This window comes from Phaenicophaeus curvirostris, chromosome 2 (assembly GCF_032191515.1).
Source record: "Phaenicophaeus curvirostris isolate KB17595 chromosome 2, BPBGC_Pcur_1.0, whole genome shotgun sequence".
NCBI classification, from domain to species: Eukaryota; Metazoa; Chordata; class Aves; order Cuculiformes; family Cuculidae; genus Phaenicophaeus; species Phaenicophaeus curvirostris.
In genome coordinates, this window is record NC_091393.1 from 95,128,273 (window position 1) to 95,195,745 (window position 67,473).

General features: G+C 44.3%; 2 protein-coding genes across 4 annotated transcripts; one reads left to right on the forward strand and one right to left on the reverse strand.

Annotated features, from left to right (window-relative positions):
- Positions 1-8,648: 8,648 nt before the first annotated feature.
- On the forward strand, positions 8,649-20,992 carry CEP68 (centrosomal protein 68). 3 transcript variants are annotated; one of them, XM_069852971.1, is made up of 8 exons: positions 8,676-8,687; positions 10,128-10,245; positions 14,775-15,200; positions 15,715-17,166; positions 18,099-18,221; positions 18,388-18,484; positions 19,364-19,518; positions 20,540-20,991. In XM_069852971.1, the coding sequence occupies exons 3-8, from the start codon at positions 14,820-14,822 to the stop codon at positions 20,588-20,590; spliced, it is 2,259 nt and encodes a 752-aa protein (XP_069709072.1). In that variant the 5' UTR covers positions 8,676-8,687; positions 10,128-10,245; positions 14,775-14,819; the 3' UTR covers positions 20,591-20,991. The 3 variants fall into 3 exon arrangements, with proteins under 3 accessions (XP_069709071.1, XP_069709073.1, XP_069709072.1); XM_069852970.1 differs by lacking the exon at positions 10,128-10,245 and having other exon boundaries at positions 8,649-8,687; XM_069852972.1 differs by lacking the exons at positions 10,128-10,245; positions 15,715-17,166 and having other exon boundaries at positions 8,649-8,687; positions 20,540-20,992.
- A 1,042-nt stretch (positions 20,993-22,034) lies between these two features.
- Positions 22,035-35,981, reverse strand: RAB1A (RAB1A, member RAS oncogene family). Its single transcript, XM_069852973.1, has 6 exons — positions 35,742-35,981; positions 29,289-29,361; positions 27,098-27,193; positions 25,530-25,625; positions 24,390-24,521; positions 22,035-24,109 (listed from the first exon to the last, which is right to left on the reverse strand). Exons 1-6 carry the CDS (start codon positions 35,762-35,764, stop codon positions 23,912-23,914), a joined length of 618 nt encoding a protein of 205 aa, XP_069709074.1. The 5' UTR covers positions 35,765-35,981; the 3' UTR covers positions 22,035-23,911.
- Positions 35,982-67,473: the final 31,492 nt, after the last annotated feature.

Below are 67,473 nucleotides of genomic sequence, written 5' to 3' on the forward strand. Positions count from 1 at the left end.
ATCTGTAACTGTTCCTCTTTTAGAGCTATGGATTTGACCCATGTGACTGTATCAGCCTTTTTATTATTAACTACAAAGAACAGATGTATGTGCATATATGCAAAAAAAGACCATATTGCTGTGTCTGAGGAGGTGTGACCCTGGGGTAGATATTTACAGATGTTTATGGTGTAGTGTGCCCTTTGGCATAAAATTTCTGCCTGCCTGCCCGGGGAGAAAACAGTCCTGTGGCTCAGGTTGAGATCATTTTTTGTACTAGGAGGGCGACACAATAGGATGCTCTCTTTCGTTTTCCCTTCTCTCATGGAAATGTATTTGTTCTTTCTTTATGTAGCTTCTCAATCTGAAATAAAAATCATCCCGTACAGAATTCACATTTCCATCTTTGTTTGGAGAGGACCTAGGCTTTCAGCTGGATCAACATTGCACAGACAGCTGGTGTCTTGCTGGACTGGGCTCTTGGGCTGTTACCTGAGCAAACTCTCTGCCGACTCTTTCAGAAAAGCCCCTAAATGAGAATTGTGTCCCTTGGTATTTGGGTCCATTTTCCCAGGTTGTGCCCTTTGCCGGCATGCCGGTGCTGCTGATTAGAGGCGTATCACTCAATCCATTCCCCTGAGGCCCAGAGCAAGCCTACACAGGACAGCATTTCTCCAAGCCCTCTGCCACAGTAGGCAGCTCTAAAGGGGCTTTAGTAGACCCCAGGATAGTAGGTGCGTTTTATTGATGTATGCCATAGTGGAGCAGAAGGACTTACAGAGAGACCTGCTGCCTCTTCTGCCAAGCAAATGGACTTCGTTCCCTGGAGCAGGATCGAGGTGTGGCGGAAATCATCTATGAAATCCTTTGCAGCAGGCAACCGGACTGGTAAGTTGAGGGTAATTTGGGATTTGACACGCACAGTCTAAGCAGTGCGCTCGTTCCAGAATTGTGGGCCTGGGTTTGCTATCAAAGTGGTTTTGATATACGAAAATAATCCCATTAAATCTCATAGATCTCCATAAGGTTGATTTTATCCTGAGATGCACAATACAGAACATCACAAATCCTGGAAAAAAAAAAAAAAATCCTAGTTTGGTTAGCTTCAAGCCTTAAATTCCAGTCCCAGAACTAATAAACAAGGGTGCAAGATTTGCAAGCACCAGAAGAAAGAAGCATATCTCTCTGCATCTACGTCAAAGGAGGTTATAGGGAGGCGGGTGGTGGTCTCTTCTCCAAGTAACAAGTGATAAGACAACAGGAAACAGTTCAAGTTGCAGCAGTGGAGGTTTAGATCATGTATTAGGAAAAAATTCTTCACAGAAAGGGTTGTAAACCACTAGAAAAAGCTTCCCAGGGAAGTGATGGAGTTACCATCCCTGGAGATATTTAAGAGGCATGTAGATGTGGTGCCTAGGGATGTGGTTTAGTGGTGGACTTGGCAGTGCTAGGTTAAGGGTTAGACTCCATGATCTTAAAGGTCTTTTCCAACAAACATTTCTATGACAATTTGAAGGACTTGCCCATGTAGGACTTGGAAATTGTGACTGGTATTGTGTCTCGGTATGTGAGTTTTATGAAACCATCAGTGTGGTTTCCAAAAAGATTACCTGACCCCATGGTTGTGTCTTTGTCTTCTTGCTTCCTAGCTGAAACCCCAAGGAGATACTTGGAGGAAGGCTAGATGAGGGAGCTAACAGAGATTTCCTCTTGAACCTTAGCCTCTAGCCATTCAAATGTCAGCTCTGAATACAGATATGGCTGCTGCCTAAAACAAGCAAGTTTTCTGAAGTCTGAGGTAAGTGGTGGTTGTCAGAGCTGTGGTGCCTCACCATTTGAGACACATGAATCTTGAAGATACGCATGGAAAAGGTGAAACGATTGCTTGTCTTTAATGAGAACTGAGTCAAGCCTTAGACTGAGTCCCAGCTGACTCAAGCCAGACATCATTAGAGCTAGATAGGCATTATCACAGATAAAATTTCAACAAAGGGATAAACGTTGGAAGAAGTTCTAATTAAAGTTCTGTTTTCTACCACCACCTACCAATCTGATCACGTTTTCTAATTTCTTAATAATTTTTTTTAAGAGGAAGAGAGGTTTTGGGACAATGCTCCTCACTTCTTCCTTCTAAAAAGCTCGAGGCAGGTGACACACATTTGTCTAGTTCACATGAAGAAAAGCATTTAAAAACAGATTTAGAACAAAAGCCACTGCTATTGTTGCAACTTAATATTTGCAGAGGAAATAAAATTATGGCCAAGGAGGAGATTAGTCCTTTTTTTAATCCCCGGGTTGTCTGAATAAGCTAGATACAATTACAGGGAAGTGCTCTGTCAGATAGTTAAAGGGACAACAACACCATTTTGTTCTGCTGTGAAATTAATGGTTTGGGTTGAACAGGTTGTGTGGTACAGCCATGCTAAGAGGTCATCTTTAATATATGTAGACTTGTGTTAGCTTGTTGAAAATCATATCACTGCTATTTTCCCATCACGAGCATTCGAGCAAATGTACAAGTACTTTGTTCCTCTTAGAAGTCTCATGAGCTATGAAAGTAGCTTGGTGAGCTTACACCTAATTCGCTGTTCTTGCGAGTTCTTGCATCTTGGATGTTACAGTCAAGCTGTCACACTATGGAAGATACCTGTGGTTTTAAACTGGGCAGGCAGGGTAGCAGCTGGGATTTATTTCCACATTTTGAAAGTTATCCTCATGATCATTAAGGACTGGGTTTGTCAAAATATATGCAGACCAGACAAATTACAAACTGGCTCTGAAACCCAGGGCGAGAGACGCAAGGCAAAGCCTCTCCACAGACTGGGTAATGACTTCACTGTCTCTGTGGGACAGCGATCAGCAATGCGATGGAAATGACTGTAATTACTGTGTCACCAAAACATGTGCACGATCAGGCAGATCTGGATTCTCTTTGCCGCATTGTGCCAGAGAAAAATTAGATGGCAATGCCTACAGCTACTAGAGCTTGAGGGAGGCCAGCAAACATTTGCAACTCACTTCTCACAAACCAAGTAGGTTCCAACCAACTGCAACCAAATCATTAAGATTAAGCTCCCCTGGTACTGCACCATTAATCGGCACAAGTAATTTGACTTGCTGAGTATCTTGACGGCACCTGGCTTAGTCCCTTTATCATTCCTGCTGAGGTAGAAAATCAGTGAGGCCAAACTCAGTATGAGATCTTACAGAAGAGGAATATGGTATTTATTTACACTTTAAACTGAGTTTACCTGCCTGCACTTGTTCTTTTATAGATTTCATTTACATTATTTCAGTCACGAGCAATGAGATATGGTTGTTCAAGTAGTCTGGCCCTGACCACTTGTGTGCAATGTTTACAGTGAGGGATGGTGGCTGTCAAATCTTCACCAAACCACCTAGTTTTGGGACAGTTCTTTAATTATCTTTAGGAATTGATAGTTGTTTTGCGGTGATCCTTTGCAGCAGTCTCTCTTCCTGCTCTGCTGGCAGGAGAAGGAATGGGAGATGTAATATGCTGCCATCCTCTTGTTATCAGAAAAGAGGGTCCTTCTGAATCAGTTGTACGTTCTACAGTCTTATTGGTGTGAAGACCACCTGAGCCTTCCACAACCAACATTGTCTCAAATGTTTTGCTGGGAATGGCATTGTGTTATGAGTACAAATTGTTCATAATCCAACTGTTCTGCTATTTCTTTTGATGCTTACATAAACAGATTTTCATTCATACCAGTCCCAATATTTCTTTTACAAACCTCTGCGCTGATGACTTCTTCCTGCAGAACCCCGCTCTCCTTTTGAAGAGCCTCTCGATTTCTGCTCAGGACAAGATACAAAAAATAAGTGGTCAAGACACCCCAGCAATTAGAATGAGAAAGAAATCACTCACATCCCTCGCTAACAGCACAGTAAAAAAAAAAAAAAAGCTTTAAAAAGCAAAATTAATCCAAGTTATTCATTGCCCATTATATACAGCGCCTGGGCAGAGGGAGGAGATCCTCTGGAGGAAGATGGAAGAGGGGATCATCTGCCTTCGGGGCTGGGTCTCCTGCTGCTGGCGGGCCGGCCAGGCTCTTCATGGTGTGATGGGTACATCGTGTGGCCAGAAGGGAGAAGTGCAATTTCCATTTGACCTTTTCCTTGGGATAAATCCTGCCGCTCCGTCCAGCTGCGCAACCAAGCGGTGAAGACCTCAGACTGCCCGGCTGACAGAACGGGGGTTCATTGCTCTGCATCTCAATGGTGACACTAAAATTGATGTCACTCTAGTTTTTCCTCTGTCCTTCATTAAGCCCGTTTTACATCTTCCATTCGTCAGCTGCCTCGGATGTGCTTAAGCCGTATTCTCAGGTGCGTCTCCAAAAATCAGGAAGAAAATGAAGCAGCTCCCCTTTTTAAGAAATATTTAGTAACAGTGCAGTAGCAGCTGTGATGAAGAGTGTGGGGAAAATTTGTGGGCTTTTAAGGAGTCTCGTTACGACTCTGTAAAGAAGCCAAAGCACCACGGCTGAGTCTGACCCCGTTAACTTAAACATTACTGGAGTGACTGTCCAGCTGATCTACTGGATTCCTCAGGGGCTCAGTGCAGGTGCAGGCAAGAAGGTGACACGAATGATGGAACAGACGAAAATCTGCAGGTCCCACCTAGAGGAGAAGGTCTGGGAACATGGAAAAGCACGGGGCCGAAATTCATAGCAACATTGGAAAAACTGAGAAGGTCTTGGCAAGAGAAGCTGAAAAGAATTAATCCAGATGAGAGTAATTAACTGCGCTAATACGGGTGGGAAATGGTAGATTAAGAAGCAGGATCAGGAAGTTATGGGCGGTCAGAAACGTGAGTCATATGCCCTGTGCTGTGAATAAGGCAGATGCTCCACCAGGGTGTGTGAACAAGAATGCAGCCCCGACTACCACACTAGTTCTGCCTGATCACAGCCACGTCTGCGCTGGAGCTCTGGACCAGGCTCAGGTGTTCAGCTTCAAACAAACACAGCCCAGAGAGCGAGAATCAAGAGGAGAACAAGAGGAACAGACCAAGATGTGGAAATCTCGACCTCTGGGGAACAGGAAAGGGTTGTTAGCCTCAAGAAGGACCTCTCCCTGCAAATGCCGGTCAGAGAGGGGTTAGGCAGAGCGAATGTGCGGTGAGCGGAGTCCTGAACAGTTTGTACAAAGACAGCTCCTCCCGTGGCTTTGACAGCCAGCCTGTCCTTAAGGAGCAAGGAATATGGCGCTGCTGGGCTGCAACACGGGTAAATTCTCCCCACAGATAATGCCATACTGCTGGCCAAAAGATGTCAAAGTGATTACAACCAGTTTTTCTTTTCACTATAGTGATCTATGAATATTGCTAGCAATGCTCTGGGAACAAATAGGTCAGGTCCAAGCCCTGCATTATCTGACATCTCATCCATCCCAAACATTCGCGTTGTTAGACTGAAATTTGATGCGAAGATAGTGCAGATGCTGTGCAAGAACACATGGTGCACATCCAGGCTTCACAGTTCGTTGCAGAGCATTAACTGTCTGGCCTGTAGTGTAAAACCATTCAAGGTAGGAAGAAATTGCAAGCTGATGCACCGAAAACTCTGAATCACAACATCAGTTATGGACATACTCAAATTCTGGATACATGCAGCTGGCACTCCTGTTGGATCCAGTTCTGTACAAAACCATGGAAATTCCCACCAAGAAGGTGGAATTTTTTGAAGAAAGTGGAGTCTTCCTGTCCCAGCTTCTCTTATACTAGAAATGCACCGCTTTCAAGTCTGATTGTCGTAAGCAAGCTATGCTCCACATCATAGATATGGGGATTACTGCTGAATTATCGTATCCACAGATGCAATGAAATAATTTGGGTTTTTTTTGTTTTGTTCTGTTCTTCTAGAGAACTTTCTTGCTGAAAAGCGTAAGTCTGAAAGAGCCCTGAGGTCTTAAATCAGCAAGAAAATATCCATGATAGTTTTTGTCAGCCTTAAGTGACTTTGGATGAGTTTGACCCTGTATTATAGATCAAATAAGCTATTTTCAGCAGAGTTCCCAACAAAGAGGGCCAGATGTCAGCGGAAGAAAATCAGTATAGTTTCCCTTATTTTATTAAATAATCTCTCCTTTTGATCACCAGTTTATTTCCCCCTTGTTTATTGACACCCTCTCAGCATGAGCCCAAGGAGAAGGGAAAGATTTTGCAGGGCTCTGGCTGTTCTTGTAGACATCCTGGCACTTGTTTGATCCGAGGCGGAACAGGACAGGAACCTTTCCTGCCAGAGCTGAGACCACAGCCGAGCGCTATTCAGCTCCGAGAACAATGTCTGGCAGCTTGCAAGTAATTTAAACCAGCTAAAAACAGCCGAGCCTGGGTATGAATCATGACCCATCCATGTCTGCTTCAGCCTTTCGACTCGCCCGAAATCAGCATGGCCTCTCCTGGCAGGCAACCGGCTCCCTGGAGAATAAGGAATAAACAACATTTTAAAGGGCTTTGCCTGTGTGAATTCCAACAAAAAGCTGACTCCCAAGAGCGTGCATCTGAGGCAGGGGGATGTGCAGCCCTCTGGAAGTCCGGTTGCAGCACTCATCAAAGAAACCCCAAATATAGAAATATTACACAGAAACAGGACGATGTGGGTTTTTTTCTAGGCTGTAAATTCTTCCAAGAGCACTGTACAGTGTAAGAACGTGGCATTGCATCACTGCTTTTCAAAACTTCCCTGAAAATTCCCACACTGTTTCTCTAGAGAGAAAAGGCAGAATCCTCCAAGATAGTAAATGGGGCTGGTTCCAAGGAGGTCAGCAGAACAAATCCAGGTCGTAGCAGGTGGGGATATGGACCGTAATACACTGGGTGGCAGAGCTGGACCATGCTGCAGGACTGAGGAGCTTGGCCAGTGGATCAAAGCACTAGCTAGAGACTTGGGAGACCTGTGCTGCACCCCTCACCCTGCCACCAGCCTGCCAAGCAAACCTGAGATGTCTCTTTGGTCCTTCCTGGCTAAAGCCAGCAGCGATGTTGCTCATGAAGCGTATTATCAGGTCACTGGCTGTTAGGAAATCTTAATATTACCTGAGAAATAAGCTCCAGGAACAAATGATGCAGACAAAAACCAGTCAGCCTATGGACAGAAATAAGGGTAATACTGCAAATGACAGCGAATAAAGGCTCCAAGACTCATTTTGGAGTTTTAGAAAGCAAGCATCCTTTAATCAGGCCTGGGCAATGTGAGGCAGTGATCTCCATCAATCCTGTGCAGCGAGAAAAGATCCGGGACAGGATGTATGTCCCACTTAAGTGCATATGGATAGATTTTCCCCGAAGTCTTAAGCATGTTCTATTACTTCCCAAGGTCTAATTTTAATGTTATTATGAAATTCGCAACAGTTAGAACTTCTGTTCATTGGAGTTTGGAGCCAGCTCTGCCCGAGCTTGCATTCGAGATAGGGAAACACTGCAAAGAGAGGTTGTGTCAAGAAGCAAACACGTCAGTTCAGCACAGATCACACTGCACACAAGCTGTTATTATCTCCAAAGAATGAACAGGCGTCTGGAAAAAAAACACTGTCTGAAAGAAAACATGCTTTCAGAGGGACACTGTGTCTAACTTTCAAAAAATACAATTACTTAGATGAAACTTGATTCTACTTCTGTTTAAATAAAAAAAAAATCCCACTTTGTAACAGAAACTACTTCTGGTATCAAAGGGAGGGTTTATATTGTCTACGGGACATAAGCACAGGTCGGGACGTGGCCACTCCATCACTGAAGCCGGGCCTGGCAGGTACAAACCCCAGAGCACCCGCTTCAAACCATGGCAAGGATCTCCCACGTGAGAAACATTCACTCATAAAACATTGAAAAGGACAAAGCCTCCGAAGCAAAGACAATAATACTTTTATTTCACAATTCAGCGCTGAATCGGACGCCCTTCTAAAAAAAAGTATAACATCCTACAAAAGCAGTGGGTAGATAGACTAGTTTTAGACAAAGAACCATATAAATCTTAGGAGAATGCTTTTTTTTTTTTTTTTGGATTATCCAACCATGTCTGGAGACTCCCTTCAGGTTACCTCCTACAACAGCTGCATCTTACAAGACAACTAAGCATATTGATGCATCCTCACAGCCCTAGGACAGGCTGCAGCTGCATCTTACAAGACAGATTTATGTGACGAGACAATTAAACATACAAACCAGCTGCAGCAAAACTTATCAATTCATTCTCACACCCCACACAGGGCAGGGCAGGACCGGGACCCCAGGCTGGCCCCTGGGCGCCCTCCCAGCTCTGTCTTGCTCCGGCTCCTCCCGGGGTTTCGCATCGTGCTCCGAGGATGCTGAAATCCATCAATCCATCCGCCGCCACGCGTGCAGCCATCGCTCGGGTAAAAAATATACAAACCAAACCAAACCAAAAACTAGTTCCAGATGGATTTCTGCCCCAGAACACGCGGTAAGGCCCGGAGAGGAGCGGCAGGCGGCCAGCGCGGGGGGTAGAGGGTGGAAAGCAGCGCCCCGAGGCCGTAAGGCGCTCCTCAAGGGCATCGGGGGCGGGGCTGCCGCCGCGCTCGGCGGGTCCTCGAGCCCCGCGGCCTCGCTCCGCTCCCATTGGCTGCCGCGCCGCGAGGGCGCCCCGGCTCACCTAGCGACCGCGCTCCCATTGGCCGAGGCGCCGCGAGGGGGCGTGTCCGCAGGAGGCGGTGGCCGCGGCTCGGTAGGTGCGGGCCGGGGCGGCGGGAGGGGGTGGGGGGAGCGGCCCCGGGGGGACCGGGGGTGGCTCGGGGTGGGGGTGGGGGGGGCAGGGAGCAGACAGGGAGCTCCGGGGGGATCGGGGAGCAGCTCGGGAGATCCTGGGGGTCAAAGAGGGTGCGGGAGCAGCTCCAGGAGCTCTTGAGGGCTGCTTGGGGGTCACAGGGGTGCGGGAGCAGCTCCGGGAGCTCTAGGGAGCTGCTTGGGGGTCACAGGGATGCGGGAGCAGCTCCGGGAGCTCTTGAGGGCTGTTTGGGAGTCACAGGGGTGCGGGAGCAGCTCCAGGAGCTCTTGAGGGCTGGTTGGGGGTCATAGGGGTGCGGGAGCAGCTCCAGGAGCTCTTGAGGGCTGCTTGGGGGTCACAGGGGTGCGGGAGCAGCTCCGGGAGCTCTAGGGAGCTGCTTGGGGGTCACAGGGATGCGGGAGCAGCTCCGGGAGCTCTTGAGGGCTGCTTGGGGGTCACAGGGGTGCGGGAGCAGCTCCAGGAGCTCTTGAGGGCTGCTTGGGGGTCACAGGGGTGCGGGAGCAGCTCCAGGAGCTCTTGAGGGCTGCTTGGGGGTCACAGGGGTGCGGGAGCAGCTCCGGGAGCTCTTGAGGGCTGTTTGGGGGTCACAGGGGTGCGGGAGCAGCTCTGAGAGCTGCAGGGGAATCCAGGGACCAGCTCCGGGGGGCTGCGCAGGGGTCCCGGAGTGGGGCAGGTTGCAGCTTGGGGGCTGCAAGGAGTCCGAATTGACCGGGCAGCAGCTCTGGGGCCAGGGAAGCGGGTGGCTGTCCCCATTACCCGTGTCTCCAGCAGTTCTCCTTGGCTTTATGGCCTTCATTTCTCATTGTTTTGGTCATTCTGCCCCTTTTTCAGCTGCGGGAAGGAGTTTTGGGCAGGGAACATGCGAGAAAAGGAGCCAAAGAGGTATCAAAACTCAGATCTCGCCGGCCTGAGTGACGAGAGCCTTGTGGTTTTTTTTTTCCCCCAAATCAGCAAAAAAGACCCTGCCCAGTGAAACCAAAGCTGGTGGGAGATGGAAACTCAATCAGCATCCACTGCTGTTGTTGGCCTGCCAGCCAAGTGACCCCCACGTCACTGCGGGACAGAGCTCTTGTTGTGTGCTGGGCTTTGTGTGGCTCTTTGGCAGGCTGCCTTCTCCTGCTGACGTGGAAAAGTTCAGGGATCGCTTTTCTTGAGAGATCCCCACAGAACTTCCTCAGTTGAAATGAGTGAAACAGCCGCTGCCTTCATCTGATAGTGTCAAAACCGGTGGTGGGATAGTGTTTCTGTGCCACCCTGTTGCTGGTGAGACAATCGAGAGCTCGGGTGTAACCAGGATTTTTGCCTTCCTTTCCTGTGGTTTTAAGGCCAGTGGAAATTCTCCGGTGTGCCTAAAGCTGCGATCTGCATCCCTCTTCATAGCCGTGTCGATCCTGCCTGAGGGCTTGGGCTGCCTTCTTCCCATCGTGAGGGTCAAGCCTGATGCGTCGCCACCACTGGCCACTTGACTCCTGTATTTTTGCGTTTTTGTTGGTAAATGGTGAGAATCCTTATTTTCTAGCTGCTATTGTAGTTGAGAGTTTCTCATAGTGGCTTTCACATTTTCACTCTGTTTTTATATAGGGCTTTTTGCCTGATCATTCTGCATATTGGATGTGTGTGACTTCCCCATGTAGTTTGCATCCAGGTGTGGTTGGATGTCCAGCTCCCCCTGAAATTAGTTGAAGTTAGCTGCGTGAACTAGATGCTTTTGAAAACCCAGTGAAATCCCTGGTGGCTCCATGAGTATCCTTACAAGTACTGAAATAAGCAGATTTACCCTTACTTGTATATTGGCTGGTTTCCCGGTTTCTCATTAGCTTCCAGTTAGCTTGTGGAGATTTAAGGTACCTGTGAATCAGCAGCTGTTCTTTTTTTAAAGACTGATGATGTGATAGAAGTGTCTATCACTTAGTGCTGCAAGATTAACAAATAGTCCTGAAAGTTCAGAATAGTTCAACATTTGTGCTCCTGCATGCACTTACAAAAATAACAGATGGGTTGTGACCTGTAATTTTTTTTTTTAATGTTGCCTTACACGTGCTTTTCAGATTTGAGATCAAGCTTATATATGCTTTTTATGGTTGTTTTTACTGGTCTGACTGACTTGAGCTGATAAATCTGATGGAGATAACGATGTTCGATGTCAGTTTGAATTTAATGTGGCATCTTATTAAAAATAAAGAGGTACCAAAGTGATTATTAATTACTACACATTCAGTTTAAAACTTTAAATTCTACTTTGATGCCTTGTTTAGCTTTTCTTTTGTATGTTTTTTTTAAAATCACTATCCAACAAAAGAGCTGATTGTTACGGTGTTTATATCCTAAGCTGCGGGTGCCCAGTGCCCTCTGCTCTGTTAAAGTTTATATTTACTGCATCATTTTTTGGATGTACAGTGCTGTCAGTACGTGCAAGGAGGGATCAGAGGCAGTGAGATGCTTGTTCATGTTGTGATAATTAATGATGTTCTCTGCTGAATCACCTGCTGCTCCTCATGGAGGAAAGCACCCAAAATTTTGAATTTGAAGCAGGCTCTTAGGCCCTGAAACAGATCCTGGAATTTAATATACAATACCTTACAGTTTATCCTTCTGGCAGCTTTTTACTCATTAGGTTTTGGTTGGAAGGGGAGTCATCCAACCAGTGAGCATCACTTCTCCTTGCGGCCAAGGCCCTGGCTTTCAAAGCCAGCAAACAAATATATCTCAGGGGATTTTCTAGGTATTTGAATCACCTGTAAGTTGGATTTAGCATTTAGTTTGCTAATACTTGCTCGCCTGACTGCCTAAACAAAACTGATTCAGAGGGACTGAATGGGAGGTGATGAAGGCTGGCAGGGGCCTCCTGGAGCTCGGAGACCACTGGCCTTAAAAATCTGTGTCTTAGATACGTGAAGAAATACCGCATGTGGGTTCCCGAGTCCTTTGGGATACTCTTTCAATTAGCATCAGAAATCTGCCTTCCCTTAAACAAGATATATTAATGACACAGAGTTGTAGAATATGTTGGGAGTTTAGCAGTGTTAGGTTTATTGGTTAGATTTATTGCAATTCCCATGCCTTTTTGTTTGGATATACAGTCTTTTTTGGGGGAAAAGAGAGAGAGCAATACCATTGATTTTAGGATAGCACGATGTGTATAGGCTTGCATTTGGTAGCAACTTAAGCAATCAAGTGCGTGAGCCCGGGTGTTGGCATAGTGGCGCAGCTCATGTGGAGAGTTGTGAGAACCCAAGCTCCGCAGCTCATTGTTGCTTGCATGGACATTCCTGTGGCAAAACCCCTGTCAGCAGAGAGGTGGACAATAAAATGAGGTTGTGACAAAAGAGGTGATGGAGGGTGTGAGTATCAACTTGTTCCCACTTCCGAGTATTGTTTGGGAATACTTTTTTCCTCCCTTTTTTTTTTTTTTAATTAGGTTGGTGCAAAAATAACTGCCGTTTTTGTCATAAACTGTGATGCCTGTTTTGAATGACACCTTTATTTAACTGTGCTCATGCAGCACACCATTTTAAAGCACAAAATTTGCTCTATTTATTTATCCTAATGGTTTTATTTTCACTGTTTATTCTTTTTTATATTATGCTCTCAAATTAAAGATGGAAAAAAGAAAATTTGAGCAATTTTGTGCTTGAGTTCAAAAGGGGATGTAAAGCAGCTAAAACTGCTAGCAATATCCACCAAAGTTTGGCCAGGGAACCACCAGCCAATACACTGCTCAACATTGGTTTTAACCATTTCATAATGGAAACGAGAGCCTTGAAGATGAGGAGAGTTGTGGATGTCCTTCTGTGATAGACAACAACCAGTTGAGGGCCAGTATTGAAGCTGAACCACGCAAAGCACTGAGAGGCTGCAGACGTTGCCCATTAAGTGTTCTTTGACATTTGCACCAAACTGGAAATGCAAAAAAGATTGAGAAATGGGTGCCATGTAAGCTGAAGTAATATAAAAAAAATGGCCACTACAAAGTCTGCTTTGTGCTGTTCCTCTGCAACAAAATCAATTTCTTGATTGCATTGTGACATGGAGGGTTATACTAGATGATCTCCAGAGGTCCCTTCCTACCCCAAACATTCTGTGATTCTGTGAAAAGTGGATTCTATATAACAGCAGATGGTGTTCTGCGCAGTGGCTGGGCCAAGGTGAAGCACTAAAACACTTCTCTAAACCAAAGCTGCATCAGAAGAAGGTCACGGTCACTATTTGATGATCAGTAAGCAGAATCATCCACTACAACTTAGAATCATGGAATCACAGAATAGTTTGGGTTGGAAGGGACCTTAAAGATCATCAAGTTCCAGCCTCCCTGCGATGGGCAGGGACACCTCCCAGTAGATCAGGCTGCCCAAGGCCCTGTCCAACCCAGCCTTGAAACTACTTGACTCCTGGAGAAGCCATCACAGCAGAGAAGTATTGCTAGGGAATAAACAAAGAGCAGTAAGAACTGCAACGTTTACATCAACGTTGTTGTTATTACAAAACTAATCAATCAGTCAAAAAGGAAAAGTTCTTCTCCATGACAACACCCAACTGTATGTCTTGCAAATGACTCTGCAGAAGCTGCACGATTTGAGCTAGAAAACTTCCTCACCCAGCCTCCTCCCCAGACCTGTCTCCCCCGGTCACCACATTTTCAAGTGCCTCAACAACTTCCTGCAAGAGAAGGTTTTCCACAACCAAGCCGTAGCTCAAAACACCTTTGAAGAATTCATCAGCTCCAGGACTCCAGAATTCTATGCCACGTTCTATGGAATAAACAACCTTGTTTCTTGTTGGCAAAAAAATCATATATTCTAATGGTTCTTATTTTGATTAATATATTTTATTCTAAGCTGAGATACACTGCTTTAAAGTTGATGGTTAAAAACGGCAATTATTTTTGTACCAACCTAATGTTTCTTTTTAAGGTGTATTTGCTGTTGATGGTCCCTTGGCTGGCTGCTTCATCGCTGGCCCGGCACTAGCTGGGTAGATACCAGCAAAACCACTCTACTGGTGATTTCCTAATGCTGGCACTGTGTTTTGGGCTGGAGCTGCTGGAAGAGGCTGTGGGGCTCTGACAATGCCTGTTGCCAACTGAGCGGTGCAGAAGAACCTATGTGTGGGGATTTTGGCAGCTCCAGTTTTCAAGCTCTGTGGGAAGCCCACAAGGTGTCATTTCTCTGGAGAGTATTTTTGAGTCCTGCTCGCTTGACAAAAGCAAACATAGGTGCTTGGCTCTGGCTATTGTTGGCAAATCACGATCTCTCGTGTGCTGTATTGGGTCTCCTTGATTTGGTTCATTGTTGTCCAGCACCAACAACCACTGGAGGTGGTGGAGCACCCGGGGCTCAGGCTTCAAGAGTAATATCTCATGTTAGAAGGATGCAAGGTGCAGTGGGCTTGGCTCTACAGCACACTTGAAAATGTGTCACTGGTTGAGCAAGTCTTTCTATTAATTAATGTCAAAAAGAGGTAATTTAATGAATTGGGGTAGAAGCTGCAGAGCTAAGAGCTAAGTTTAGGGTTTAGAGCCTCCTACCTCCCCCTCTAATTTTTTATATATCCTTTTCGCTTGTGGGTGGCTTCCATTTCAAAGGTTTGAGTGCGTTTCTTAAAAAACCCTCAACTTTCCACCCCAACAGCCTTCAGGGCTCAGTCACACTAAGAGATCCTTTATGTCCTAGTTAATGGTCTCTCATTTGGACCCAGTAACCTTATGGTGCAGAAACTGTTTATGAGATAGGCCATTAGTTCATGGTCGCACCATGCTGGCAAGGTATAAAGCACAGATTTGTTCTCAGTATAGCCAGAGTTTAATTAGATTTTCCCTGTTTGTCATGTCCTCAGAACCAGACAACACTGCTGAGACGCAAAGGTTTGCTCTTTCCTCTGCGCACCTGATGCACCAAGATGCAACTTTATGATTTTTGGGGTCTGACCCAGAATATGCTTTAGATCTTGGTGGTTAGACATATCCAGTTTCTTTACTTGGTGCGGAGATGAGGGGGTTGCAATTTGCTGCTACTGTGTTGTGTATTGCAGAGAGCCTGAGGCCAGACATCCTCTCTCAGAAGAAGTTCTGTCCTGATGGCTGTGGATGTGGGAAAATCGCTTTCTGAAGCATCACTGAGTGGGAAGGCTGGGAGCGATGGTAGGTGGGACTGTGCAGAGGTGGAGACGGACTACCCGGAGCTAACAGACAGCCTGTGCCGGCTTTTAGAGGCAGAGGAAGCCAAGCCTTGCTCGCAAGGGACAGAGAGTGTGACAATGAGTGGATACAGTCGCTTGGCCACTGGTGTTACTCAGGGAGGCTCAAGCTACCACCAAGAATTGTCTTCAGGATCCCCATCTGGATTTCCCAGAGCAAGACCAAACCTCTCGGAGACGGAGACGTTAAGTTATAGAGCCACCGATGGCAATGTGCCTCTTCATGTTAGACAAAAGTTCCTCTCCTCAGAAGAGCAGCAGGTGAGAGGGTTGTATATGCAGGTGTTGCCTTATCACCAAGAGGTTCAAGGTGAGGCGGGGACTTGCTTGTCTGTGCTGTGCTGGCAAGGGCTCTCCATCTCCTCCAGCTGGAGCATGGCCCAGCCTCAGGCTAAGCCATGCACTGAGGAAGAGCTTGGGCTCCAACACTTGAGCCATTGCTTCCATCCCTGTATTACTGCTGTGGTGTGGAGTTGGAAAGCCCCTTGGGACAAGGCTCCTTAAATAGGCGTCTGGTGCTGCCTAATGACTCATGCAGCTTCCCAAGCTCTCGGGATGCCTTTCCGTAAAAACAAGCCCCACTCTAGCCTCTGGGCAGCTGCGTGTTCCATCCCACAGATGGAACAGAGTTCCCCTACCAGCCTCTTCTCATGGCAGGTCCGGGGCTGGGCTTTTATCTCCATGTCCTGGCACAAGGGAGCCTTTTGTCTGGCTGCTGTGCTTCATTTTGTGTGTCTCTCTCTCCCTTTCCTTTCCACCCCCTGTCCTCAAGCAGGTGAAGGCACTGGGCTGTGTGCCAGTGTCCATCCCACCCAGCCAGTACAGCTCTGCAGATGAGAGCATTCTCACTGGGAATTGCCACGATGCCTGTGCCAAGCGACACAGCCAAAGGCTGGGAGCTCAATCCCCATTTTGCTCCACTCCAGAGCTCCTGCAGCCCCAAACCCCCCTAAGCCCTGAGAGCACCCTGCAGAGCCGCTCCCCATCAAGCTTTTCCACTCTGTCTTCAGAAGAAAATGGCCTCTCCAAAGAGCCGTCCCGAAGCTTGCCGGCCAGTGTGGATGTGCCTTCTCCTGCAGCCACTGCTGCCCAGGACCGGTGCCATCGGTGGAGTGCAGCAAAAGGCAAGGTGCTGTGGGCACGCAAGCCTGTCAGTGCTCTGCTTGATGGCCACACCACTATGGAGCGCGTCAGAGAGATGTCATCCTACCAAGCCGATTACTGGGCCTGTGCCATACCAGATTCATTACCCCCATCTCCCGACCGTCGCTCACCCCACTGGAACCCCAATAAAGAGTATGAGGACTTGCTGGATTATGCTTATCCACTGAAGCCGAGATACAAACTTGGAAAGATGCCAGACCCTTTCCTCCATGACTCAGGAATAGGATTGGACAGCTTTTCTGTTTCCCCCGAGGGCACATTGAGGTCCACCAGTGTATACAGCCGAGGTGGGCAGGCTCAGGGAGACAGAGAAAATGGGTGTTGGAGGTTCCTGGGCCCTGCAGAGAGGTTCTCCACCTCACGGGCTGGAAAAAGAGGCTGCTCAGGCATGGGTTTGTACTATGAACCTTTACGTATTGCAAATGCACCCTTTGCAACGAGTGCTTCCTCTCATCTTTCTAGTGGTTTTGCTAAGGATGTAACAGTGGAGTCAGCTGAGCCGGCTTTGACTGGCTGCTCAGCTGTGGATGGGAGAAGCTGGTGTACTGGAGGGAGCCCTTTTCCACACTACCAAGGGCAGATGAAAAGCACTAGCAGGTTTTTACCCACAACTCGAGTGCTTCCTCTGAGGAAGGAGTGGGAGGGTGATGAAGAATTTCTCTCCCTGCCTCCGAAACTGTGGGAGCTAGAAAGGCTGGCTCAGTTTTTGTCCAGTCTTTCCTTAACTATAAGGACACCTGGGCCCAACCACCAAACCCTTCCACGCCGCAGCGACAGCAGGCAGCACCTTTCATCTGTGTTGGCCCCTTTCAGAGACGCAGGTGGCAGGGACAAAAGAGGGAATATTGAGGATTATGCTGGGCTGTGGCCCCCCTGCAGCTCTCCAAAGCCCAGCTGGGAAAACACTGAATTGTGTGGTCGGATCCACAGAGATCCTCTGCGGAGGCTTAATGTACCGACCGGTCTCAGGGACACATCGGATGGGACGTACCTACATGAACCACAGGCCAGGGGGCATCCAAAGAAGAGCCATCAGGGCGAGTCCCTTGCCCACTGTGTTAAGGTAGGCTGAGACAAGAAATAAAGTTTATTATGGGAAGATTTTACATAAAATGTGCCTGTCTTGGTGGCCCAATTAAAGTTTCCCCTTCTGCGCGATGTTTGATGTCTGGCAGCTGGCAGTAATTTATGCAGGGGAGCTCATCAGAGCAGATAATTTCCTCTGATGGAGCAAGAAACCATCTCACTTTTCCTCATGCTCAGCATCATGGGGCTAGGCTCAGTGATGGCCACTGACACCACCACTTCCCTGGGCAGCCTGCTCCAAGGCCTCACCACTCTTTTGGTAAAGACATTTTTTCTAATATCCAATTTAAACCTCCTCTGGCTCAACTTGAGGCCATTTCCTTTTGTCCTTGTGTATCTGTTGCCCCAAATTGCAGTGCCGGGGAGATGCAGCTCGGAGCACAAGTAGGGCTGTAGTCTGGTTTCAGCAGAAACGTGGGCCCCTGTGCTTCATGCAGCCTCTTACAAAAATAATCCCTTACTGAGGCACTTTAAAAATAAATGAAAGCACTTAATTGAACAAGACAAACCCCTGGGGGAAAGCAACTGCAAATTATCTGTGTGGCTCCAGTGTGGAGGAGGGTGACTCTTCAGCTGGGGAGTGGTGGAGGCAAACCTCCTCCTTCAGTCTGGGTGCCGCTGGCTTCTGACACCTCTCCATAGCAGCTGTTCCATGGTGACCCTCAGTTCCTGCCACACAGTGGTTTTGGGGTGTGTTTAGGGGTTTAATGGGGTTTTTTTGTTTGTTTTGCCTTTTGTCTGTTGGCCCTTGGTTTCCTGGGTGTAGGGATGTTTGTGTGCCAAGGTGAGGCAGACGCAGGAGGGAGCCGATGCTTTCTGAAACACTGCTGGCTTACCTGTGGCTATACCTGCCCTATCTGTGTTGCGGAAAAACATCGGTAACCCCCGTTGTTATGCTTTGTTAAGTAGATGTTTTGCTGCCAGCTGGAAGAGCTCATTCATTGGCTGTACAACATTGCAGACATCGCTGACAGCTGGGTCCCATCCTCCTCAGACGCCGAGAGCATAAAGGCATCGCTGCACCGCTACTTGGTAGGTGTTGCCACTGGGTTTTTCTCTACTTCTTTGGTGCTGTGGGCAGCAAGCAGTGCCAAGCCACTCCTGCTCCAGGGAAACTGCTCCCCAGGCAACTTGCTGCAGGTGTATTTCTTCCAAAAAAACCCTCTGAATGCCACTCCTTTTCTCCTTCCATTCCCAGGAGTTCAAGAAAGACGTGGCCAAGCACCGGAGCCTGACAGAGAGCGTGCTGGAGAGGGGAGAAGCTCTCCTCGACTGCATGGCGTCAAATTCACCAGGTGAGGAGGAGTGTTTGAGCAGGGCTGGTCCTGGACACAGTAGGTGATGCTGTCCATAGCATCTGCTTCCCAAAATCCCTGACCCTGTATGGGTGGGGGTGGAGAAGCAGTGGGCACAGTTTGCCATTCAGCAGCTGTATGGGTTCAAAAAGGGGTTTTACACCTCCATTGCTGTCCAGCGACTTGCAGGTTTGAAGCAAATACTCCCAAGTGCTTTCATCTGTGCCAAGCCTTGACCCTTGCCTTGCACCATGCCATCCATCATGGGTGGTGGATGTGTTTCTGCCTCTTACAAGTCCCTTCTTAGGTTTCTATCTTAACCATAGCATGGCCAGCTCCTGCTGGGCTGGGGAATGCCCTCAGCCTGCAGCTGGGAGGAGACACTTGCATCCAGTGCAGGAGAAGGTGATTTGCACACCCTGCTTGCATCGGGTGTATCCTGGGTTGGGTGTTAGCAGCCAGTCTGGGGAGACACCCCAGCCGGAGTGGTGGCTCGGCACATGCTGGGCAGTCGCTCCAGAGATGTGGTGCATCCTGCATCAAGGCCGGCTCTGCCGTCAGCCAGCAAAGGGGCTTTAGGGGTTGAGTGCAGTGTTGTGGATGGGCTTTCTTACACAGTTTTAAAGGTTTCTTTTGGGAGCCCCTGTTTCTGTGTCTCTACTCTTAACCTGGAGTCTCCTGGGTTGCTTCCCACCCCCTCTGAACTCTGTATCACAGCTTGGATGGGATAAAGATCACCTTATTGATTTCTAACACTCGATTTCCTTCCAAAGTGTGTCCAGGCGAGCAGAACTCACTCATACTGCTCTTACTGGCATTTAATTGTCACATTACTACCACTTCCATTGTACCATTGTACCACTTCCATTTGTTTTCCAGCTCTGAAAGACACGCTGGGTTTGATAGCGAAACAGTCAGAAGTGCTAGAAACCCACGCGGAGCACTTGTACGAGTCCGTTCTAGCTGCCGCAGGTCCCCTGCAGGGCAAGGATGGGATGGAGGACAAGGGGGTGCAGCAGACAGCTGCTCAGCGGGTAAGCAGGGGCTGAGCCTGCCTTTCAGCGGAGGCAGAGGAGAGGGCGAGGTGGATGAAGACAAGCACTTAAATTAGCACACAGGCTTTATTATTATTTCTTTTAATGTGATGTTTGGAAAGCCTAGAAGAAGAAAGCAAAGGAGGTCTCCAAATGAATGCCCCATCATCTTTAAATGTGTGTCAGGGGAAGAGCAGCCTGGGAACCGGCTGATGAAACCCAAAAGAGTGCTGAAAGCACTGGCAGCTCCTCAGAGGGAGCCGGCAGGCAGGTCAGGCTGGATGGGACAGACAACTGCTCCTCTGCCAAAATCACTCTGATGGCAGAGAGCAGACAGGAAAGTTTTTTTGTTTGTTTGGGTTTTGTTGCTCCCCCCCCCGAGAAAAGTTCTGCTTGCCGTATCAGGGTGGGAAAGAGAAGCAAGTGAATTCAGGGGTAAAATACAGGCTAGAAACCGTGTTTGCCAATTTCTTGAACATCTCCCTTCAAATAAAACCAGAGGAGGGCATGGCAGCAGCATTGGCAAGGAGATGCATGGCGTTTGCAGGCAGGCACAGCGGCATACATGGGGTTGGCTGCACACTGCCATGGCCCTCAGCCCTCACTCTGTGACTGGGAATCACCATAAAACTGTGTCTGTATGAAATGCTCATGGGTGCTAGGAAAGCGCTGGGTCCAGAGGTGCAGGAAGGCCCTTGGCTTCTGAGCACCAAGGTAGGAATTCAGGAGCTGCAGGATAACTTGCCCTCCCCCACATCCATCCCATTAGCTCAGATGTCGATTCCCCTCTGGCCCACCTTAAAATCTGGAATTGTAAAGGGCAAAAATATTTCCAGTGCCTTAGAGGACAGTAATAGTATCTTAAGTAGTCTGTTTGGGTTTTTTTTCGTTGATACATGAACGTAACTCTATCCTACACCCTGCTGAGCATAGGTGGAAGCAATACGAGTATAGCATGGGGGCTTGGTTGGTTTGTTAAGATTGCAAAGCACAGTAGCAAACTTAATCCATTTTATTTCAGGTGCCACCTGTATCAGACGTGGGCTTTGTTAGCCAGTCTCAGGATGGCTGAGAAGGAATGCAGCTACCACCAAACCAGCTCTTCCACCTAGTGCAGAGATGCCAAATACGTACAATCACTGGGTCTGGCATTAGCCAGACTGGCTGATTTCAGTTTGTTTTTTTACTGTGGCTTGAGAAAGGCAAAGCTGTACAGCAGGTATTTGTCTGCTGGGATGTCTGGTTAGAGGGCTGACTACGTTGGGGAGTTCAGCGAGTGAGGAATGTACAGCTGGCCTTCTTTTGGTTTGCTTTGGGTTGTTTTGGTTTTTTTTTAGCTTCTTTTTATCGAAGTGGCCTGTTCCATGTATTAGCAAAATATCAGGAACACTGTTTTGTAACTCAGTAATCCAGAGTGTGCCGTGCAACTCACTTATAAGTAAAGCTGTGTGATTTTAATAGCTATGTTCTCATGTTTTGTTTATGCTTTTCAAAAAGCTAGAAGCCAAGAAATAGCAACTCCTCCTGGTTCTTGAGTGCAAACTGAAATCTTGTTTGTAATTGCCATTCCCTGGGGGAGCAGCACCTATTTAGCTCTCAGTTTTCTTATGTATGAACACAAAGAGCCGATGTGTTCTATGAATCTCAATAAAATCACACACAGGGCAGTATGCTCAGGGAAGAATCATGTTACGTATGAACTGCTGTTACCTGTTGTTTGCAGCAGGTTTCCCTGGGCCCCTCTCACAGCTACTGCAGTTCATCACTGCTCACAAAACATTGATGAAAGGTTTCCAAACCCTTTCTGTCATAGAAAAGGGCATTTCTGCAGCACCATAGCAAGGTACACGGCTAAAAAAGTTACAGCCAACTACATAATGATGGTACTTGGCTTTCATTAACCTTTAAACAAACGGTGAACATCATGTTCTTATGCAGAATGCATCATTGCCTCCCATTCTTGTGAACAGAACAAAGTGAGGTTTCTGTCCTGCTCAAGTGGAAGGTGAAAGCAGAGTTAAACCATAAGAGTTATGAATGATAAATAATTCATTGGAGTTCTGCAGTTTTCTTGATAACTCTCCCATCTTCTACCTTCTCAGCTTTAATGTCAGGGTTTTACATTGCCAGGCTGCAGGTGATAATTCATAGATCAGCCTTCAACCAAAAAAGTCAGGCAAAGAGTTACAGCCAGGCTCATCTCCCTAGCTTCACTGACATCAGGTCCCGTGGGCATCAAAGGCGATGCTTAAACAGAGCCTGCAACAGGGCAGGATGGGGTTTGCATGCTAGGAAAGGCAGCCCCTGCCTGTCTGCACCACTTGCAAGTCTTAAGCCTGACCTGACACCTGCATCAAAGGCATTTAATATTTCAGCTCACAGGTAGGAGACCACAGTGCCCTTGTCCAGGATTACTAGGCCTACTCTACCCTCTTCAACACACTAGCATTTAATGGCACCATCGCAGGAACGCAGCAGTGACTTAGGGGAAAAAAAAATAACCACCAAACACCTGGTGTAGCCCAAGTTGGTTTTGCAATGCTTTTATTACTGTATATATTAACATTGTTTTGGATAGTATGTAGCAGGCATCTTGACATTTAAGTTCATTTGTGCACTTCTCTGCAGGGAAGATGTTTTACCCTCAAATACACCTTTCTGGTTTGCTTGCTGATCTCAGCAGCACTCCCTACTCCTACTGCTCCTACTCACCCAGAGGAGCAAGTCACATTACATAATGAATTATACCAACAAGCACATCTCTAATAGAAAGCACATCACTTTATTGTGAAGGTCTCAGTGGAAGAGTTCAACTTAACCATGACAATACTTTATGTATTACAATTGCCTGTTGATTGATGCAACTATGTTGAAGAAAGCTGTTAGCCAAAGTCACCCCCCCCCCAGAAAAAAAATCAGAGGATATTTGCACCGGTTTTAGTTTATACCTCACAACATAACTAGGCTATATTTTTTACTATCACAGGGTGTATTTACTACTAGGGGAATGTTACATGGTCTTTGAAACATGAGACTATTTACAGAATAGGCTGAACATTTGAGTTTAGATAAAGCTGAACAATTTTACATGTATAGGAAGTGTTATAGGCTAGCTTTCCTGTGGCTTTTAGCTAGACATCAGGCACTAATGATTTGATTAGCTCTGTACAAAGAATCACACACTGTCCAAAACCTCTTGGCTGCTGGTTAGTTCCAAATTGTTTGAGAAAGCGCCTATTTGGAGCGACAGTCTGTTGTGGGGCCTTGCTGTCCCCATGTCATCCTCCTGATGCCTCTATGCAGAACAGAATAGAAGCTAAGCTGTTGCACAGTCAGAAGAGTACTGATTAAGAGGATGGAATTAACAGTATAGAGAAAAAACATGAGTGGTAAAATGTTCTACCACCTCAAGGTTACACTGAAGTCATTCATGTTAGGGAAATACTGTTCCCTCCCCTACTACACGAAGCAGACAGAAATTCCCTACATAGAGTCCTTGAGAAATAAATTAAGTTCCAAGACTAAGTTTGGGAACTGTTGTACATTCAGAGTGCATTATGCCTCCGGGAACATTGGCTGGATGTTTCTGGTACAGCAGATGTGCCTTAAGCACCACAACAACTCCAGCTTTTGGGCCACAGCCGCTAGTTTTAGTTGCAGGGAAGGTCTCTGGTCTACTAGGAGGTCTGAGAGCCATGGCTGCACACAGATATGTTTTGTGCACAATGCAAGCCTGATTTCCCCCTTAGCCATACAAATTAAGACAATATTTATCACCATACAGTTTGATATTACTTCCAGTAAGTACAATATTTATTAAACATTTCTTCAGTTTTGTTACATATTGTGCAACAAATTACAATATTCTGCAGCCACAAATTATATGCAGAGTATGAAGAAACTATTAATCAGATAGTGTGATCTTTCCATTTATAATTCTACAAGAAGGAACTAGCAAATCAGATCTTACATATATCTTACTAAATTTTATGCATGGAAAGTGACAGACACTGTTGTGCTGTTTGATACAAAATGGCTAAACTTCATCTTCAGAAGACTAAACCTGACATCTAAACATGCCAATAGAAACATCAAAACAAAAATACATCCTAACCAACCACAGGAAACAGTCTGGTATCAGGAAAAGCAACAAGGATTACACGTTTATAAACCAGCACACAAAGGTTTAAAACAGTTCTGAAAATGAAGTTAGCTGTCTTGAGCCAAGGGAATAAAAAAAGTCAGTATTGACCATTTACAATCTCTGACCTTTGTGGAGACGGTAAGAATCTGTTGTAGTGCAGCTACATACAGTACAATTCAGGCAATTTTTTTTTCACTTGGGTTCAGATTGCAAATTCATTGTTGTGAGACAAAAGGGGGGAGGCAAGTTTTAGCAGCAACCTCCACTAGACTGCTTGACTGGAGTGCTCTGAATTTTAACATTGGACTTTTCCGCACCACCAGCTGTCGCTCCCGGACCCATTCGTTTTTTAATCTCAGCAGCCATGGTCATGAAAGACTGTTCTACATTTGTGGCATTCTTTGCACTGGTTTCCAAAAATGGAATTCCAAGAGAATCTGCAAATTCCTGCAAATGGAGAAACAGTGAAAAGTAAGCTCGTACACCGGTTCACACCTCACCTCATTTCCTGGTGCATTGCTGGATAAGGCACAAGGTCCTAGACCACCTCCCCACTCCCAAACTCCAGTCTGATAATGACCTGCACCGCAATGGGTCATGAAGCCACCTGCATTTATGGCATTTCTACATGCACTACAAGGCACTTCCCTGCACCTAAGTTTACTCAAGTGCATTAAAATCCAGACTAGGTGCTCACTCAAGCAAATACACATTTATACCAACATACCTTTGCTGTTGTGTAGTCTACTACTTTCTTTGTGGTCAGATCACATTTGTTCCCCACCAACAACTTGTTGACATTTTCACTGGCATAACGGTCTATCTCTTGCAGCCACTGTTTTACATTATTGAAAGACTCCTAGGAGAGAAGACAACTGTAAGCAAGACCCTCTACCAAGAGGAGAGCTCAGCACTATTCAGCAAGGATTGGGAAAGAAGAGAAAGCAGCATACTTATCCATGTGATTCACAACCACAAGAGTGCACTCTAACAAGGTAGTACACCCCAACTGCCTTGAGATAAGCAAGTAAACATATGGTCTGTACAACTCCTTAGTCTGTGCTCCAAGCCCTACACAATCAGCCTTTCCTCCCTTGCTGCACTCCTCCCCTATTTTCCCTGCTCCCTATCTTTAACAGTCAACAACTTCTACCATCTGGGACTCTTCCTCTGCCACCTCCCATAGGACAGAGACATGGCACAGCTGAGACCAGAATCCCAGGCATTTACAAAGCACCAGGTGTTAGGTGCAAACCATGTTGTTGTAGAGATGCTGGAACAGCCTTTAACTCCAGAAACACAGAACTCCCATCCTGAACTGGCATTCAAGTTAGTGATTGAACCCAAGTGTTCTTTGTCTTTTAATTTAGGCATATCTCTACACTTCCTAAGAGCCCTTCAAACAACACAACTGCACCAGTAATATTCAGAGATTCTTCCACAGAGAACACTGGCTCAGTTGCATCCTGTACACTTGCTGACAATTTTCTCTTCCATATGCCAGTTTTTATTGTAGTCAAAGTTCGAGTACATTCGGAAATCTTTCAACAACTTCCATCAGTAACTCAGACTTCCTGCTACCAAAGGCAAGGTGAGACATATTCACACAGAACTATTACCTGCCCAGCAAGTTTTAAGTTAAGCCTAAGGTACAATTGCTTCAGAGCCTCAGAGCCCACTGCTCTTTTTATGTCTGTGTTTAGCCCCAAATCAGAGACTAACATACATTTAGCTCAATAAACCTTAATGCAGCCTGAAGAACATGGTCACAGTTTCCTAAAGTGCTGAGTTGCTGCATTCCCAAATTACTTATCAACCTGATGTATTCCACCTGGAGACACTCTCCAGGCACAGGTTTGACACTTACCTGATCTGTAACATCATACACAACTATGATGCCATGAGCACCTCTATAGTAACTGGAAGTGATAGTTCGAAACCTCTCCTGTCCCGCCGTGTCCCACTACAAGACAAACAATATCAGTTACTGCTGTACCACTGTTACACATTGGCTTTCAGAAATACAGCTCAGCCGATGAGCCACTCAACAAGTGAGCCCCCAGTCACAGCTACAGAAGTGGCTCTTAAACTGTATACATCATAAAATTTCAGAGGATAAAGGTATTTTAACTAAGAATTACACTTCAGCAGGTACTTTTCTAGAAGTGCTCATTTGTTTGGTGTCAGACAAGTGCAGTCAAGAGATCTCACTGAGGAAAACATTAAGCAGTTTTGACCTATGAAGAGGCCATGGTTCAGTGGTCAGAAAAAGATACACAAGCCAGGGCTTGAAAACCTGTTGGGGATAAGGTCAGAAGTGTGTGTCTCTAACACAACCACTCCCTGCAGCTTCCCTGATACAGGAGCTGCAGCAAAGGTATTTAAAGGCAACATCCTCTTCAGAGTACAAAGTGCAACAACTCAAACCAAACCTGAATCCATTCTCCTGCTGAAAGAGTTAAGGAGGGACATTAGATGCTTGATCTCTCCCACCACTAGGACAGGAACAGCACTCACCTGAACCTCTCTCTCCCTGAAGCCATACCAAGAATAGGGTAAGCTGCCTGTTAAAACCAGTCACACTCAGATTTCAATAGTGACAGCATTCTTAGTGGGCTACTCTGGACTCAGGACAGCTACATGAATCGGGAGACTCAGATTCATGCTTGGGCTTCTGGCCATAAACTGAACTCCTGCTCCACAACACTGTCTGGAATCCCTGAGTCATTGCCTTCAAGTCCCAAGTACCTCCCGCTTGAGCTGGAAGCAGTTGCTGCCAAGGATTGTGTGACCTTGCATGGATATTAGATGTCATTACACCAGTCACCCTTTTAGAGTGTTTCAAGATTATAGGAAAGAACTGCCAAGTCTCTTCCCCTGCTTATTCCAAGTGAAAGGCCAAAAACATAACCAGGAAACACCACCCAACACTAAAGCAGACAGGCCAGTTACAAGTGTGTGACAGTTGTTCTGTTAAGGGCAAGAAAAGCCATTTCCAGTACTATATAGTGAAGTCGAGCCTATGCTACAGCAGTTGTTAATATGTCTTGGACAACTGTGCAATCTCCTTCCACTTACACAAATCCTTACAAGATACTGTAGAACTACACCAGTGGATACAAGAGCACCCCAGCACAGGATGCTGTGCTTCTTCAGCTCCCAGCCCACACTGCCTTTTAATTACTTAGGTTCTTTTCTTTCCAGTAAAATAAATCTGTAACAGGCTGTATTATCTTTCAGACAGCCCTGAAAAACGTCCTTCCTTAAGGACACGTTATGGGAAGTCTTTTAAGCTGGTAAAAACTGCCTAACTTCTTAACAAGGCAGATATCACCTATTTTAGTGATTAAAGTACAAAGGTAACCACCACCAGTTATGACGGTAATTCCATCTTCATCAGATTAAAGTACCCAGCAGTTTAGAAATGCTACTTACTATCTGAAGCTTGATTGTTTTCCCATCTAGTTCTATAGTTCTGATTTTGAAGTCCACACCAATCGTGCTGATATAACTTTCTGTGTACGTGTCATCCTAGGAGAAAGAGTGAACATAAGTTAAGCCAGCTGCACCTCTCTCGCAGTCACCTACTTCATTACACAACAGGCAAAGGTACCCAACTCCCTAGCAAAACAAGTCTGATCATTCATGGCAAAGTCCAGCAGACAGCTAGGTATTCTCACATAGTATTTACTTCTCAAATTCTGCAAAGTTTAAGAAGCAGCTCAAGCAAGACTTATCTTCACAAAAAAGTCAAAAAGCCTGCTTTCTGGAAATCCTGTAGCGTTAAGGCCTTTTGAACTGCAGTTTAAAAAAAAACTGTCTTTGCTCATGTTTGAAGAGTGAGTAGCTACTTAGACTAGCCATTACCATTATTAAAATATCAGATTTCCATTTTCCTCTGGTGGTTTTTCAGCTCTATTACACAGCAGCTACCTAAAACAAGACAGGGGGTTTTTGCCTCAAGTCATACTCCACATCTGAACTCCAGATCCTCTGCTGTCACAGCTGGTTGCTAAGGCAGTTTAGAGTTACAGCTCAGGCACTTGTGTTAAGTCCTGCACTCTGCAGTCTGTGTAAACACAGGAAGGAAAACGCAGCACTTGTTTAGTAGCTTGCATGGACCTGAGTGCAGTCTCCAACAGGCCTCAAGGCACACAGGAAGCACTGGATCAGTCTTTGCTACCTTCTACTGATTGCTGGTATGAAGAGCATTTCTACTGTATATAGAACTTCATGTAAAAAGGAATCAGAAAAGGCCTTATGCCACAAACAGCTACCACAAAAGAAAGGGATTTCTTCATGTTGTGAATGGAAGACACCTTAGGTAATACATCTGCCTGAGGGAACACAGGCAAGAAAGAATAAAGCATTAAGACTTTCAGCATGACATGACATTTCCTTAACATACCAATACTCAAAAGATGTTTGAAAAGCCTGATGCCATTTAACCTACAGCAGGAGGAACACTGGTTAAGTGAATGCTGTGGTAATTCCTTATGCCAGAGTAAACCAGCTTAGATAGAAAGTCAAATTTTTAAAGAAAAAAAACTTAGTTGAAGAAACACCAGATAACTAAGCACAAACTTAAGCTGGCTATCAAAAAAAAAGAAGTCACATTATTCACATGAAGCTGAAACTAATTCGAACTTATCTGCAAGAGACACAGGCTAGACTGATCTGGGAGTACTGCTCCAGCCTTGGTGTCCTTTTCAATCCACTGCCTCCAGTTCCAGGAGCAGAACAGGTTACTATTTTCTCATGTTTAGAGTGGTTTTAGTGTCTCTACATCCTGATACTGTGCAAACAGTGGTTGCAGCATTACATAAGTCAAAGCTGTTATTTGCACACACCAGACCACCAATTCATAGCACTAACATGAAACACAACAGGCTCTTTGCAGAGGTGCCTAGAGCAGTGCTTTTTTGCTGTGAAACTACTGCCATCATCTTGCAGTAGAGTTTAGAAACTGGAATTTAATATATGTCCCATATTCTCTTTTCCTACCACAGCAACATAAAGTTGCACCTTGGCATAGAGGTAGACAAAAAGGCCACTGGACTCCAGCTTCTTCTAGTTAGAGCTGTCAAACTCAACTTTTCCTGTTCACAGGGAAACTAGAGCTTCTTGCATCAAATTTCAGCCACAGCAGTCCACCAGCAATTATATATATTCACTAAAGGACACAAAGGCTTCGTTATTCCTGCAGTATTTAAATTACTTCTCCCTCTAGCTAAGCAATTGGTAGGTATTTCAATGAAGAAACAAAACATCACACAGCTGAAAACATTCAGATCAAGTAGTAACTGATCAAGGTCTTGAGTACACACATTTGTACTCTTCAAGCCTGAAGGCATACACCCCAGAATTCAACTATGTCCTTCCACTATCAGTGTTCTACCATTATGTAATGACAGAACTTAAATGCAGGCATCTCGTTCTCAAGTAACAGGAAAATGAGAATTAAATTTCACCAGACATTCTTGACGTTATTTCTTTCTGTACTCATGAACAAATGGTCAGCTACAAACAAATATATCAGTCCTTTCAAGCAGTTTTTATAGCAGAGAAATTCTTGTTAAGTACCTGGTAACTTTTTTACATAAAGTTTTCAAGCATGATCACTTACTGCAAACCTAAGTAGAAGGCAAGATTTCCCAACACCGGAGTCTCCAATCAGAAGTAGCTTGAATAAATAGTCACTGCAGAAGGAAAAAAAAGTCATTAAGATCAAAACCACCAAGTTCCTTATAGCTATTTCATTATGATTTTGTGAAGGGTAAATTAATTCACTACTAGGGAAGTCCCCTACAACTCCAAGCTTCTCTATCCAGTTTAGACACATTCACCATTTACTTAATTCACTTGGTAAATGAAGTGAGATGTATGCTCCAAACAGTGCATGTGTGTAAAACTGCATTCCTAGGAAGTTATTCCAGGAATATTACTGTGCTAATCAACAAGACTAAAACAGCCCTACCTCAGCCCTCTATGGTCTAGCTAAAATTAAAATCATGTTTCACCATTAAGCGCAAGCCCCAGTGTTTGGTTGACTGACTTGAGTAACACACAGGTGGCAGTAACAGCCTGCTGTTCACCAGAGCCATTATCTTTGCATCTTTCTTGAAGTCAAAGGCTTGATTCCTCTGTCCAGCTTCATAAATGCCACAGAAGTGGCCAAAAGCAACCAACTCTTTCCTCAGCTTAAGTCACCCAAATTTAAGTTCCAGCAGAATTCAACAGCACAATATGCAATTTAAGTACATAAACTATGAATGCCAAGTTCAGTGGCCTGCTAAAGCAGAATGAACATTCACCTTCCACAAGGATTAGTAACAGCTGTCAGTGACTACATACTCCACTTGCCTTTCAGTCATTAAAACAAAGCTAAAGCCACTGCCAGAAAAGGATACATCCAGTCTCTAGAGGATGTCAGGTGTGATATCAGTAATTCTCAAGAGACACTGGAAGAAGCACCAATATCTTTTTTCTTTTGTACTTAATGTTGAGTCCTCCCAACACTGAGGGAGGCATGGTACCAATGACCAGCCTAGTCTTATTTCACTGTTGGCAAAACACTACATTTTGTTAGTCATAAGACTAATGGGGCAGTTTAATACTAGAGATCAAGTAGCAGTGAATAAGCAACAAACCACCACTTAAAAAAGTTATTTTGCTTTGTAAGTACAAGACTAACTCAGTCTAGGTCTACCACTCTTCAGCCCTTTTTTGTCCAGGATTAAGTTCTGTTCTCAAGCAGCCACAAGAGTTTACAGCACTTTTATTTCTACACCCACTTAACCAAACTAAGAAAATACAGCATATGCAAATGCCTGAAGCCAACTGTCCCCACCTATTATTCCCTAACACTGCCATGGACTCTGGCTGGCAAGAATCCAGCTAGGAATCTGCTAGGAATCAGCTGATAACAACAAAGTAAGTGGACAACTGCTCAGCTTTTCACCACTCCTCTGTTTAAGTAACCAAATGACTTGTCATCTTGGCTGGTCCTGGGCTGCAAGAACATACACAACTGAAACCACCATCAGTTTCTGCAGCATTTCTCTCAAGGCTAGAGAGAAGTCAGGAGTGGTAACTGTGGCAACAAATAAGCTGATCCTTAAAAATGCAACTTTCCCCCAGAGTAAAGCTAAAAGCACTCAAGCTACTTAAAAATATCAAAGTTGAAGAATACACAGCAGTTTATGGTCATAAAACTCTTCTCCACCTGTCAAGTCCTGCACACAGCAAGACAGTTTTAGTAGAATGACAGTTGTTAACCTAAATTGTTCAGGGGAGATAAGTTACATTGCATCACAACCCATATATCTTAACAGCTTCAAGATAGCTGAAGCACTATCACTGGCCAGAAGCATTATTAACTGCTTATGCTGCTCTTAGACTGGTAACCATGGACAAAATACACAGTGCTGGTTTAGCAGCTGCTAAAACATATGCCTTCTTCCCCAGGATTATGCATAAACTGAAGCCACAGCTGTCTCAGCCTTCAAACAGCTTCTTCCTACTTCATCAGGAAGCTTGGATTGTTCACTTCTCTGCAAAACCAGAACTTTCAGCAATCCTGAAGTTAAATTGTTACTTACAGTAAGCAATAATACACTTGGAAGTATTGGAGCCTGCAGCATATTATAATCCCCTTAAGAATGGTAGCACATGAATATTACCACAATATTGTCTTCACTAATATTAGAGGGAAAAATTTATTCCCTCCTGGTGCAGGTAAGGCTTCAGCTGCCAGTCCAAAAGATTCACGTAAGAGCCTCTCATTGCTTCCAAGAGTCCCTCCAGCTCCCAAACACCAAGTAACTCCTTTTCTGTTACTCTGAGTGCCAAGAGCAGATGCCAACCAGATCTACCCTGCTATCAAATCTGTTTACTGTTAAGAAGCAAACAAGAATGAGAATGGTTTATACACAGCACTACGAAGTTAACAAGAACTCAGAAGCCTTAAATACTGGGTTTGACATCTTCACTATGAAGACCTTCCCTCACTTAGGGCTTCAGTATTTCCAGCAGCAAGTGACAAGCATGGGCTTACACAGTGACCCCAGGCCACTTGCCTCACCCACCAAAGCCAGGGCAAGCTAGGCCACAGCACAGCTGGAAATGGCCTTGAGCAAGTTAGCACACTCTGCCTTAGAAACAGGTGTCATGTCACAAAGAACCAGTTCTGCCAGATAAGCAAGACCTGCATCAGTTCAGACATAATTTAAGCAGCACCTTGCTACTGAGGTTTTAGAAAAGCTGAAGTCATTCCATACTGCAATGACAGCACCTTCCTTTCTAGGTACTGTTGCCTTAGGAGCTTTTAAAAATGCAGCAGGCGCCTACATAGGACCTTGAGAACCAAGTGAGCAGTCTGTTACACATGGTGCAATGCTAGAAACAGGTCTTTGGGTACAGAAACAGTTTAAATCAAATACAAATGGAAACAAGCTACAAAAGCTCACAAATCTATTTCTAGGCTGAGCTACACTGACAGAATACTTGTGTTAATGGGTTCAAATGTAGCACTGTGTCCAACAAGCCATGCAGGTTTATTTTGCTATTTGCTCCTGAGGGGCCACACAACCATTTCTGAAGACACTGAATTTTGCTCTTTAGACCTGAGGACTTCTCATCAGCTCTTCCAGTTTAGGGAGCCTTTGTGAAGCAGGCTGAGCTATGCAGCACATCTTTCTCCACACTCAGTGACAGCATGAATCTAGATTTATTAGTCAACTATTTTTCACTATTTATATGAGCAAGACATACTTGGCACCTGTACAAGAACACACACTGCAGGAAGATGTGCAGCAAGGAAGGTAGGTACTGTCAATAAGAGTGAGGGTCTCCAATCCTCCCCATAAGGAGCAGGAGACAGTAGCTTCCTCTTGCCACAGAGATAAAACATAGATGCTATATTCAATTGTATCTCACTAAAATGGCACCTCCAAAAGAACCCTGAAATTTCTGAGCAGAGAGCAGCATCCTCTTGTTACACACTTTCTTGTTACACGCTTTTTCCACACAACAGTCAGCAAATTCAGCAGAAGACCAGGAAGTCAAGTTTAGGGCAGACCTGGCCAAAGCTGTGTGGAACAACAGACCTGCAAGTTTACTGTTGTTTATACAAGTAGACTTTTTTTTAAAATGCCAAGAAGGTTTTATGCCCAAACTGACAGGACTAGATAATCAACTGTCTCCAACAAGGAACAGCTAGAATGGGCTTGAATCACTGTCAGCTGCAAGTTTATCATAAACAGGTATTCACAGCAGCATCAAATCCCCAGTCTTTGTTCTGCCACCCAAGAAATTTTGAAGAGGAGCATGACTGTCATTCTGATTACACACTACTTGTGCAAGTAAACAGAATCCAGAAGACAATGCCACTTTGCATTGCAGATTGCAGTTAGAAAGATTAGAACACAAGCTATTTCAGATGATTCCAGCAACCCAGAAGCTGTAGCTCAATTGTCACTACTGAACACCATCACACAAGACTGAATCCCACCCCCTCAAAAGGTATTCTCCAACAATACTGAAGAATGCAGAAAAAGCAAATTGCCTCTGAAAAGCACTTCATTTCTTCATCTCCCCTTGAAGAAGGTACCTAGAACAAGATCCAGACACTGCAGAGCACTGATCAAGATGAATGCCCAATACCACTCAGCTGTTAAGACAGTTCACCCACCAGTGTGTTTATGCTAACCAGCCTACTACAAGCAAATTGCAAAAGAGGTGGGAAATGCTGATCCTGACAGGATCTAGTCTCAACATAGTCAATATTGATCTTTGGCTCATTTAAACACCATAAGGGGGAGGAACACAGAAGGAATACATCACAGTGCTAGGTAGGTAGGCAGGTGTTTTGAGAATTTAGCTTCCAAATGCTAGCAATAATCTCTCATTCATCCCTCCTCAGTTCCTTCACTTCAATGAAAAAGCACACCAACTACTTCACTGGGCTGTCCCACAACCTTCAAGGTTCAACAAAGCTCTCCGAATTACACCCTCATCACCTTCAAACCCTTGCACCAGCAGCTTCTAATCCTGTAACTTTAATAGGAATATTGAAGGAGACAGCTCTTTTGATCAATAAAAACTTTAACTAGCTATCCCACTGAGCTCAGGCATGGCCAGGAAAGAGTATGTGGTGCTACAGCCTGATCTGAAGCTGTGATAAGGAAGTGAGAATGTGCAAGCTATAAGCAGAGCACTTTTAAGAGGACCAGACACCTGTACCTTTTACAGATAACTAGAGCGAATAACATCACAATCCCATAAGACTCATGCCTGATTTAGCATTGATCCAAGTATACATATTGAAGTGATAGATTTTGTGTCCATCTCACCACATCCTTCTCATCTCCCAGCCATATCCTGCAGACACACCCTTCTCCGGAAGTGGCAATTTAGTACTACAAATTAATCTTAAACTACAGCTTTTCCTCTTTGTTTCACTTTCAAGAACTCTGCTGTCCTCACTAGGAATAAGCACTCCTCACTGAAAATGTCTCCCTCCAATTGCTTTTCCTCCATCTTCATAGGAGCATTCACTATCTCGCTGCAGGGAATTACCCTCTACATCAGAGTTTACATATCCAAGAGACTTCAAGAAAGGCAAAAAAACCTACAGGAAAAAAACCTTCACGATGTTTTTGCAGAGTGTTAGTGACCTAACACTTGGTAGGCAGTTTTTTCACTACAAAACCAGTCTGCAAGGTAAATTTGAGTTTAACTGTAAGAGTCATAACGACCACAGAGGCATCAACAATTTACTGGCCTTTTACCCACCGACTACCTCCAGCTACTGTTTTGGTGTTCTCCAAAGCCACAGGAGCATGATCCTGATGAAACCTTGCCAAGACGTAACCTGAGTTCCTGGCTGTACCTCTTAGTTTTCACTGACTCCCTCGTGCTGGCTGCAGATGACTACTTTGCGTTCTACTCCTGTTTGTTCTTCAGGTGATTTTAATGGGCCCACAGTGCTGCAACCACACAGAGAGCACAAAAGCTGTGACCACACAAGACAGAAGCCTCAGTTGTGTGGAAAAGCACCATTTAAGGTCAGAAGTTCTTTAAAGCATTATCCGCTAACAGATACAATGGGTATCTAGAGCAGTAATGTCATGCCACATGTGCATTTCAATACCACAGCCACTTCAGTTATAAGAGAAGGCACAGTGGCTTCATGATCCCGAACTGGAGAGCCAGCAAAGCCAGTGTCAGTGAAAGGATCCTAAAAACACTTTTCAGCATTTAAGTCTCAAGGGTTCAGCAGCTGTTTCTTTTAAGTGCTTTTTTTAAACTAATCCCAAGTCTCTCCTCTTATTCATTCACAAAAACCACGAGTAAAACGAGGTTTATTGTCTCTAGCATCCCAGCAGACAAGCCACTGCTCTTACAGTTGCCAGGCTACAGGCAACTGCTGACCAGAGAGCACAGACATCCTTGCTCCCGAGCAGGTCATCTGCATAAAGAGGCCATATTCACAAGACGAGGCATAACAACCTTCCAAAAAAAAAAAAAAACCCAAAAAAACCCCCACATGTACCATCACCAGGTTTTCCAGGTATGTGCTATTTCAGCTCAGGACAGCCCGAAAAACATTTCATTATCGACTCACAGCGTTGCAAAATCTACATCGGCAAGAAGTATTTTGCAAGAGCCATGTGACACACACATGACTCGCAGCTGAAGCGAAGGGTGGACCTCGGATGGCCGAGCCGAGCCGCGGCCGGCCGGGACGATCGGCTTTCACCAAGGGCTCCCCCAGTGCGCCTTTCCGAGGGCCGGCAGGGCCCGCACTCCCATCGCTGCCGCGGCCGGAGCCGCCGGGGCCCACGGCGGCGGGTGACGCCGGGAATGTCTTAATTAATTAAGTCCCCACCCCCACCCCCGCGGGACGGCTCCGGCGGCCCCAAACCCCGCCGTGTGCGTCTGCCCCCGCCGCCCTGGATCCCCCGTATATTCCCCATCCCCAGCCTTGCCCCCCATCCCGCTCCGGGCCCGGCGGCTTCGTGTGTCCCCGTGTCCCCCCCACTCCCAGCCCCGATGGCGGCCCCCGCCCCGCACTCACTATTCGGGATTCATGCTGGACATGTCCGTGGGGCCCAGGGCCCGGCGAGCGCGTTCCGTGGGGGTGTAGGCGGCCCGGCACCTCCCGCCGCCGAGGCGGGCGCTCCGCGGATGCAGGCGTCCAAGCGCTCCCGCCTTCGCCCGGCGCGGCCTGCCCCTCCGCCCTGCCCCGCTCCGCGGCCTCCGCGCTCGCTCCCTCAGCCCAAAATGGCTGCCGGAGCCGAACCAGGAAACGGGGCCGCCTCTCGCCGAGCAGCGCTTACATGGCCGGGGGGCGGCCGCGGGGGGCGACGGGAAACCGAGTCCGCTCTGCCGCACCGCCCGCCCGCTCCTTCCGGGAGGAGGACTCGCTTTCCCGGCGGCCCCCGCGGCGGCGCCTGCGCGTGCGCGCGGCCCGGCCTTTCTTCCCTCGGCCCCGGGGCGGGCGGCGCCGCCGATTGGCCGGGGCGGGGCGGGGCGAGGCGAGGCGGTGACGTCGGCGGGAAGACGTGGCAGCTGGGGCGAGTCAGCGCGCGGGCAGCCGCGGGGGGGGGGGGGCGGGGCCACGGCTGCCCCCGCGCCTGAGAGGGGACGGGGTCGGGGGGCCGGGCGTTAGGCTGGAAACGGGGACATGGGGACGTGGTTCCCTGTGAGGGCGGCGGGGCGCTGGCTGCCCCCATCCATCCCTGCAGGTGCTCAGGGCCAGGCTGGACGGGGCCTTGGGCGACCTGGCCCGGTGGGAGGTGTCCCTGCCCGTTGCAAGGGTGTGGAACTGGACGGGCTCTGAGGTCCCTTCCAGCCAAAGCCGTTCCATGACTGGATCCCACTCTGCCGTGGGTTTTAGACGTCAGGTGAGGGATAAAAATGGAGGCGTGGCGATAAAATGGGAACAGGAGGTGTCTGGCAGCGCAATGACATCCATGGTAGAATGTCCTGACAACCCCTTTATGCGCTGCTGTTGGATCTTTAATCAGAAACACTTTATGAGCTTTGATTGGTCACATTTCATAATGTTCTTTGGGCACAGAAAATATTATAACGCTCATTTCATTACTAGGAAATCATAGAATAGTTTAGGTTGCAAGGGACCTTAAAGCCCATCCAGTTCCACCCGCCCTGCCATGGGCAGGGACACCTCCCACCAGCCCAGGCTGCCCAAGGCCCCATCCAACCTGGCCTTGAAAACCTCCAGGGATGGGGCAGCCACAGCTTCCCTGGGCAACCTGTGCCACTGCCTCACCACCCTCATCATGAAGAAAATCCTCCTTATGTTTAGTCTAAATCTGCCCTTCTCCAGTTTATACCCATTGCCCCTAGTCCTACAACCTCTTACAAACAGTCCCTCCCCAGCTTTCTTGTAGGCCCCCTTCAGGTACTGGAAGGTCGCTATAAGGTCTCCTTGAGGAGATGGCGAGAGATTGTCGTGTCCCTGGGATCGTGAAGCAAATGACTTGATAAAGCTGGAAGAAGTCAGAGTATAGAAGCCTAGTTTTCTGGTTAACCACTGAAAATGCATTCTTATTGAGTATCAAGTTTTATTACTGGCTTTTTTAGTTTTTGATCCTTTTAGATTTATTCCTAACAAAGGCCTGGCCTTTTCAACACCACCAGAAAGAGCATATCGCTGCAACACTACGCATTGTTCTAGGCTTGAACACAGAGCACTGCTAAATCTTAGAAGTCTTAACAGCTCCTTGGAATCAGCTCAGGAATTTAAATCCCCACTAAATACATACTATCTGACGTTATTTCATTACAAAGGGCATAGTATAATACATTGACCAAAGTTTATCTTGCAGCCAGCTCAAAGGACAGAAGGAACAATTCACGAATGCATTGTGAGATGACTGAAGCATCCTGTGCAGGGAAGTTTGTGTAGGACTTTATCTTCATATGTCAAGCAGGGAAGCCTTATTGCAGCCACCTAGATGTTCATCTGTATGCATAGAATCGTAGAATAGTTCGGGTTGGTAGAGGCCTTAAAGCCCATCTAGTTCCAACCCCCTGCCGTGGGCAGGGACACCTCCCACTAGATCAGGCTGCCCAAGGCCCCATCCAGCCTGGCCTTGAACGCCTCCAGGGATGGGGCAGCCACAACTTCCCTGTTCCAGTGTCTCACCACTCTCATCATGAAGAAATTCCTCCCTATGTTTAGTCTAAATCTGCCCTTCTCCAGTTTATACCCATTGTCCCTAGTCCTATCACTACAAGCCTTTGTAAACAGTCCCTCCCCAGCTTTCCTGTAGGCCCCCTTCAGGTACTGGAAGGTTGCTATAAGGTCTCCTCAGAGCTGCAAGTCACCAGCTGTGTAAGGACACCAAAGGACTACTGAAATAATCAACATGAATGGAAGGCTTTCCATTGGCCAGTAACAGAACAGAGCCGAATCCTCAAAGGAACTGAAATTGCAGAGTCTTGTCCTCCACCCCTCCACCCGCCTGCCTGCCAATAAGATCATGAAGTTCCTTACACTCCACCATCTTCATGGTTTTAATAGAGTTAACATTCGAGTCCTTAAAAACAGCCTGTGAACTGCACCGACTATAATCGGAAAATATCAAGCATCGCTTAAAAAAAGGCTGTGGATTTCCTTTGCTTTCTTGCATTGCTTGTTAGGTAACATCATCTACCCATGGATCTACCATACAAATTACTGTACATACCGCATCTGTGGTGGCCGTTGTTGAAGGTTCTACTTCCCTTTCCCTGTTACTTTGTACACTTGTGAAACAATACCCGTTTGGTTTTATGTGTGTCATTAGGGATCTGGCGAATCCTTTGAAACTCTCTCTTCTCTCTGGTACAGCACAGCTCTTGAGACACTTTGTGGAAGGTGACCAGATGTTCAGGAATATCATGATAACAAACTTGGTTTAGCAGACAGCACATCACTCTGCTGAGTACAAAATTTGCCTTTTCAGGGACATTTCACATTTGTGCTTTTACTTTTCCCTTCCCTAGTGAAACAAAAAGCTCCAACCACCCCAATTCCTTATTGTGTTGTGAGGAATAATGCTTACAGGCCACAGTAAATAGGACTCTGCCACGTATGGGGCTGCATAAATATACTCAGCAAAGTCAGAGCAGACACAGGGACAAACCAACACCAGCACTCCCTGACTGTGAAAGCTGCAAATTAGATTTACTTCTGAAGTAGGGCACAGGTTAATAAGAGTGTGGGATGCTGTTTCATCTCAGAGAAATAATAGCTTCCGTGTCTGAGAAGAGGATGTTTAATCTGTATGACTGAACCAGCAGCATGGCAGGCGTAGCAGCCCATGGCTGCAGGCTGGCTGCAAGGGCAATGTGAGAAGTGGGTCTGCTTCAGCTCTGCAGGGAGGTGCAGGGAGGACTTTCCACTGCCCACACTGCAGGCTGAGGTCAGCTGCTGCTGCGATGTCATCTGCAGCAAAGTGTCTGCACATGTACCCGTTTAACTGGATGAACAGGCTCTGGACCCCTGTTTGGTTTCTAGCTGGGTTACGAGTGATGATTTGTAACCCGTGTATCACATCTGGTCCTGTTCTCCCTTCTTCCCTAAGTGCATATTCATAGTTTGTCTTGAACGCTACGAGGCACTGGATGGTCAGAGAGGCCTGGCTTGTCTCTCACTAACCTGAGTGCAATGGAATACCAGATACCAGTTAGAGAAACATTATTACTGTACCTGGAGGGCTGAATTGTGCCTGTGCCAGTAGATGCTGAGTATATGCTCTTGGTGAAGTCAGCTGTAGAATTTCCTTTGGTTTGGGCTATAGCTCTTTACCAGAAGAGCCTGGGAAAAGCCATGAGCACAGATTGCTTTGGACTGTAATGGCCTTCCCCATTCCTGTCCACTCCGGGGCAGAATCCTGACCCACTAACTTGTGTTTTTGAGGTTGAACCCTGCTGGTCCCTCTTTCCACTCAGATGACCTGCCATCTCCTGACCCCATCTCTCTCCTCCTCCAGCCACAAAGGAATGTGCCAGAGGAGGCTCTGGGAAATGTGAGGACAGGAGGACAGGGGATAGGAGAGAGAAAAAAAGCAAGCTGCAGTGGCTGCAGGCAGGTGTGAGAAGGAAGAGGAAGGAGGAAAAGCAGCACAAATTATGGAGAAGGAGTGTTACAGCTGCATGAGCTGAGGTTTTGCATTGCAGTATGGTGCTCATATGCCCACTTTGCCACGGGGCTGCTAGTGGGACTGTCAGGGTCTCACCTGTGTGGATTGCAGCCTGCAGAAAGTGGCAAGCTGCATAGGATTTGTTTTACCTCCCTCTTCTGCCCCTGTTTCATGGTCAATGGACAATGCTTTTTAGCTATAGAACCACGTCACAGAGTCACAGGGCAAAGGAACGTTTAAGATCTGCTTACTACCACTCTGCCACAGTTTTTACCCTGAAAATGTTTTTCTTCCCCGTGTGACATGTCTAGAACCAAAGGTTAGGGGGAATCAGGCTTCTGACCCAGTACTGCCTCCCCGTAAAGCTGTCATGTAGGCACAGCAGCACTGAGATATCGTTCAATGTATCTCAGAAAGGACTCCTGCCAGTGTCTTTTTCCCTAGACTAGGTATAAAATCAGGAAAAAAAAAATTTATGTATTCCCCTCCTGCTCTTCCTTTCCCCTCCCCCTTCTCAGTGTCTGATCCCTGTAGTGGGAAGCTCACAGGCCAATAGATGCACAACAGTCACACGGAGAAGGTCAGGTACCAGGAATGCACAACACCAAGCTGAGACGTTGCAAGTCATTTGATATGGGAGTGCTGGGAAACCAACACTGATTTTAGCTTATCGATAGCAGCACGTCTCTTGCATATCGCTCACAGTCCTCCCATATGTTTAATCTCTGCAGGACTTGTCAGCTACCAATGCTTTTCTGACAACGTAACCAGTCCATTTCTGAGTTGCTGGAACACACCTAAAATGGTGTTAGCAAATTTTTCTTATTAATTTTTTATATAGGAAGTAAAGGGCAAAGGAGAAGTAAGTTGCTGGTGGACCTGTGGTACCACTGGGAGGGACAGAACAAATGAACTCATCTTCAGGCATAGCCTGATGTCAGAAAAACAAAAGTGGAGAGGAAAAAGGTATTCCAGAACCATTTAAAAGAGCTGGTTCACTATTACACATGACTTTTTACAGGGAAGAGGTAACCGGATGATATAATGGATTTTACCCATCTGTAAATCACCAGGAAACAGCTGATATACAGCTCTACCTCTTGTTTTTGTCACATACAGCCAGTGCTTTTGTGTCCCATGGTGAGAGGAGTAGAGCCAGAGGTTTCACATTCGTTCCAATCACAGGCAGAAGACAAGAAGATACAAACAGAATTAAGTGTCCAGAGCATATGGTGGATGTAAAAGGGTAGCGGGACACTCAGAGAGGAGATGTCCAGCTCTTGTGAGCTAGATTTCTTTTGCAAAACTCCTAGGAGGAGATCTCGCACCTTGTTCTGGCTCCTTTCTTCAGAATCCAAGCCCAGTTTACTTCAGTACTGTTGTGAGCATGTGGGAGGTTTTGTGGCAGCTGTCACCCAAAATTGAAGTAGGAAATTATTTTGAGCAGGACATGAAACACTGTAATAGGCTGGTTGCCTATTAACTTTGATATCGTTCTTTCCTTTTTACTTTACACTATTGCCATGGTTCGGATCTTGATTTCCCAACCTTCTGTAAAACTGACAATACCACATTTTGGATTGCATTAGTAGCCACGGAGGAAGCAGAGGGGTTTTGTCGCAGAGGCTTTTGTTACACAAGCCTAGTGGAAGCAGTGTAACACTGCAAGCTTAGAACAGTAACTGAATGCACTTTTCGTAGGGAAAAAATAGGTTGGAAGAAACAAGAGATGATCTAGTCAGTTCCTCTGCTTCAGTTGCATCTGTTTCAATCCCAATAGTTATACTTTTGAAAATGTCCAGAAACGACAATTCCACTGTTCCCACAGGCCACTGAAGACAGTACCCACAAGAAAGGTAAAAAAAAGCTCAGTGGAAAAATGATAAATTCAGGATAAATTAAGCAGCTTAGGCTTTTACTTAAGGTTGCTGGTGAATTCGGTACACTTTACTTCATCTGTTGTATCTTGGGCATCTTTTTAATGATAAACTTCAGTGCTAAATGAGATAAAGAAGACAGAGCTTGAGCTAATATGCTGAGCTTCTGTGGCTCTGTGCCTGCTGAGGATCTGGCCTGTTTGTTGTTTTTAGAATGGCAGCTCAAGACTCTGGACCACAACTGTGCAACAGGAGGTTGGACTCTGAGGTTGCCACCTCCTGAACACCTCATGTCCTGCTTGCAGTACCCATTTCCTTCTAGTAAATGAACGCTTTCTTACTGATGCAGACTGTGGCTGACTGCCACATAGATGCTGGGGCAGAGTCCTGCTAGGAAGCACACTTGAAAAGGGCCCAGAAACATCAGGAACTAAGAACACGTGGGTTTGCTTAAGTAGGGATCATAGTACTCTCCAGAGATACTGCCAAGGGCTATCTTCTACCTCTGATTCATACGTTTTGCAACCCAGTGGAGATAGCAGGGTAGTGCACCATGGAATTTGGTCGCTCTGCTCTTTGCCTGGGTATCTATTTGCTTAAGAGTTCAATTCATCATACTAGTTATCACTTAAATGCTCTGTCATGTATTCATCCAGCTGGGCTGGCAACTCCCTGCTTGGCACAGGATGTTATTTAATACAGACATCTATTTAATGCTAAGGGTTGTTTTACAGGGTTTTGCAGGTGGCTTTGATGCCAGAGTTCTAGAAGAAAGTTTCGCCCTGGTGAGCAGAAAAGCTTGTATTTTCTTATACATGTGTATGGAATCCAGAAGTAGCAGAAGGATACATTTCTAATGAAAACCAGCAAATGACATCAGTGGCTGTACTTTCTTTCATCTTTGCTTCTACTGCCCCACCCCTCTTTATCAATACCAGCTTTTGTGTTTTTACTCATTCTTCTGGCCTCTTCCAAAATTTTTCAAAAAATTTCTTCTCAATTTTTCTTTGTTCACTGTCCTCCTCTGTTTGCTCATCCTTTGTACACACCTGCCTTGCACAGTATCTTCCATCCTTTGTGTGTTGCACAATTACAGAGGCCTGCAACATTATTCAACAACAGAATGCCAACCTTGTTTCATGGCCTGACATCAACGATACCATTTTATACTTTTCATGATCTACATTTCTAATCTCTTTCTTACTGTTTTTTGTGCATTTTCTTCTTTCTTGCCCCTTTCTTGTTCTCTCCCTACTCATCTCCTGTAAGCTCCATCTAACTTGGTTTGGGGCACTTATCTCTAGTGGGACGTCCCTGCCCATGGCAGAGGGTTTGGAACTAGATGATCTTTAAGGTCCCATCCAACCCTAACTATTCTATGATTCTATGATTTATTAGCAGGCTCAAGAAACTGCTGGCACATGCAGATAAAATTTAGCTGTGTTGCAGGAGAGAGAGTCTACAATGACTTTCGGGCCTGCAATTGCATATTAGACTGTCTGCTGGAATTAACTGTTTTCATGGTGGCTCCAAATGTAGAGAGAAAGGAGAAGCCACCTCCCACACTACCCAGGAACAAATGCATATCTTTACATAAGGACAGGACAAGCAATTTTTGCCAAGCCCCACCGGCACTTTCCTCTCCCGCCACAGGATTAATTTGGAGTCCTGCCAAGGACACACAGTTTGAGAAATACTGTTACAACTCAAAGATGCATCACTAGCTACATGCCGGAAACATAGCACATGCTGACCTTTTCAGTGCTTGGACCTCCACAGCCTCCTAAGTACAAAAGTCTCTCATGCGACTCTCAAAAGTCTTTCTTAAAACACTGTGTTTTTCTTATCCATACTTTCTTTTCAGTTTCCTGCTATATTTCATGCCTAAAAATGGCAGCGGGCAAAGAATCAGTCAGCAAGGCCATATAGTCTACCCAAAACTCTAAATAAAATCTCTAGTTGACGCTGTATCTTTCTGTAAACAGGTGCATTTCAACTCGAGAGTTTTTGTTAAGCATTATGGGATTTGGGGAGGTTTGCAAATAAGCTTACATAATTGTTTTATCCTATCAGTAATGTTGATAACTGCATACCTTTCCTTGGCCTGGCAGACTAAACTTTGAGGAGTCATACACTAAATTAAACTCACAATCAACAGAAAACCAGATGGGATTCATCTCTTATTATTGTTATTCAGCATGAATCCTTAAATGTAACAAAAGCTCAAGCTAAAAAAAACCCTCAGGCTCTGGGTCTGTTAAGACTCAAATGCCTTCATCTTCATCTTAACATGGGGCTGACAGAATAAACCGAGGCTCACATACAGACCTGTCATTGATATCCTTCAGATGTCAGTTCAGGATTAGGTACCATCCCTATTATTTCAGGCAAGCTCATAATTTGTATTATTAGCATCCTACGAGGATACACAACTGCAGTCCTGTGAGGAGGATGGTACAGATCAGTTTAATAATGCCATTGAAGAAGCAAAGAACTGTCTTTGAATGGTGAAATACTGTTATTTCATACTGTAACATATTTTGAAAAATAAAATTAATAAAGGTTTTGTTGTGCTTAAAACATTAATGAGTGAATTCTAATGATAAAACTGCATAGTAGTGAAGCCAATTTAAGAAGCAAGTATTCAATGGGTTCTTTAGTCCACACATGGTAGCTGCTGCTTTACTGAAATAAAATAGGCTTCAACAATACATGCTATGTTATACAATGTATTCCTTGCGAATTTCAAAGACCCATCTGTAAATGAAAACAAACATGAACCCTTTATCTGGATTGTACAATGGCAAAATTAGGATATTACACTCAGGATTCCATGCAGTTCAAGATTTTAATGACTGGATAAAATTGTTTTCCTTCTCCCACTTTCTTGCTCTTTTCTTCCTCCCTCCATCTCTCTTTTCTTTTTGCTTTTTTTAATTATATTTTTTTAAGATTGCATGTGTCTGCACTGACCTGGTACACCTATCTATACTATTTAGACACACAACATAAGCAAAGCAAGAAACTCTTAAAATTCCATAGAAGTGTTTCACTTTCAAGCTAAGAGGCAGCACCATTTAATTACTAGCAGTCTAATCCTGCATTATTCACTGGAACCACTCAGCACAATGGAAGGGTGCTAAGCTGATTCTAAATTACACTGTGTAATGACTGAGAAACTTAAAAAAACAAACACAAAAGCAAATGTATTAAGATACAGGACGCATTGCTGAAATGTTGCAGAAAAGCATGATATCTCCACAATGAAAATTAATTTTTCTTCTTTTTTTTTTTTTGTTTTTGTTCATAAGGCACACCATGTTAATTCTGTATTTAGATGTTTCATGTAATTTAATTTGGATCTGGACTGATCTCTCCCAGGTATCAAACAACTGCTTATTACTGTGGGTGTGGGATGACCAATCTGGTCTTATTTTCTGGTAAGATGTATTCTTCCATGGCTGGGAGAGCTGTTGCACTAATTCATCAATGCAATCCTTTTCCTGAGACCAGACACTGTGGAAATGGCACTGATGAAGCTGCTCTGTTTTTTCCCTAGAAGCAAACAAAAGGAGAGAGAACAGATATATCATTTCGTGAGCTATAAATTCATCACTAAGAAATTTTAAAAAACTATTTACATTCCACTGGCTATTGTGGTGAAAAATAATTACAAAGAATGTTGTTTGAGATAGGGTACAGAATTTTTTTGCTCTTTTTACTTTAAGAAAAAAAAAGTTATTTAAAGAAAAAGTAATTCATAGTTAAATCCAGTCACTCTCTACACACGGTATGCATTGCCTATGTGTGCTAACATTCTTTTTGTACTGTGCAAGAAAAGGTCACATTCTGAATACATGAGATTAACAATTCAGATTAAGCTGTTATCTAATACAATATTGCCCTGTTTAATAATAATTCCATAGATGGCGTTTTATGTCCAAATACAAAATCTCCTAAAACACGTGGCTCAAAAGACATAGTAATATCATATCTAAATCAAAAGCATCAAAAAGTGATGTGGGCAGAAAGCCACAGAGGCCTGTTATGTGAGATAGCACTTGAAGAAAAAAATTATCTGGACAACTACATTTGGTTTCCTGTATGTTATCCACAAGAGATCTTTATGGAAGAGATGTAGCACACATGGCAACAAAGGTGACGGCTTCCTCTGTGATGATTTTTCATTGCTTTTTATTCCAGTGCTGTAGTTCAGAAAGGGCAGTCGACTACTGTGCTTTCCATCAACTCATAATTAATGATGTCAGAGACCCCAGCTTCAAAACAGTCATAGAATCATAGAATAGTTTGGGTTGGAAGGGACCTTAAAGATCATCTAGTTCCAGCCCCCCTGCCATGGGCAGGGACATGATCAGGCTGCTCAAGGTCCATCCAACTCCATCTTTTCCGGCGTATGCCCATGCACTAATTTAACACTCGGCAATTTGAGCAGCTATTTTGGGAGGCACCCAGTTCTACAAAACTATGAGGCCATACTCTCCACAAAAATCCTACTTTAAGTATTCATTCGACATTGTGCAAAATAATCATCCACTCTATTTTACTGGTTACATTTTATGCTCTATATCATAAACCTGCAAGATAACTGAGGAAGATGCAGCTTATATAAGATTAAGAAAAGGGGAAACTGCAGCAGCAACATGTAATGTCGCAGCCACAGGAGCAGAGAAAGCTAACAACCTCTGTGATCACTTTCTATTCATGTATATAATAAAACCTGTTAGAGTTATTTCTTATGAAAGCTGAAGCGATGTGTCTTCCATTTCCTTTTGGTGGCCAGTCACTGTACACAATAAAAAGATCTACATAAAATGAACTGTGGATACAGCATTTAGTCCAGTTTTTTCAGTCCCAATAAACTTATTAAACTGAGCCAGAAATGATTCATTCTTCTCAATAATACTGCTCCAAAGCAATTGACTGCAAAGACCCAAGATACTGGCCTATGACAACAACACAAAAACAGTGTTCCAGGAAAGTTGCAAGTATACCTTTCTGTTCATTGCAATTATGCCAAGTTCAAGCACATTTCTTCTCCTACTGGCTGGACTGTACCCTGAAGGACAGTCTGGCACATATTCAGTGAAGGAAGTATAATGGAACACATGTACTTTGTCTAATAAGAAATGTCTCTTAAATGTTTAAGGCAAGGCTTATCTTAATATCCACCACTTGATTAATAACTGAGATTGATAAAAAGGAGTGACAGGATAAAAATGTTGCACTTTGCCCTTCCTTGTATCTAGACATGCATGAAAGTCACCCAGTACTTTAGACTCTTTCCCACAGTTGAGCCGAAAGCTAAGTGTTCAAGGCAGGGATGGATTGTAGGGAATGACCCTGCTGGCCTTTCCATCCATTTCAGTTAGGCTCCACATGTATACAGTCCATTTGGCAACAGTGTTCTCAACAATCCATTTACATTTTTAACTAGTTTATTGTAAATCTTAATTATTGCTGTTAACTTTTTTTTTTTATAAAAAAAGCTATTGGTATAAAAAAGGAGACTGAACCGTCACCACAACCAGTAAGTTTCATGTTCACTGCAGGAGTGTTAATGGCTACTGCTATCTGCTTGTTTCTACTGACATAATCACAAACAGATCTGATAAAGATGTTCTGTTTCATTACAGCAGCACTTGTAATGCTCACAGAAATGTTAGTTGACTAGCAATTTGCCATCTAAAGCAAGCAAAAGTTGCTGTTTATAGAAACTAGAAACTAAAATGCCTTGGTTTCACTTTTGTTCCATAGTTGTAACACTGCAATTATGAAGCTGCCATCTGAAAAGTCTCCATCTTCCTTCTGTATAGATGTCTCTGCAGACAAGCTTGCAAAGTAAGTCTCCCAGGAATATATTTTGATGAATAAGGGAAGAAAAATGAGATGTGAATGGGTCATTTATTTAACCAATCAGCACAAATATACCACATGAGAAGAATCTACACATTTTAACCAGCTGTTTAAATACCAAAGATTTTAGAAGTGTGGCTGTTCAACTCTGAAAAAAACCCTTTACGTTATATTGTAGGAAAAGGAGACATTTGAAGCTGAACTTTTGAATATGTGTAAATGAGATGTATGGAAGGGAGTAAGGACAGGTAGGGAACCCCCAAGTTTTGTGGGGTGTTCAGGACCTTTTGGGGGACCGAAGTCTGCTTTCGTGATAAGCTAAGTCCTGAAAAAAGTTGATCTGAAAGGTCTGTCTTCCTTCCACATCATAGGAAAGCAGAGAGTGAGTTTTACTCTTTTCAAAAAAGTATTGAAGCACCTGCTACAGTGTGTGCAGAAACAGAGTGACTTAAAGTTTCCTGTCAGGCTGCAAACACATGCCACCCCTCCAACACTACAGAATGAGATCACATGATGAATAAACCTTAACTTGTCTCATTCCAGTTTGGGATAAATGGCTTTCTGCATGTAAAAAGCCACTCCGGTGTCAGTCTTCATCAAAAACTGGAGGAGAAAGTAGGGAAACGGGAACTTCTAGTGGTTTGATTTGGTCTGATGCATGTAAAAAACCCTCCTTTGTTCACTAAAGAATGCTGTGCTATAACGAGATAGTGATGGACTGTAAATTACTGGATGCAAAGAGAAAATTTGGATATACATTATACTGACAATTTATGCTACTTTTACTGATTTGTATAGAGAATATTATCATATTCTAGCAGAACAAAGTACATCAGCTGAGAAACTATCTTACAGTGTGTGATGACTAGTATTTCTGCCAATATTAGCTTTATGGACCAAGTAATAATATTATGTTAACAACTGCTGATTGCTATTTGTGTACCAGACGGTTTCAATGCCATGGTGATGGGCATGCTGGTGGTGTCTGGAAGAGATGGACAGAACACAAGAGATATTTGCCTTGATCTTGAGACAAATAGGATTACCTGTTTCATGAAAGTGCAGACAAACCCACATGATTCTATTTCCATCTCTGTAACTGACAGGAAGGAAAAGACAGTGAACATTTATAAATGTTCACAACAAACAATTTGCCCTAATTTTCAGGCTGAGTAAATCTTTGAATCACTTGTAAAGCCCATGCAACTGCTTTATGCTGTTAAGAGTGGAAACGAAGTTCACCACCTTGCTGTCAGCAATACAACTACTTTGCAGTTCTCTATGCAAATCTCTGCAAAGGTGATACTTGAGGCTGGAGACGAGGCAATTGCCTGTGTCCTGCCCAACACCACTGATTCCCTACCTGCTGATTTAAATGCCCCTTACAAAGAAGAAGTCGCAACAGCTTCCCATAATTTCTGGAGAAGAGAACTGAAAGAACAGTGAATGCCATTTCATCTCATCTTTTTGATATGACAAAGAAATAAGGAGAAAAGTACACTTCAATTCCACTGGTTGGTTTTTAAGCCCTACCACCAGACGGCCACTTTATCCTGCACTCTCTTAGGAAGAAAGACCAAGAGATAAATCAAGAGGGAATTATTTTCACCATAGTTTGTGCAGTTCTGTTTAGAATTAAGCCCATGATATAGGGAAAAAAATTATCTAATTATCTCAGGGCAATCTCATGCACAATACAAGATATGGTGCTGCATACCATTGACAAACTGGTTTTTAATGACTGCAAAAGCAGTTAAGTGGGGAAGAGAGCTCTGACACAGAACACTGGGGCTGTAACAATAACAACTCATTTCCTATCTCAGTGAAAAGCCAAAAGAGGAAACTGGAATCTACTGCTTTCATATAAGAGCTGCCAATTTCCCACCAGTATCAGAAGCCAGTCGTGTTTGGAAAGGAAATGACCTATTGCTGCATGGCAAAGCTGGCAGGTGCAGATGGCATGTGAACAACTTTCCCACTCACTGATCTGCCAAGGTCGCAAACCAGAAAGTACGAATGGTTTTAAGGACAATCATTCAGTTCCTGCCAGGTCATCCACAGATTCTGAAAGCATTTTAGTCAATTTGGCATCCAAAAAGGTTTGAAATAAGGCCACCAACATAGATGAGGTGCTAGATAACTGCAGCGATACATTTCCCCTCCCAATACACAGAAACAAAATTCTATAAATTACAGATGTTAGCAAACACTAGCATACACTGAAGCACCACAACCATTCAAACACAGTGGCAATGCCTTGTCTTTAACTTTAATCATCTGTTAATGCAGCCAGATATTTTGTGGAAAAGCGTCTGCATCTCCTGCAGCTCTGTCTGGACTGCAGACAACTTACTTCACCGTGTCAGACTGCTGCAGGGCTGTGTGAAAGGAGCTGCACCGCCAACACTACAAAGTGAGGTCAGGTCGTCTCGCTGTGTGGCTGTGTAAAGTGTGTCTCAGGATAAAAGGAGCGACAATCATGCAAAGTGCTGAAAGTCTTAGGAAATGTGATTTAGCGTGCAGCCACTGCTGAACACGGCAAGCGAGGTTGGCACTGGGGAAGGCTGTTACCCGTTGTGTGTTGGTGGTAAGCATCAACTCCTCAAAAATAAAATGCGAAAACTTTCTGCCGTGCTTTCGCTTTCCATTCCTTGTTTTTACTGGCAAATCACACCCATCTACATCTGTCCAAGGAATCATATCATAGCACTACAAACATAAAGAGATTTTGGGTAGGTCCCCCTTTACATCTGAATTACACAGTTTGAGAAAATAACAGGAAATAGCAGCGCAAAGGCAGTTTCCAAGAATCACAGAGCCAAATCAGCACTTTGTTCTTAGTGGGTAAATTATAGAAGAAATCTTCTGTGCTGCTCTGAGGGCCAGGGTGAAATATAGCAGAATGTCTTCTGTTTCTGCAGAATATTGTGTTTTTGAATGCTGACTGCATTTTCATTTGTTTCTAGTAACAAAAATAGGTTGGATAGACTAGTTAGAGTGGAATTAATTTGAAAGCTAAGCAATCGTATCTGCACATGCAAGACAACATCCCTTCCTCCTTTCGAGGGATAAGTTCCTCTATACTGAAATGGATGTCAAAGATAGAAGGAATGAATAATTTTCTGAATTGCCTGTTTCTCCTTATTGACTATTGACCCTTTGCTGAGACAAGCTGGCTGGAATTTAGGGTGTGATTCATTTTACTTTGTCAATTATTTCTGAGCTCTCTTGAACAAGAAAAGCAAATACCATTTTGGGACGCTGTCTTTATTGTCTCAATAATTCTCTCTAGTTGTCTCAATAAATGTTTCCACTTTCATCAGGGAAAAAAACAGATTTTCCATGCCTGGATTCTAGAAGATAAATTACATGCTTTTTGTTATCTTTAACATCCCCATATCTAGCAAAGGTACTGCTAAATGGCTACCACAAGTTGGTCTGGAATGATGAGATTTTTTTTCAGGGTATGAGACTAGAGAGTAAAAATCCTTACATGCAAGGCTTTGCCAGCTTCAAGGAGAGAAATGTGAGGAGAAGGGGAGGAAATGAAACTAAAACTGTTATGATCATAAGCTGTAGCATTCAGATTTTCTTAGATATTCAACAATGAAATCAGTGAAATATTGTTGAGCAACAGTTAATTTTTAAGCTGACAATATTCAGAATACTACCCAAGGAATATTGAAAGTGGTGCTGGAAAATGTGATCCGAGATGCTGTGACTCATGTTGTGCATGTTAAGAGGAAGACCATTTGTCCCTCTGCAGTCAGCAACACATATCCATGTCTGCTGCCAAGGTCACACCAAAACACCTCTTCCACTCACAGAGAGATGAGGAAGCCTCAAATTGGAAGCCAACTCTTGTTTACTGTACGTACACAGCAAACTCATAGATGATACCCAAGGCTCCGTTCTAATCTACTAGCAAATACTATCTTCAGTGCAGGAAAATGGTCCAATGAGCCTAAAAATCCATTGTTACTACCTTTCTTGGCCCTGGAGTTGATTCAGATGTTAGACAAGCACATGTCTGTACAGCTAAGATGCCTGTACTATCAAAGTTTACAGCAACCCCAACGCTGCTCAGGCAGGAGATATTTGAACACACTAGCCATGGCACCTATATCAGGGTCTTATGAAAGAATCATTTGGTAGGTTTGACACCAACCTGAATTTCATAAAGAGGGGAATCCTTATCGAACTACCTCAGTATTGTTCAACATCATAATCTGCAGCTGTTGAAAATAAAGTTCATCCCCAGTAAGCTGCCTGCATATTAAAACTGCAAATGTAAAGCATGGAAGGCAGGGATTGAATACAGAAGTCTACTGCCTCATAGAATAATACGTAAAATAATATAAAAGTGGGCAATAGAAATTAACTTCCTCAGATTTAAAAAGACCCGTGTTGTGAGACAACACATCTTAGGGCTAGTCTGCACGCAGTTCTTGTAGAAGCATCACTACTTTCTGGAAGCATAAGTTACAGTTTGTTTAACTGAAATATTATTCTGTAGCAAGTCCTAGTGGCCTGTAAATTCCTACTGAGTATTTCATTGAGGTAAAGAAGTCTTTTTAGCACACCTATGTACACCAATTCTCCCATCATAGTTAACAGATGTTTTGTATTTCATGGAAAAGCTTTTGCACTTGGATAAGCACCTAGATAAAGCATTTTGGTTTGTGCAATCAAGACACATATTTTGTTACATGCAGTGCCATAATCTACATGAAACCAGCTTTTTTCTTATAAGTCTGGCACAGGGTATACATTACTTTATAAAGAATAAATTTTTAGCTGATGTTAGCAAACATGAGGTAGCTTATTCAAACCCATGCCTGAAGCTAAAGGAAGTTTTCAGAGGCAGAGGGGGAAAACACAAAGCAGTTTACTCTGCGCAGATCTTCTGATAGTTTCCTCTTTCACTTTCCATTTAAGCAATTTTTTTTCCTGGGACAAAAGCATAGCCTGCCACTACCACAAAATTCAGCTACAGGTTCTCAAAGAGTCAAGGGAGGGTTATTTTTCAAGTCAAACAAAGCATTAGCAAAACAATGGAGTTCTGACCTACTGGGATGAAGATTTGATAAAAATGTTGATAAGAACTATGGAAAATTGTTCTGGTTCACAAAATATGCCTACTAAAATTGATCTAGGTACATGTTCAGGTGTTACTCGATTTTATTTTCTCATTCATAGCCACTACAGCTCCCACCTAGAAAAATATATAGGTATCACTTTGGAATGACAGGTTAAGCAAAATGAATCACATCAGTAACATGTGCCTAACAGATAGTTAAAAAAATGTAATCTACATATAAATTTAGTTCAACACCTGGAATTCTAACTATACATATCTTCACCTAATACATAACCAAGTTCCAAATAAATGCCAACAAATCCACAAGAGTGCAACCTCAGCTCTTTACAAAACAGCTTCAAGGACTGCAAGGAAGGGAGCACTGCGACCTGGAGCACGGTGAAGAGAAGCGTGGCAAAGAGGTGCGGGGCAGTTTGAGCAGGCAGGGCGAGAAGGCAGGGCACAGAGAAGACCTAGAGACTAGACAGAAGACACTGAGGACCATGGTGGCCACCCAGCAGAAAATTAAAGCTGCTCCGTGTGCTGCAGCAGGCAGGATGGATGCTGCCACTCAGACAGAGCCACAGTGGGTGCAGGCAGCTACCCAGACCCTGGGCTGCAGGCAGTGCCCCCCTCCCACACCAGCTTGTGCCTCTGTTACTGGCTCCACTTGTGAAAGCTGCGCTCAAGTGGAGGAACTCCTTCACATGGTGGAGGAGTTAAGGGAGGAGGTAAAGAGGCTGAGGACCATCAGGGAGTGTGAGAGGGAGATAGACCAGTAAGTAGTGCCCTCTCACTAACTCAGCAGCCTGCTGGAGCTGGTATGTCCAAACACCATCCACCTGCAAACTGCAAGGCTGGGGGAACAAGAGATGGGGAATGGCAGCAAGTTCCTGCCAGACAAAAGAAACCTGCTCCCCTCACCCAGACACCAAAACCCAAGATCCCCCTGGTGAACAAGTACCAGGTGCTGCGGGTGGAATCCAACCCTGAGGATGAGGATGGTGGCTCCCACAGCCTAGAATCCTTCCCTAGGCCGCACCATCCTCAGAAAAAGATAAAAACATCCTCCATTAAGAAGAAGAGGAGGGTGATTGTCGTAGGGGACTCCCTCCTAAAAGGAATGGAGGGACCCATTTGCAGACCGGACCCACTCCACAGAGAGGTCTGCTGCTTACCGGGGGCATTAGTGGAGGAGGTAGCTAGAAAACTTCCTTCCCTGGTCCACGAGACAGACTGCTATCCTCTGATAGTAGTCCAAACTGGTAACAATGATCTAGTAAACAAAAAGACCAAAACCATCAAGAATGACTTCAGGGCCATTGGGAAAATGATGGAGGGCTCTGGGGCACAAATAGTATTCTGCTCCATCCCAAGGCTAAATAGAGAGGAGCAGGAGGTCAGGAAGAATAATTCAATTAATGCCTGGCTGCGATCCTGGTGTGAGGAGAGGGGCTTTGGCTTCTTTTATCATGGGGTGCCTCACGCACCCCCAGGCTTTCTTGCTAAGGATGGGACATGTGTGTCTCCTAAGGGGACTAAAGCCCTTGCTAAAAACCTAGCTAAGCTCATAAATCGAGCTTTAAACTAGATGTGAAGGGGGAGGGGGTTGAGACCCAGGCTAGACAGGAACGAGCCTGGACATGGGGCAATGGTGATTCGGAGAGGGTGTGCTGGTGTGGACCACCAGTACCTCACCACACAGAAAGTGGGGGAGAACACACCTGGGGGTGCTAAGGGAGATACAGGCACTCTGGTGCTAGCTACTCCAGTTACCAGGCAATTGGGAATGAACTCTGTTCCCTCTAAGAGGACTGAAGGCTCAGCAGCTCAGCTGAAGTGCATTTACACCAATGCATGCAGCATGGGGAATAAGAAGGAAAAGCTGGAAGCTGTCGTAGGGCAAGGAGCCTATGATGTTGTTGCCATCACGGAAACGTGGTGGGACGACTCATATAACTGGAGTGCAGCTATGGTGGGGTACAAACTCTTCAGGCGGGATAGGAAAGGTAGGAGAGGAGGCGGGGTAGCCCTCTTTGTAAGGGAGGACTTGGACACCATTGAGATGGATTGTGGTGATGAGGATATTGAGTGCCTGTGGGTTAAAATCAGAGGAGCCCACCAGAAGGTAGATTTTGTGATGGGAGTCTGTTGCAGACCACCCAGCCAAGGAGAAGCAGCTGATGAGCTCTTCTATAAACAGCTGGGGTTAATCTCTAGATCAATGCCTCTTGTTCTTGTGGGAGACTTCAATCTTCCTGATATCTGCTGGAAGTACAATAGAGCAGAAAGGAAGCAGTCTAGGAGGTTCCTGGAGTGCGTGGAAGACAACTTCCTTGCACAGCTGGTGAATGAACCAACAAGGGAGGGTGCCCTCCTGGACCTGCTGTTTGTGAACAGAGAAGGCCTTGGGGGGGATGTGGCAGTAGGTGGACGCCTAGGACTAAGTGACCATGAGATGATAGTGTTTTCTGTTCTAGGTGAAGTGAAGAGGGTGGTTAGTAGGACAGTAGCATTAAATTTCCAGAGGGCAGACCTTGAACTCTTCAGAAGGCTGGTTGGCAAAGTCTCATGGGAGACAGTACTTAAGGGCAAGGGAGTCCATGAGGGCTGGGAGCTCTTCAAAAAGGAAATCCTAGCAGCTCAGGAGAAAGCCATCCCCATGTTCTGGAAAAAAAGCCAGCAGGGGAGAAAACCAGCTTGGTTGAACAGAGAGATCTTGAGTGATATCAAGAAGAAGAGAAATGTTTATGGGCTCTGGAAGAGGGGACAGGCCTCTTGAGTGGACTGCAGGAGGGGAGTGAGATTGTGTAGAGAAAAAATCAGAAGGGCTAAGGCTCAACTAGAAATCAGATTGGCAAAGTCTGTGAAAGATAACAAAAAATCTTTCTATAAGTATATAAATAATAAAAGGAGGACTAGGGAGACCATACAGTCCCTATTGGACGCAGAAGGAACAACAGTGACAGGGGATGAGGACAGGGCTGAGGTACTTAATGCCTTCTTTGCCTCAGTCTTTAGTTGTAAAGAAAGTCATTCCGTCTGTGTACAAACCCAGGAGCTAGAGGAGCAAAATGAGGCTCCCATGATCCAAGAGGAGGTGGTCAGAGCCTCGCTAGCCCGACTAGACACCCACAAGTCTATGGGGCCGGATGGGATTCATCCAAGGGTATTGAAGGAGCTGGCGGATGTGCTGGCCAAACCCCTTTCCATCATCCTCCAACAGTCCTGGAAGACTGGGGAAGTCCCACTGGACTGGAGGCTGGCTGATGTAGTGCCCATCTACAAGAAGGGTCGCGGGGAGGACCCAGGAAACTACAGGCCTGTCAGTCTGACCTCAGTGCCAGGGAAAGTCATGGAACAGGTGATCTTGAGTGGTATCATGAAGCACATGCAAGAGAACCGGGTGATCAGGCCCAGTCAACATGGGTTCACAAAAGGCAGGTCTTGCCAAACTAACCTGATCGCCTTCTATGACAAAGTGACTCGGCTGCTGGATGAGGGAAAGGCTGTGGATGTATCTTCCTGGACTTCAGTAAAGCCTTTGACACAGTTTCTCACAGCATTCTGCTTCGGAAACTGTCAGCCTCTGGCCTGGACAGGCGCACACTCTCCTGGGTGGAAAACTGGTTGGATGGCCAGGCCCAGAGAGTGGTGGTAAATGGTGTTAAATCCAGCTGGAGGCCAGTGACAAGTGGGGTTCCCCAGGGCTCAGTGCTGGGTGGGATCTGAACAGGCTGGACTACTCAGCTGAGACCAATGGCATGAGGTTTAACAAGGCCAAATGCCAGGTCCTGCTCTTGGGGCACAACAGCCCCATGCAGAGCTACAGACTAGGAGAAGTCTAGCTAGAAAGCTGCCTGGAGGAGAGGGACCTGGGGGTGTTGGTTGACAGCCGACTGAACATGAGCCAGCAGTGTGCCCAGGTGGCCAAGAAGGCCAATGGCATCTTGGCTTGTATCAGAAACAGCGTGACCAGCAGGTCCAGGGAGGCTATTCTCCCTCTGTACTCGGCACTGGTGAGACCGCTCCTCGAATACTGTGTTCAGTTCTGGGCCCCTCACCACAAGAAGGATGTTGAGGCTCTGGAGTGAGTCCAGAGAAGAGCAGCAAAGCTGGTGAAGGGGCTGGAGAACAAGTCTTACGAGGAGCGGCTGAGAGACCTGGGGTTGTTTAGCCTGGAGAAGAGGAGGCTGAGGGGAGACCTCATTGCTCTCTATGACTACCTGAAAGGAGGTTGTAGAGAGGAGGGTGCTGGCCTCTTCTCCCAAGTGACAGGGGACAGGACAAGAGGGAATGGCCTCAAGCTCCACCAGGGGAGATTTAGGCTGGACATTAGGAAAAATTCTTCACAGAAAGGGTCCTTGGGCACTGGAACAGGCTGCCCAGGGAGGCGGTTGATTCACCTTCCCTGAAGGTGTTTAAGGCACGGGTGGACGAGGTGCTGAGGGATATGGTTTAGTGTTTGATGGGAACGGTTGGACTCGATGATCCGGTGGGTCTCTTCCAACCTGGTTATTCTATGATTCTATATAAGGTGAAAGCAGGTTTTAGTGTTGCTTCCATTTACTCTTTCTGTGCCCCAACTGGAGATGACTCTGCCAGTGCTGGAAATCACCGAATCTAGAGGAAGTGCCTTCTCCAGCTGTTCTGATTTCCTAAGGCCTTTGTCATCATATTTTGTGTCTGAGTGCCTATTCCGCTGTATTCACTTCCTCTTTGAGTGATTTTTGAACCCAGTGTTGGCTTTTCAACTAAACTTGGAAGTAAATCCCAGGTTTCAAGATACAACATTGTCACAAGTTTAGTGGAAGTAGGCAGCCAGCTAGGAAGAAGAAGAGATCCAAATGCTGCCTCCAGCCATGGAAAAAGAATGTAGTAAAAGCCACATTCTTATCAGACACCAGATGATCCATCTAGGATGATACGAAAACCATCCAGGCCAGGGGAAAAAATTGCATGAGGCACAAATCCATGGGAAACCAGGCTTCTCTGATTCCATTGCTCGTGGACCTACTTGCTGATTTCTTTTAGACTCTTCTACCATACAGAGAGCTAGGGTTCCCTAAATATCTGCTCATGCCACTCACAGTCCGAGACTATCCTTTATACTCCGACCACATCTTCTTAAAAACTTACGTGTATATTTAATGAGGATTTTTTCCACACTTAGAATAGATCATAGTGCCCCAAACCACTAAGCAATTCTTCAAATGCCCTGTTTCTACCTGCCTACAATTTTCTCAGTGTAAGAAATCATTTTCACTAGTGGCCTTATTTAAAATGTGATTCTGCTCACTGGCAGTATTTTGTAGAAGTATATGGGTCAATCTTTTTCTTTCTGTTTTTCTAGCTTCGATATTCAAATCCCCAAATGGTATTAATTTATCTTCTGTGCAGGCAGAAGTCTTGCCTGTGATGCCATGTGCATGTTCATTACCAACAGGGCTTCAGGGTATTTACAGATGATTTCTTCTACATCTAGCAATGCCAGCGGATAGGATTAACAACTGCAGAAGTTCCTCAGCTCTCTTCAGATGTGCTGACAGAAGAGTTTATGGGAGCACTGCTAACTCAGGTGAGGCAAAGCCAGCTGACATGACTCAGATAAGGATTTTAAACTGCTTAAAACAACCTACCTACTTGTGCTTAATATGAATTAGGGAAAAGTCACAAAACCTGCTCTGCGATAGGCCTGTATGTGGCCACTAGTGGGACCCATGTGGCTGTGGATGGAAAATCTCTTTCCTCTGGACCTCTGGATCTGGAACAAAATGTCTGTCCATGCTCTAAACTATGTAAGGCTGCAGCTATCATTGTCCTAAGAAGCCAAGAAACAGAAAGTCTTTAAGACTCCAAACCCACCTGCTTAAAAAAACCCCAACCATATTTCTCCAGCAACACAGGCATTGTAAGCCCCAAGTTTATTCCACTTTTTCACAGAGCAAAAAACCTTTTGGCACATTTTCCAATCCCATAAACATGACTGTGAAGGAGTGAAAATTAAACTAATACACAGAACAAGCGTTAAGAATCGGCCTTCAAGCTAAGAGTACTGATCAGCTGTATGAAACAAGGTTTGCACATTCTTTCACAGTTTCAGTGACCTTATTTAAAAAACAAACACACGAAAGAAGGCAAGTGCTTGACCCCAAATAAATCTAAAATTGCATCATTTTGATATTTGAAACTTAGTCTGTATCTTCTAAATGAACAAATATCATGTTCTGTTGCAGACACTCAAAAATTTTGTGATTTTCATGCCTTGTCAGCATCAGGTACAGTAGACTCCACCTTCAGAAGGATACAGGACTTTTAAAGACAGCATTACCTGAAAGAGCACCCTGGCAACCATCTACACATAAGAGGCATAGCCCCATATTCACTATAAAGGAGAGGCATGTGTTCACGTTGTGATAGCTATCACCTCACTGTAGAACTTCTATAAACCCGAAGTACACATACTGCCTGTGCCTTTTCTTTGCTAGTGTCCACTGAAGTGAGAGCTATTGCTTATTGTAAATAAATTCTCAGCAACGCAACTAGTGAAGACTTGGACACCTGTGCCTCAAAGGAGAGCTTGGATTAATTTTCAGTTGTCCAATAAGAAACTACTTCACACTGCAAGCTTTCCCTTACTAGGAGGTAATAGGAGAATATCTTGACTCCTCTCAGCCATGCATTTTCATAAAATTGCTAAGAAGTTGGAAGACTGGAGTGCTCTGTCTTTCTTCTGTATGAAGCGAAATGGCCAATGGGGTTCCATGTTATTAAAGCTGAATGTTGGAATAGACAGATTATGAACACATAAGTCTTATTTCTTTAGGGAATTAGGCTCAAAGAATCACCCCCCACCTCCTTTTTGCACTAAAAAGAAAAGAAAGCTATTAACTCACTGATGTACCTTCGACAGATGAAGGAGGTGAAGAAACAAAGCAAGTAAGCGATAATGTTAACTGAGGAATAAATTATTCTTTGGTAGTCAGATGGCAGAAGGGCCTCTGAGGAAATTTAATCACCACACTCTGCTAGTTATTAAAAGATTGTGTGGAAGCCATGGTTGGGTGACTGCTTATGCAAACTTAGGAAAATGTTTGTTCAATAAAAAGATTAAACAAAAAGTTTCATGACAATATCTGCTGTGTCTCGCAGGACTGGACTGCTACCAAAAACCTGCTCTTGCATTCAGATCCATCCAGACAGACTATTGCGTTTGTGTGGAGCACACAGACTTGAGGATGCACAGGCTAACTGAAGGATTCAAGCCACAGGGAAAAAAAATGCCTCTATTTTCTGTCTACAGGCTGTGACAAAAAACAAGCTTAGAAAATTACTTCTGTTATGGATCAAGGCTTACATGCACGTGTACCTTCTAAGTAAAGCAAAGTTGCAACTTACTCTATTTGAAGGATTTGTTACTTTGCATACTTTTAAAGCAAGATTTTTTTCATCTGCATCTGAATTAAAAAAATAATGTAAATTAAGGTTTAGTCCAAAATGCATATTTTTAATAGCTGGGGCTGTAGGGAAAACCAATCAACAGATATACAAAATTTACAATAACATTTACAAGTAAAATTCCTACTATGAATACCAGCGGAAATAAGCAATGCTGCAGAACTCTCTTGGCTACATTTTGATCATCCCAGTGAATGGTACTGCTCACATTCTTCAGCAAGATTAGAAGTGGGATGTTGCATGTAGCTACTGTGATTAATTTCATCTTTTTTTGTCTTTTTCCAACTAAGCATTTTCACAGGGGTAAAACAATGACGTCATCAAGTTCCCGTCTCTGCTGAGACTAGGTAATTGTAATATTTTGTGCTGATGTGTTGATTAAAAAGTTTCAGTCAGTGACATTATTAATAAAAGTAGGTTCTCTTACCATTATTTTGTAGTAATTCATGAGGGAGATAGAAGTACCTTATAACCTGCTTGTAGACCACAGTTAGGGGATGAAGAATCAGCCAACCTTCCAGATACTCAGAAGGAAAACCATAATTAAACACACTTCTTATTTGAATAAAACAAAACAATCTTTTATGGGGAGTTATTCTTGTTTGCAAGGCGATTTTCCTTGTAAGAAGAAACAAACCCAGATGAGAATGAGACAGATGAGATTCTGCCTCTCCACTGTGCTGCAGACTTTCCCTCTACAACTATTGATCCACATATTAAAAAAGCTATTTGTCGCCGTCTTAAATTTCTAAGCTCCTTGTAATTGCGATGTTTAAGAAAAAGGGCTGAGATCCTGAGCTATTTATGCTCAGTTCTGGCTCTAGCTGGGACCTGAGCGGAACGGAGCAGGGACAGCAGGGAGCTCCTACTCAAGGCTGCCACCTCCTGTCTTAAATCCCTAGTCACTCACTAGTAACCTGATCAGGGCGCTTCTCCTGACACTCCTTTGCTCGTAAAGCTAATTCTATGTAGAAAGGCTGTTTCTTCACAAATAATCAGGCACAAATATTTACATAAGTTACAGGAAGCAGAGCAGCTATGTTCTGTGTTGTATCCATCTTACGAACAGTTCTATTTCCATGGAAGTCCAAAGATACTAGACCTAATGAAAATCCATAAAAGAGATTATTTCCTTCTCAAGCAGCCCTACGCTGTGTCTCACTGTTTGGTGTTTCAACAGACGGGCCTCTCCAATTTATTATGCACACTAACCAACTGCCAGATAAAAATACTGACATCTGAAACGTGCTACTGTGTTTATAAAATGTTGATTAAAGGGAGAAAGATTAAAAGGAGAAAGGCTGCATTTCCCCTCAACGTTTAATACTAACTTTAAGTACAAGAGGCATCAAAACTGCTGAAATTTTGAAATTAGAGGACAGTCTCATGCTTTGCACACTTCAGATGTCTGACAGTTCTTTGTTTCTCATCACTTAGGCAACAACCTTGCAGTTTTTCATTCTCATCTGAGACTTTCTCTCCATGATTCTACTGGAATCCAAGTAAATGCACTATTCTGTGTTATTATCTAGTCTGAGACTGCTATATCCTCCTTGTAAGGAAGTATTAAAATTCTCATACAAAAGCTTCAACCACACCCAATCTTCACTTGCGATTTGTATTAAAAAAACTCCAAACCTTTATTTTCTTTTATTTTCCTTCTTGCTTGCCTTATTACCTATGAAATACAGGGCAAATAATCAAATTGAAATTTTCAGATATTTTTCAGTGTAACAAGAGAAGAAAGGTTTTCCTTATTTGAAGCTAGTGGTGCATCCACTTACTTGAGCTCATTTCCCCATTTTCATTCTCCGTCTTAGGAAGTTTTCGGTCCTCATTTAATTACGTAGCTTCCAGAAGCCTGTACTTAGTTCAAGGGCAGCACTGACCAGTTCCCACTTCAACACTGAATGTATTTTCTCTTGTGCCATGGCAGTAGGAAGAAAAAAAGTTTTTGACTTTATGTGCTTTATGAGAAAGCACATAATTTCTGGAGCAGGTCTTGGGTTGCTTTCATATAATAAAGTTCTTACCACTAAATGGAGTATGGTAAAAAAAGTAATTGTGCTGAGCATCTGCACTGCACATAAATCAATTGACTTTGCAGATGTCCAGCATTTCTAAGAAATCCATTTGGTCTTTCTTAAAAAAAAAAAGAAAAAAGGCTTTAAAAAAACCAAATCTTTTGGAAAAAAGTAGAAGTGCAATTCAAACCACATAGCAGTATCACATGCTTTGACAATTCTTATGGCTTCTGAAAAGCCTCTTAATGAAAGACATTGCAGTTCATTCCAAAATGTCTCTCATTTAGTCGAGCCTCCCTGGTCTTTAAAGCAGCTCTCCAAGCATTGCAGAACCAGCATTGTCAAGCAGGAGAGCTTGAAAAACCCTGCAGCACATATAGCAGGCTTGTCGGCATCCCATAGACCAGGAAACCAAAGTACAGATGTTTCCATCTCCTAGTCTTGCATGCTGCACACCTGGAGGATTGAACCAATCAGGAGTGTTTCTCTCCAATATCCTTGTGCACAGCCTATTTACTAAGCCCACACCCTACTTCCATGGTCCACTCTGCTCTGAAATTTCTGGTCACAACTCAGCTTGCTTCAGTCACTGCAGCTCACAAAGATGTAGAATCATAGAATGGTTTGGGTTGGAAGGGATCTTCAAATATCATCCAGTCCATCCCTGCCATGGGCAGGGACACTTTCCCCTAGACCAGGGTGCTCGAAGCCCCATCCAACCCAGCCTCAAACACCTCCAGGGATATGGCACCTACGACTTCTCTGGGCAACATGGGGAGTGCCTCATCACCCCCACAGTAAAAGATGTCTTCCTTATGTCCACTCTAAACCTATGTTGTTTCAGTTAAAACACATTACCCCTTGTCCTGTCACTACAAGCCTTGGTAAAAAGTCTTTATCCACCTTTCTTGTAGCTTCCCCCTTTAAGTACTGGAAGGCTGCAACAAGGTCTTGCTAGAACCTTGTCTTCTCCAGGCTGAACTACTCCAACTGTCTTAGCCTGTCTTCATAGGAGAAATGGAAAAACTCACTGCTTCCTAGTTTCTAGTGTGTACGGAACATATTTTTTCCCTCAAATGAATTAAAGTAACAACCTGGTAACACTCTCCAACACCACCTTTCATTTACTCTCCACACACCTGATCCTCACGTGGAGCTAGACTCCATACAGCTCTGCATACATCCTAAAATATACACTGGATCTTGTATCATATGTATCTGTGAAACAGTGCAGGACATCATCCCTATGAAAACTATACCTGACCTGTTTAGTACATAATAATTGCCACAGGTCAACCTGTCACAATGGGGTGCTAACAATAACTTCTGATCACAAATTCAATATCCTTATTTTCACATTGATATGCACACAAATGCTAGCTAGATCAACCTCCAGTGACTTCGTTTTGGTCATATCATACTTTATCACAAAGCCTTACTGCAAATAAATACAGACTAGTTAAGTAATTCACATAAATTAGTGCCACCTCAGGTGTCATGTTCTCCAGAATTTTTTTCTAAGTGTTTCTATCAAAAAGAATATAATAAAGGATATTAAAATCCAGTAGCTTGTAATAATATTTTCTTTCTAAACAACAGCATTCCATGCTTTTTTATACAGCAACTGAGCATATACTTATGTAATCTGTAAAAACTGAATTTGAAATTGCAGAACAGATAATGAATGTTTAAAAATCACTCTGTTAAAAGTAACATTTACTTAATTTCACAGGAATTAAGAGCAAATTGATTCAAAACCACAGTCTTTGAAGACTGAAGGTGCAAATAGACTTCAGCTATCAGAATTGTACCATGAGAAAATTACATCAAAACCACTATTTTGCATATACTGTGGACGAGTGTTGAAAACTGCATTTATTTTTTAACAAGTCTGTAGTCAAGCTCAGAGTGTTAAAAAAATCAGTGTTGTGGTTAAGGCACAGAACTGGGTACCAGGTGATTTAGATTCTAGTCTTGTCTCTGTCTCAGACTTCCCCCGTGAGAAAATCACTTACAATTATCTTCTCAGAGGCAGCATCTAATTTTGGATAACCCAGCTTTGCCTGCTGGACTTTAATGTCTGAAACCCAGTTTTCAGAAAATGGTTTCATTGACTTCAGCTGGTGTAAAAAGAACTCAAAATCTCTGCAAATGATATTCCCAAAACTCTGAACTTCCCTTGTCTGTCATTTCTATTTCTGCAAAGTGTCCCTAAAACGTTATCGGTGACATACATGGCGAATTCAGATTTATTAATACCTTGCACCTGCTGCACATGCCTAAATAACTACAAAGCATTTGGGGCAATGAAGAGCAGGGTCCAGAGCATCCAAAGAAATGCCATGAGTAGGGTATTCTATGCCCAACACACCTCATATGCACATTTCAGCTCAGGTGATTAGAAATTACCATGTTTCAAATAAGGCAGGTTTTCATTACCATAAAACTATTTGTGACTCCTAACTTTCAGTGAAATCAATGTAAGTATAAGCTCTGCAGGGATCTGGACCTTTGTGACAAAGCAACATCATACATACAGTGATCAAAAACCATTACGATCTGCAGTGCCTGAACGTTGTAAGATAACTTTGTTTGAAGTTGTGCTTTAAATATTTTGAATGTCAGGTGCAATATGCATTAGAGATGCTACATCGTTTTGAGTTGAATTTCAAAAAACAAAGTGACCTTTACAATGTCTATTTTATACAAAATATAAAAGTCCATGCTGTGTAATCCTGTGATACTGAAGTGGAAAAACATTTTCTCCACCTTGTGAAGAAATATTAGTGAAAAGTCCCCAGCAGTAAAAACCTTTCCTCATTTTATTTTAATTAAACAGACAAATATCTCTCTCCAGAATCCTAGCATGACCTACACTGGATCATACCATCTGTGTGAAGATGTTTCTGTGATGATGCCAGTATTTCCAGCTCAAATGACTCAGAACGGGTGGAGAAGCCAGAGCCTTCTGTCCTTCATAGAAACCCAGGCCTGCTGAGCACCTTCGTCTGGTGCAGTTCGACAGCAGACTTTGTCTTTTCTTAGCAGGAAAATTATCCCGCATAGGCTGCCATAACCACACTGCTTTTGGCACCCGAGAGAGTTCATGTCTGATAACCAGGAAAGACAGATATTCAAGATATGGTAAAGAGTCCTTTAATGCTAATGAGACAGTCATACAGTGTTGGAGGTGTGTCTGGTGAGGATCTGCACTTTAAACCATGATCTATTTAGAAGTATTCAGACTGTATCCACTGTTTCAGAAATCCAGCAAGTGAAACCCAGTGTTCAGGCAATTCAAAGGGGTGCTTTCTGTGAATATTTCTCATTTGCTCTTCTTGGTAATTAAATAATTCTGAGACAAAGGTGAACTGCCTCAATAAGAAACAAACCAGATAGATGAAAAGATTCATAGTAATACTTATGTGGAATGTCTTTCTGCTGCTCTGACCAAACAATATTGGAACTGCCCTCATCAACATAGGAACTAGCCTCAGTTTCCACAGCCAGCAGTGTTGGCATGTGCAAATCCTGTACACCTACGCTGAGAGAGAGGGCCTGTAGGAAGCGAAAGTGGGACTAGAAACACACAGTTTGCTGTGCTGTGTGTGAGAGGTCATCTGTTCCTTCTAGGCTCTCCTTTCCCTGCTGTACTGAGCTAAGCTCTCGGACAGGTGTTCCAATAACTCATTTTCCCTTTCTGTTCTGAGCATTTCCCATCTATGTTCACATGGTTTCTCAGTGCCTGCACATTAGGATAAGCAGGGAGCACTTAACGGGCAAGACCTATTAAATTCAGTATAAGAACATCGCAGTGCTTTATCTGATAAGCTTCAGCACTCTGCTCAGTCATCTTACTTTTATCTTCTATCATGAAGAATTGCTCTCTTTCCAAAGTCACTGCAAGTCACCGCACCACCTCCTACCAGGAAACTATGGGTTATTCTCTCTGTGGCTTTTACAAGCAATAGAGTGCACAATAGCTTTTTGAAAAAGAAATCTTCTATTAACACAATATTATGCAAAGGTTACTTTTCAATTTACTGCAAAAAAAACCCCTAGGTTGTGAAGCTTATATACAAAATTACTCAAAAAATATAAAAAATATTATTTTCTTCTGTTTGCTTATTTCTTTGCCACCTTCTGGGCAAGCTGCATTAACTAGAATATACAGAGAATGGAATACATCCAATATATGCACAAAGAAGGTAATTGAGATGTATATGGTACCCTATAGTCACCTATCAATTCACTGATTAAGCTTTTCCCATTGTGATTTCTGACCTACAAAAGAAATATGAAATCCTGTATAATTTGAGTGTAGTTAAATTAAATCTCTGCTAACTTTATTTATTTATAAGTACATTGTACCATTAGCACAGTTCAAGCACTTCACAAATACTGACACTCAGCAGGGTCTCTAGGGTGTTATGCTGTTCCCCAATGCCACTCATGCAGACAACAGATCTCCTACTCCACGGACAAACTGATGGATGCACTGGCTTGGAGAAGACATTCTCCTTTACCCTGCTCACAGCAAATGACGTTGACAAATACAGACCATGACAAAGCTTCCCTTCCTGTTACTAACAAGGTTGCTTCCACACTGCAAGTTTCTTCCTACAGACACTGTCTTTTGTTTCTTTAGAACAAGATGTAATATCTCGGTTCAATTAAACTACTAAAATAAGTTTTAAAATAGTCTTCCGTTCAAGCCACATTGTATTTCCTCTCCTGCACTGCACAAGACCTTTAGCAAAACACCAAAATCTGTTAAGGCTATCCAACAACCGGCAGCAATAGCTGGCAGCAAGAGGAGTGAATTTACTGCCTATACCATGCAGTAATTAAGTTCCTCCTTAACAGGCCTATTTCCGTACAGAACTTGCATCCCTTTACTATGTAATCTTACAGGGTATGCTAGAAGCAGCAAATTAACCATTTAATTTGCAGTGACTGGCACTCTTCAGTATCACTGTTTCTTGAGTGACCTTAACTACACTGTAATTTCTGACTGCAGTTCTCAAACCAACCCTTTGTCACACAGAGTTTTTCCTTAACTAACAGTCTAAATCCCTGGTAGGAAGAAGTTCATGTGATAGATGTTACGGGATATGTATATTAATCTATGAAAAGTAAAATCTATAGCATATATAGGGATCTAGTGAATATCTAATCTCAGAGAAGTTAGCAAAGACATGCTCTTTTATTAATTCAAGTCTGCAAAATTAAAACATACTTTACCTCAGAGCAGAGAACATTTTGCCACCACCCTACCAGAGGAGGCATAGCTGAAGCATTCTATCTGATAAATCAACAAATTATTTGAACTCAAAATGAA

Excerpts from the sequence above, each read along its gene's own strand:
- CEP68 (XM_069852970.1), top strand. The coding sequence starts at position 14,820 with ATGGCTGTGGATGTGGGAAAATCGCTTTCTGAAGCATCACTGAGTGGG. Across the intron at positions 18,222-18,387 it reads CATCGCTGCACCGCTACTTG|GAGTTCAAGAAAGACGTGGC; the intron begins GTAGGTGTTGCC and ends TTCCATTCCCAG. Across the intron at positions 19,519-20,539 it reads AGCAGACAGCTGCTCAGCGG|GTGCCACCTGTATCAGACGT; the intron begins GTAAGCAGGGGC and ends ATTTTATTTCAG.
- RAB1A (XM_069852973.1), bottom strand. The coding sequence starts at position 35,764 with ATGTCCAGCATGAATCCCGAATA. Across the intron at positions 29,362-35,741 it reads TCCAGCATGAATCCCGAATA|TGACTATTTATTCAAGCTAC; the intron begins GTGAGTGCGGGG and ends TTCCTTCTGCAG. Across the intron at positions 25,626-27,097 it reads AAACAATCAAGCTTCAGATA|TGGGACACGGCGGGACAGGA; the intron begins GTAAGTAGCATT and ends TTTGTCTTGTAG.